Source organism: Elaeis guineensis, chromosome 13, assembly GCF_000442705.2.
Source record: "Elaeis guineensis isolate ETL-2024a chromosome 13, EG11, whole genome shotgun sequence".
NCBI lineage: Eukaryota > Viridiplantae > Streptophyta > Magnoliopsida > Arecales > Arecaceae > Elaeis > Elaeis guineensis.
The window spans coordinates 6263978-6334608 of record NC_026005.2 but is presented as its reverse complement, the minus strand read 5'-3'; the positions used below and the strand labels follow the sequence as shown (position 1 = coordinate 6334608).

General features: G+C 36.3%; 2 protein-coding genes across 2 annotated transcripts; both read left to right on the top strand.

Moving 5' to 3' along the window:
• The first annotated feature begins 12196 nt into the window (after nt 1-12196).
• Nucleotides 12197-34303, top strand: LOC105056855 (outer envelope protein 64, mitochondrial). The gene is made up of 13 exons (XM_010939188.4): nt 12197-12508; nt 12636-12788; nt 15604-15728; nt 17121-17246; nt 19629-19811; nt 20129-20273; nt 21946-22114; nt 24500-24634; nt 24776-24976; nt 26124-26251; nt 26345-26396; nt 30133-30202; nt 34082-34303. Exons 2-13 carry the CDS (start codon nt 12727-12729, stop codon nt 34162-34164), a joined length of 1479 nt encoding a protein of 492 aa, XP_010937490.2. The 5' UTR covers nt 12197-12508; nt 12636-12726; the 3' UTR covers nt 34165-34303.
• A 2229-nt stretch (nt 34304-36532) lies between these two features.
• Nucleotides 36533-41039, top strand: LOC105056814 (protein SENSITIVE TO PROTON RHIZOTOXICITY 1). The gene is made up of 2 exons (XM_010939137.4): nt 36533-37757; nt 40866-41039. The coding sequence occupies exons 1-2, from the start codon at nt 36661-36663 to the stop codon at nt 40921-40923; spliced, it is 1155 nt and encodes a 384-aa protein (XP_010937439.1). The 5' UTR covers nt 36533-36660; the 3' UTR covers nt 40924-41039.
• Nucleotides 41040-70631: the final 29592 nt, after the last annotated feature.

Genomic DNA, 70631 nt, shown 5'->3' with positions numbered 1-70631 from the left:
ACGTATGATCAAATCATATATCTGTTTCATAATTTTTTTTTTCAAATTTGGATCTAAAAAAAAAAAATTTTTCTAGCCACACAAGTATCCGACTTCTATGGGTATCCACTCGGACTCAGTCTAGAACAGTCCTCTTAAGATTGAATTTTCTTCTTCAAGAAAATTCAGCCTGCCGAATCCGAACGAAGCCTGGATCACGATTCACTCTTGATCTATTTTCTTGATCTTCTTCTTCTCTTTTTCTCTTATCTTTTCCTCCTTAAATTATGTTGCTACCAGTATTAGGAACCAGCACACAAGAGGAGATGCCAAGGCCCTTGTGGGCGTGAACGGATGGGATGCCCAAGATGGGGCGTGTGGGACACCCAACGGGGAAGAGAAGGGGAGGAGAAGAGAGGGCGTGGGGGGATTCTAGAGGCATGGGGCTGCTGGTTTGGGATGCCTAAGAACTTTAGGGGAGGTCCCTTTAAATAGACATAAGGATTGAATCCTATTTAATCTCATAATATAAGTCCTACTTGCATTAGGTTTTCTTATAACTTAAGTTATTTATTTTTTTTTAGGAATTCTTTTAGGTGCCAACTCTTGAAGCCCTTGCATCCATAAATTTACACCGTCTTTTGCACCCAAGGGATGCCCCAATATAGGATCCATAAGTCCTTTAATCATGAGACACGCCCAACTTGATCAAATCAAGATGGTGCCCTATCTTAGCTATCAAAAAAATTAATTAGGGACTTGCATCCTTAATTCATTTGATGTAAAATCTTAAACATCCAATAATTAGAGTCTAATGAATCTAATTCATTTAAATTATTAGCAGGTAATTAAGTTTAAATTATCTTATCAAATAAGAAATTCAAATGTAAAGAAGAAATTGGGTCCAACCATATGCTAGCAAGGTTACCTTGAACTCAATTGAATTTTTCTAAACCCAATTGATACTTCATAAGTTCAATTACTTATTCCAGATCTAATCTCTTTGTTGTGTGATCCAATAGTTTAATTCTATCTGATAGTGAGATATACAATGATCTCTATCAAAGTATTATTGAAATTTTTTTCAATGGATTTGAACAATTTCACTCTAACTCATCAAGAATTGTCGATCCAAAACAATCCTAGTGAGCTCTCACAATCTACCAGTGACATCTAGCAGTATATAGTAGCAACCCAGTAGAACCGAAATGAATCTCAAAGTATTGTTAACATATGATTCAGTTCCTCTATCGTGAGTCCCGACTAGATGACAGATCATGAATAAATCGTTAAATCTCAACATCAGTCATATGATAGATTCGATCAGCTCAAATTCAATTATGATTTCTATGAAAACTTCTTTCCATTAATCACACTATTGTGACCACAGATTCTCAGACTTAGCCTCTCAAATTTTATAGGACTACTTCTCTTTATCAAGATCGATAGATCCCATCTTAATGTGCGTCCTACTCCTATAATGGATCAATTATTGCCAACATCCACTACAAGAGCTTATTGAGACCCATATTTATGTGTCAATCAAACTTCAGCAACCTCACTGCGAGCAGTAGTACCATCTCAGATCAAAAGACTATTCACATAACTACAGCATCGAGATAATCATTAACGATCAAATAGAAATTTAAGTGATCTCTCATATGGTCACGCTCAGTACTAGTTATTCTCTAACAACTACCCACACTCATCATCTAATGTCTCTACATTGTAGACTAAAAACTCATCTATCCCAAAGAAAATGATCTGTGCATCGATCTATCCAGATCGATCACCATCTTCATGATGATTCTATGATCGAAAGTATTTAAAAATTAAATACGTCTCTAATTCTCAACACTTTGAGAATATGTATCGAAAATTAATTCCATGGATGATTTGAAGACACATCACACTTGAATAAAAAATAAACTTATCATTTTATTAATCAAATCAATATATAAAATATAAAATTATATCTTAGATTTATTATAATGTGTCAGCCATATTGACTTCTAGGACATACATCTAACAGAATAATCTTGATTATGCCGTAACTTTTTTCAAAATACATTATATCTTTTAGGAGCTAAGGACAGGGAGGAAACTTGGGACTGGGGTAATACCTAATAGGCTTTACTATTTGGAGGGAGGAGTGTCCGGAGGCTACTCAGAGACCAATTTGGCAGTATCATCATCACGAGAGGGAGACTTGTTACTCCAACACCGCAGGCTTGATCATCTTTTATTTGCTCTCTTAGCTCGTATGTTTCTAACTACATTTAAATCATATAATAAAGAGAAACTAGTCTGTGATGCCTGTGAATTAGCCAAACACACTAGAATTACTTATCCAGGCTCTGGCCTGCGTAGTAAAATAATATTTGAGGTAGTTCATTTTGATATGTGGGGACCTTGTGGGACCATCACTATTTTTGATCATCGGTGATTCATTACTTTTATTGATTGTTTCAGTCGTTGTACTTGAGTTTATCTATTAAAAAATAAGAATAAAGTATTTCAGTCATTTAAAGATTTTCATCAAATGATTGGTACTCAACATGGAGCAACTCTTGAGATTTTTCGCTCTGATAATGGGACAGAGTATCTTAATAAAGAGTTTGAAGAGTACACACATAATAATGGTATTATACATCAAATGATCTGTGTTGATACACTGGCTCAAAATAAAGTTGCTGAAAGAAAGAATAGGCATTTGCTTGAAGTGATAAGGTGTTTGATGTTTTCTATGAATGTTCCTAAGTTTTTATGGGGAGAAGCAGTGTTAACTGCAGTATATCTGATTAATCGAATGCCACTTTGAACTCTGGACTATAAGACACCACTTGAATGCCTGTAGGAAACTAATTCTTTCATAGTTTTTCTCAAGATATTTGGTTGTGTTTATTTTGTTCGGGTAAAGGTGACCTTCAATTGGCAAGCTTGATGCTCGTACCCTCAAGTGCATTTTTGTAGGCTATTCTTCCACTCAGAAGGGATACAAATGTTGGTGTCCAACTGAGCGAAAGTTGCTTATCAGCATGGATGTAACATTTTGAGAGTTTGAGCCATTCTAGATATCATGTGTCTTCTTCCTCTCCCGTCACCTCTGGTACTGGTCGAGAGAGAGAGAGTTCTCTACTGGAGGGGGTCCTATTATTGTGGATGTTGATAGTTTTACTACTACAGATAGTGGTTTTGACACTCAAGAGGAGTTTATTTTTATTAATGCTAGTTTTGATCCTCAAAGAGAAGCGTCTGAGTCTCTGTCATAGCCTATTGTTTTAGTTTCATCTTCCCTCTCAGAGCCTATTACGCATTCTCCAGTCTCCAAGTCTTTCTCTCCTGTCTTAATGGCTTCATCTTTTACATCTCCTTTCAGGATGAATGGTAATTTTCTTATGTCTTCCATTCATTTTACATTAAATAATGATGATCTGAATGTTCCTATTACTTTACGCAAGCCTACTCGTCATGTTGGTATTCCCGCTCGACTTAATGATGGAGTGGGATACAAATATGACATCACTAATTTTGTATCATATGAGTCTCTCTCCCTATCTTATCAGAGTTTTATGACTTCTCTGTCCTCCATCTCCATACCCAAGAACTGGAAGGTTGCTAAGGAAGACCCCAAGTGGAAAGCCGCCATGCTTGAGGAGATGAGAGTACTAGAAAAAAATAATACATGGGAACTTGTATCTTTGCCAGCTGGTAAACAAACCATGAAATGTAAATAGGTTTTCACAGTTAAGTAGACACCTGAGGGTACTATTGAATATTAGAAAATTTGTTTGGTAGCAAAAGGGTATACATAGACTTATGGCATCGACTATGATGAAACTTTTGCACCTGTTGCAAAAATGAATTCTGTAAGAACCCTTATATCATATGCTGCTAACTTCGGATGGGATCTGTTCCAGCTCGATGTAAAGAATATTTTTCTTCATAGAGAACTTCAGGAGGAGGTATATATGGATATTCCATCAAGATTTGCTACTGCTCAGATAGTGGGCAAACTATGTCGATTAGGACGATCTCTTTATGGTTTGAAACAGTCATCACGTGCTTAATTCGATCGTTTGCAGTGAGCAATCATTCAGAAGGGGTATAAACAGAGCAATACAGATCACACACTCTTCTTTCGACACAACAAGGGTAAGATTATTGTTTTGTTTGTCTATGTTGACGATATAGTGGTCATAGGAGATAATTCTGAGGAGATAGCTCATTTGAAGGCTCAGCTGGCACAGGTGTTTGAGGTGAAGGATCTTGGACATCTTTGATATTTTTTTGGGATAGAGGTTGCCCGTTCTTCAAAAAAAAATTTTCTCTCTTAAAGGAAATATATTTTGGATCTTCTTATAGAGATCGGTATATTGAGATGTCGACCTATTATCACTCCTATCAAGTAAAATCATCAACTAGTAGCTGATGTCGCTGTTTCTGTTGATCGAGAATGTTACAACGGTTGGTAAGGTGTTTGATTTATCTATCTCATACACGGTCTGATATTGCATTCGCCGTTAGTGTGGTAAGTCAATTTATGCATGACCCACGTTCAATTCATATGGATGCTGTGACGTGGATATTTTGATACCTCAAAGGCTGTCCTGGCCGTGGCTTGCTTTATTCTTGTCATGACAACCTATGGGTGGAGTGTTATATAGATACTGACTGGGCTGGATTACTTGATGACCGTCGCTCTACTTCAGGTTACTGTACTTTTATTGAAGGTAACCTAGTTACTTGACAGAGCAAGAAAGAGAATGTGGTTGCTCGATCTACTGTGGAGGCAGAGTATCGAGCTATGGCATATGGCGTGTATGAAATTCTATGGCTGTGGATCTTATTATTGGATCTAGATCTTTATCAGTCGTCGTCCCTTATGCTGTATTGTGACACCAATACAGCGATCAATATTGCTAATAATCCAGTTCAACATAATTAGACGAAACACATTGAGATCGATCGATATTTTATCAAGAAAAAGCTTGATGCCAGAATCATTTGTATGCCTTATATATGATCTGCTAGTCAGCCGGCAGACATTTTGACCGAAAGTTTTAGTTCGCACTCTTTTTTATTTATTTATGACAAGATGAGTCTTTATGATATCTATAACCCATCTTGAGGGGGAGTGTTGAAATGAGCTGTAGACCCCTCTAATTAAAAATGCCATCTTCCTAATTAGAGAGAAATATAGTTGTATAATTTCTAAATTAAAGCCTTGAAGATTAATAAAAGGACTCTGTAGGTCCTAGAGGGAATTAATTCTTTATTCCTCTGAAACCTCCATCTTCCTCTCTTTCTCTTCTACTATCTCTCTTTTTCCATCTCTGTTTGCCAACAGCTACTCTAGACCACCCATACTAACTATTTTAATAGCTTCAAACTATCATCCACTTTCAATAAGATGGCTTTTGAAACTAATGATTCCTTTAGGATGAGCCAGTTCATGGGAGCCATGTCTTTTGCATGGAGGATGGGGGTGGCAACGGTGGTTTGGGGGGGTGGGTGCAAGGGCAGCGACAATGGTGACGGCTAGGGAAATCGGGTGGGAAGGGTTGGAGGCTTTGAGGGAGGGGATGAGGTTAGGGTTATAATTTGGGGGTTGGATTTTATTAATGGGAATAAAAATAATGACAAAGCTATATTGCATAAAATTTTTATGCTAGTTGCAAGTAGACACTATTGTACATCTATGTTAGTTGGTGAGTAGGTGCTATTGGTGAGCTCTGACTTTAAGTGGAAGGAGGATAGGCTATATTATAATAATTTATAAAATATAAAATTAATATAACAATAATTAGATATGTAGAAAGGTATATGCAAATTCATACAAAATCAGTACAAATACATTAAAGAAGAGTACAATAGGTGACACATGTTGATTGAAGGTGTCATATTTATTTTCTCTCTACAGATTACCTTGTTCTTTTATCGTGGATGAGTAGGGTGCCAGATTGCACTGTACCATTCTTCTACTATAGATGAGGATCGTGTGATTCTTCCCTCGAGGCTTGATGTGATATGCTTTGAATTTGATGTGACATACCAATCTTAATTTAATCCTCTGGTTCAAGAAAAAAAATAGAGTTATAAGACATCTGTGGAACCAAAATGGAAGCAGAAAAAAAGGTTATCTTTCCTGCCACATGTGTTGCATCTGTGTCTAGTCGCCTACATCGGATGGTTGGATTGACTGATCTAGTTGAGATGGGCCCAGATATTGTGCGAGGGCAAAATTTGAAGATCATTGGCAGTAGATCATTTAGAGATCAGAGAAAGATCTATGTTGTCATCTCAGATAATTTGTAGCAAATCATTCATATACAGTGCGTGTGGCTCGCCTCTATTTCTCCTCATTTGTGGGGGGGAGGTGCAGCACATGCTCCTCGATCTTTTTTTTCTCGGGGTTGTTCTTTTTTTTCGATTGTTCCTAATAGAGCAGCATTCCTCTTCCCATGAAAAATTAGGATGAAAAAAATGGTAGGGAGTTTGCTATTTTAAATAGCCTAAAATAGCCTTTTGCTTCCCCATTTTGATGGCTATAAAATGGTAAAGATAGGTCGAAGAAATACAATTAGAAAAAAAATTAAGAAAAAAAGGATGCAATTTTTTTTCTTTTCCATTTTTTCTCTCGATATTAAGGGACATGTGGCGGATGTCATCTTTTTTTTGTAGGTGTTGATGAATATAAGAGAACTGGATCAAACTGGTAAACAGAGAAAGCTAGGACATGTGGAGATTGATATAGGCAATTTTTTTTTAAAAAAAAAGTTCAAATAAAGTTGGAAGATCAAAGAACGTGTGGTGCCCAGGTTGATTTTTTTAAAAAATATTTCATCATACTGCTTTAAGTTTTAATATTGGTTTTTCGATTAAAAAGAGAAATTAATGAAAGAGGAATGGATATAGAAGAAAAAAATTGAAAGCGATGCTACTAGGGGAGAGCAAGTTTTTTTTTCTTTGAAAAATGTTAAGAGGGTAGCAAAGATCGAAAAAAAAAACTATAATGGAAGGAGAAAAAAAAAAGAAATTTTTAAATTTTTTTTTCAAATGTTTTGGAGAGAAGCTTAGAGAACCCAAGATTTTTTCCTCATTTGGGGTTAGAGTTTGGAGAAATATTCGTAGAAAGGAAGAAGATTATGAGGTGAAGGTTGGAGAATAGGATGAGCGGGGATCTAAAAGAAGGGAGGGATGTGGATTTTTTTTTATTTTTTTGGAAGAATGGAGAAGAGTGGTATAGGATCGAGAAAAAAATAAATAAGAGGGATGAGGAAGGAAAAGAAAAAGAGTAAAGAGCTAGAGGTCAGGCCCTTTTACCTTGGAATAATATCGGAGGGGCTGGCATATTTTCTCAGCCCTTGAAGAGCTTTAAAGATTATGGTATAGTAAACTTCCAGTATAGTAATACCATCGAGAAGTAGACAGATGAGGTATAAGAGGGTGATTAGGTCGAAGAGGAGGGTGTGGGGTGAGAAAGAGGGTGGTGATGGCATGATTATTAGGAGGTAAGGTATAGGCGGATTGGGGGAGAGGGACAGCAAGGTGGCAAATGAGGATTTAGGATTAAGATTTTTTCTTTTTTTGTCAAGAGAGAGAGGGGTTTAAAAGGAAGGCTTGGGTCGTTGTTGCTCTCATCCATAGAGTACATAGCAATCAACTGACATCTCTTCTTTAAGAATAATTTTTGATTTTAAAAAATAATTTGGATAAAAATTAGCTCGTAAATCCTTTTCAAAAAAATATTTTTATAAGATATTATATGTATAAGATTTTTTAGAAAATAGATCAACCCATAAATCTTGAAGGGTGATATTAGATGTATAGGGCTTATATAAAATTAATTCATGATGCATTACCTTTTTGTTTATTGTTTTACTATTTACATATGGTTTGTTGGCATAATTATTTTTCTTTCGTAGGTGGCAATTGTGGAGAATTGTTTTATATCGATGACATTGTTTCTGAAGTAAAAGTATTTTCTTTTACATATATGTATATGATGAATATAGTCACATATTTTTTTATTCCTTCTATTATAATTTTATTTTATACTTTTTAGGTATTAATTTTTGAGATTTTCTATAATTATGCTTTAAAATTTATGAATACTTTGCTGATAAAAAAAATAGAGATATTCATAATTTATTTCTATTCTTTTTTATTCTTTGCACTACATTATTGGATGGTTTTCTTTTCGATGTTGTCATTCGGCTAATAGCTAATTTTATTTTCTAAAAAATATTCTATTGCTAATATTGAATGATCAATATTTAGTTGGATTATATTTATAATATATTATGTTATTTCTAATTATATTCATTTATTTTTATATTCAAAAATAATTTATAGGAATAAAAATATATTTGTCTATACATAGGTGGAAGCATATTTTTAACTATGAAAATAAGTAAATTTAGCTCACTCTAATAAAACTATTAACCACGTGACTTTTACTGTGCACAAATTTCTTCTATACATCCAAAAGATTAGTTAAAGGATAATCTGACAATAAAAGCTAATCCTTCCCATGGTCATTTATAGGCACTTACCATGCACAAATAAAAAAAAAAAAAGGCTAGCCAAGGAAATCGCATAAGGGATAGCATTTTGTAATTTGGAGGATTGAGATTTAGAAAGAGCATTAAAAAGAAACGTAAAGCCACTGATGCCAATAGAAAGTGAAGACCGTAAGTGCTATACAAAATTTATTATCTGATTTTTAAGTAAATAGTTATCTATTACAGAAAAAATAATAATTTTTTTTTTCAAATAAATCTTTGGAAGATTTGTTTAAACTTCAAAACATCTTTCTTCGAATTGATGCCTATCAATTAACTCATAAAGTATAAACTCAACTTTTAAGCTAAGTTATGATTTTTTTCAAAAATGTCTCCAAAGCATTCCACAGTTATAGAAGAACAAAATCAAATTAGGATCTCACTACATAGAGATATTTTATTAGGTATACATATACATAGAGAAATAATTCACTTCATTTGCATGACCCATACTCCTATCTTAAATGCTCTCATTACTAAAAAAAAAAAAAAACAACTCAACTATTTTCTATTTTCCTTTCTCGAGGGGGGGGTGACGATAATATATTTCATATTCATGTGATATCATAACAAATATTAATAATTTAGTAATAAATATTTTTAATAAAATTTAGGAGTATAAAGTAAATGGTTATAGAATTCCAACCTAATCTAATCCAATATTTTAAAAGTGATTGAATATGTAAGAAGTCATGATATTATATAATACCCAGGCAATATGTGGCTTAATGAGTAGGCACCCGAGCAAGTTGTATTTTTAAAAAAATATTTTGAAGTATTAGACTAGAAATTGTTTAAAAGAATTTTCAAAAAAAAAAGAAAACTATATAGAAGGCATTAGAGAAAAAGAGATCAAAGCACTATATATTTAAGGCATCTACAAATGTGGGTCATTTGGGCATCATCGTGCGGCCTATCTACATACAAGGACAACCTATACCCTATACGGGGCAGCTAGGTGATAATACGCATATATGGATGAATACATTGTTGCATGTATTGCCCTTCAAAATAGTATCCCTGCTCTCCTTTTTCTTTACCGTGCTAAGAATATTCATGCAAAAATCTTATTTCATTTTGTCAATTTGCACCTCTCGATCAAATCAGTATCAAACAAAATTGGTTTATAGAAGAAATTTAGAAATAGAAAATTTAAAGTTTGAAAAAATTATTTCATTACATATGTATTTTTGTGCAATATAATATAGTATGATGAGGTTCTTATGATTATTATTTTTTATTCGTAGTATAAAAAGAATTTCGATTATATTTTGGGACAAATTCATCAAAGAATCTAATGAAAATGCTATTTAGAAAAGAATGAAAGAAAGTAATTATTATTATTTTGGTTGGGATGATTATGAAGATATATAGAGGTAATTTATCTCTCTTTCTCTTCTATCAGAACTGATAGATCAATATATGTTTGTTTTGTAAAAAAAAATATGCTTATTATCATCCTCTACATGATCCACAAATATTGAAAATCATTGACTCTTGAAATAGATCACAAAATATAACTTTATGCTAATATTCTTTCTAAATATTAAATTTATATATAGTCATTTCAATGTAGTAAAAAAAATTATGTTTAGGCTTGAAACACCATTTGTTTCAATTACATTCATGGAACAAGAACATCAAATTATTATTGACCCTCAATAAGAAGTTAACATCAACAAAAAAGCAATTAAAGAATTGCTTGAATTAGAATCGAACCAATTTTGGATATAATTTAAATCTATTTATGCTCAAACTTATCTTCAAATATAAATTTTGAATTAATTAAATATCTTTTTAAGATATAAAATTTATATGTAAAGTAAACCTAAAATTTGTTGATACCTCCTATAACTGATGGTATAAAGTCTATTTTAATTGTAAGTCTATGGTGAAACATATGGTGATACTTTTTGGCATAATCAGTGTGGCTGGAATGATCAGCCTTTAATACCATGGAAGGCCATAACCTCTTTTTTTTTCGATAAAAAATTTTTATTTTCATCAAATAAAGCTTATAAAAATTTATCATGCTTTATCAGGTATAAATTAAATGCTACCGATGAAGATGACACTGGCATTACAACTTTCATTATATTAGAAAAATTGGCTCAATAATTAATTGATATTTTATGTATTAATCTTGTATTAGATTCAAAATCTGACGAGTTTGCTCTACCATGTATTGTCAAAAATGGTCACACTTATGTTTTCCAGATCATGTTCAGTTTATAAGGTTTTGGTAATAATTCCCCTTAATTTCAAAGTAACTAAAAATTTTTAAGAAGAAAAATTTGGGCCACTAAACTTTCATCAATATTCTAATGCTGGATCTTCATCAGTTCAGATCTTGGAAGAAGTTGTTATCTCAACTCTTGATAAAGAAGCTAAGATTAAACTTTTCAAAAAAGTCATACTATGAAAACATCATTGAATATAACTTGATAATATATTTAATTTTCATCTTCTTATTTTACTATTCCTTAAATAATAAAATTAATATAACCTTATGTGACCTATTCAGGGATCTATCATCAATGCCAGCAATCAAAAGATATCGTGCAAGGTAATTTAGTTTTGATTGTTATTTCTATATTTTAGTTTTTACAACAAATTTAGTTAAGCATTTTTTCTGATCTAATCTTTATTTTTTTTCTTTTCAGCTCCATAAAAAACATTCAACTTTCAAAGAATAAAATTGTTCTATATATATCTGTTGTAAATTTTATACCTTTTTCTAAATATCTATAAGTTTAGCATCTTCTCTATGCATTGTGATGAAAATTCCATCGTGAAGTAAAGGTCATTTATTGGCATAGAATATTATTATTTTAACTACTTGGATGTATAAAAGTCAGTGGGTAAAAGTGGAATAGATAATATCCATTTGGATTCATTTTCGAATTTGAATCAATTCAGATATGGATTGAAATTTGAGGATTCGATTAATATTTATATCTAAATCTGTAAAAAAAAATGGATATGGATATGAATATACAATTATTAGATCCATAATCAAATATCTACATCTATATATAACTTTATATAATTTTATATAGTATTTATTAATTTTTTAAAAAATATACAACTATATAAACATATTATTAACTTGATTTATCATCTATTTATTAATCTATAGTATCCATAATTATATCAATATTTTTAATATCCAAATTATATCTATATTTTTTAAAATAAATATGAATATAAATTTTTATATTTAAAAAATATTTATATTTATTATATTTGTTAAATAAAATAAATGTGGATACACATTGCAGCAGATTGAGTGACGATTTTTGTTGTTGAACACTCCGATGATTGATTATCTTTATTGAATACTTCGATGATTGATTGTTGAGACAGAATGATGACTACTGATTTTATAAAATTTTATGTATATTGATTTTTTGGATTGTTTTTACATTAGATGGGTGATACTATCTGTTAAAAAAAAAAAAAAAAAAAAAAACTGGCAACCAGCATCCAATCGGATTTAATGGAAGGCCGCATCATGCACCGGCTCGCTTTTGCTTGGGCATCATTGCGAGCGGGCGCATAATACTCACAGCATATACCCTGGCACACCGCGAACGAAAAAAATATTTCCTTTTTGTCTTCCCGTCTTTTTCTCGATTCCTCTAAACCCTCGTTAAACCCTACGCATCTCCCTCTCTCTCTCTCAAATCGATCAAGCTGGAGTTCTCGAAGAATCCGAAGCTGGGGAAGATCAATGTCTCCAGCACCAAGGTTTGGATCGTCCTTGGCATCAGCGTCGCCGGCGTCCTGATCCTCGCCGAGGCTACTCGCCGGAGGAGGAGGAGGGGATCGAGAGAAGGATCGCCTCCCATCGAATACTTCGGTGCCTTCGTCGAGCGATTCGAGCTCGCTCCCTCCCCTCAGCCGCCACCGCCAGCCGCCCGCCACCCCCTCGCCGGCCTCAACTTCGCCGTCAGCGACAAGTCCGTCTTTCTTCCCTTTTCTTCCTGGCTTCTTTCTAATTTTATTTGCAGTTTTTTTTTTTTTTCCTTTGATCGGGTTATTTTTTCGTTTTTGGTGTTCATTGGTGTTGGTGATGAAAATTTGCAGTTTTGAAATCAAGGGTTATGTTGCCGGGTTTGGGAATCCGGATTGGAAGAAGACACACGAGCCTGCGAATCGGACAGCTGTGGCGGTGTCAATGCTTCTGAAGAATGGGGCTTCGTGTGTCGGGAAGACGGTCATGGATGAATTGGCATATGGGTCAGTTTGTTGATCAAAATGATTATTGCTGTTGTCATTGTTGAGTATGCCTGGACTATTGTTAGCATTACTCACAGTTTGTTGGTGATTACATGTAGTTGCAAGACAGCATCAATTTGGTATTTAATCTATCGCACTACAGATAAATTGAATAAATCAATTGTTGGTGTTCATATTAAAGAGAAAGACACTGTTAAAAAAAAAAATGATGTTTGCAGTGGATTATTTGATTTCCATGGATCAACATTAATGAGGCCATTTCTATTCGTAGTCCAAGTAGTTCTTCCATTGTTTTGGTGTGCTTTAAAATCATGTCTTCCACTCATATCAGTTGAAGTTTAAATAGCAAACTTATTGTTGACAGCCGTGGTCACTTAGAATGCACTCTGTCTCATTTGGATCTAATATAGCCCTTGTATGCATGATGATACCAATGTTTGAAGAACCAACTATAGTGCAGTAGGGCTTCTCAAAGATCAAGCCATAATGAGGTGCGCACACTGTGCAATACCAAGGTGTACCAATGAACTGTAAGTCAGCATGAGGTATGCTTTATTACATGCTGTGCCAGTACATGACTGCTGTGCTTGTAAGTATAGAAACGTGATGGTACTTCAGCCCTCAATGTTACTTGTAAGTATAGAAACGTGATTTATGCTTAAGCATAGTTTATCATGAAGAAGATGGTATTCAGGGGGCTAAATCTTTAGGTTGGACTCACATATGTTTTTGGTTTCCGTTTTGGTTCATATTAGATTCTTGGAAGGCCCACCCTCTAATTCATCCACCAACACATATTTTTTATGCAATCCAGATTTGGCAGTGTTATCTAGAACGTACCTAATCTTTATCTTGATTTATAAGGTATTCAATAAGTGTGGTTGGAGATTCACTAGTATTTTGCTTTTGGAATTTAACAGTCAAGATATTTGAATTTCATTTTAAGAAAATTTAACAGTGAAAAATTTGAATTTGTTGTTTAATCAACAGCAAAATGTTTGCTTCCTTCAATTGAAAAGATTGGTCTTTGGAAAAGTCTTAGGTTAATGTCAGTTTTTAGATTCTTGGTTGAACATTTTTCTCAATCTAGATGCTTGCTTGTTAATTGGGTTTTAGTATGTGAAAATCTTTTGATGCTTTAAGGTTTTGAAAGTTAAAGGAACAAAATTGGAACTCAATGTAAATACTTATGACCAACTAGCTGGGTGAGAGGGAATCGTGCTTCTGTTGGTTGTTGGGGCAACCACCTTTGGTCTATATGGGACTGCTTTGTTTATTATTTTTTGATTGTCTAGAAGGAAGTTTTCCTCTTTTATTTAAGCTCATCAGGTTGGAATACAATCAATTGGTAAATGATTTTGAATAAACTTAGAGGCCATCAGACCATAAACATCTTCTAGATCTAAGGACTTTAAACTGTAAAATACGAGGCAGTGTAAAATGCGTAATGCTATTCCGTATCTTGTGGTAAGAAAAAGCTCCTTTTAAATGCTTATGAAACATCTTAATGATCTACTCATTATTCAAGGAATCGAGTGCAAGATCCTCCATGAATAAGGGTGAAAGAACACCTTTTTGAATTCCAAAACCACTTTTTGGTGAATTACTGTGCTCATTTAACTTTTTATACGTATGTGATAGTGATACATTAAGCATACCTCAATACCTCATTAATAAGTTTGAGAACATTGAAGATATGCAACCCTATATTTTGTTTCTTTTGAATTTCTAAAGTGTAAATTATTAAAAGCTACGGTTGGGAGTTAAATGGAGATAAGTTTCTATGTACTGGATAAACAACACATATTACATAATGTCTCACTGTAATAATAGAAGCGTGAATTGATGCTTGAATGTGTTACCATTGGGTTGTCTTATATTGGATAAGGAATGTTCCTTGCATGTTATGTTGAGCATGTGTGTAGTAATAGTGGAGAGAAAATTGTATGGTGATTGGGTTGGAGTGATCTCTAATCACAAATATATGGGATGTTGCTTCACTTAAATGGTGATTTCTTCTTTTGTAAAAATCTTGGATCGCAGGGCAGATGATTTTCTTATCCTTCCTACTTCTTTGGCTTTGGGTCATCAGCTGATTCAAAGAGTGTATATTTGCTCCCATGCATGAGATATCATGGGGTAGGGTAACTGGGCATCCAAATGCTTCTTAGTTTCTATTCTATCTCTAATAACTAGAATCATGTTTTATCACTGGTATTGGTTTGCTTATAATGGTCACATTTGGTTCTGTAGCCATCTATCTTATTCCAGGTTTTATTCACCTGCCCTGCCTCTTTGTATACTTTTTAGATTTGGAATCAATAGTTTTATGTTTTTCTTTTGCACTCCATTGTTTTGCATCTGTCTTCCATGTTTTAGCTTTCTAGTAAGCACATGAGGTTTATTGAATTTTGAAAGGAAGGATGCCCCTTAACCAACCACCAGACTTTGTGTCAAATGCGGTAGAGTTTTCTGCCTTGTTGAGGTGCAGGAATGTTTCATTATTCGGCACAATCTCTGGATTTGAAACATAGCTAGAAGAAAGTTTTCTGCCTTGTATCAATTGCATCTGGAAAAGGGGTTCTTTAGGCAGCTATTTTCTTTTGTTTCTGTGTCCTCATTATTCTTGAGTAATCAGACTTCATGGTATGTTACATTCATTAGACATCTTTGGCAGCTTGTTCTTCTCTTTCTATTGTTAGTTACGAACTTTATTATCATATTTGGCAGTAGGTAACTACCAGTTTGTTATGCATGTCTTAAGTGGTAACCACTGAAGCTTATCTGTTTAGTTCATTCATGATTTATATTGCAGTATCACAGGAGAGAACTTGCATTATGGGACCCCAGTCAACCCAGAATTGCCATCGCTGGTCCCTGGAGGATCATCTAGCGGCTCTGCTGTAGCTGTTGCTGCTGAACTAGTTGACTTTGCTCTTGGTATACTACTAATCCTAAATATGCTCCCATCATTGCGGGATTAAGAAATTCATTAATTAATTTATTTCTTATGGGCAGTGTACCTAAATATAATTGCCTCAATGGCAGCTAAATCCTCCCTTTTTTGTGATATTGCTTCATGCCTTGTTCTAAACATGCAAATTCTTTTTCTGATGCATGTTCTTCCAAGTTAAGCCGGGGATACTTGTTTGATAGCTTTTTATCTTAGCCATTGCTATACTCTGTAATCGTGGATTTTTTTAAAAATATTTTACCAGGTTCTTTCCTCTACAAAGTTACCGTGTTATTCCTGACTTCTCCTCTTGTAATTTATTGCTCAGAAATTCTGCTATAACTTCACATTTTTATGGTATCAAACATTTATTCTATGTATTCCTTGTCCGATAGTGGATCTTTTTCTATATTTAGCTCATTGCTGTGTGTAATAAGATTTCTAATCCCAACTGATTATTCATTCATGAGGCTTTGAATGGGTAGTCATGTCATTTCAGTGCCTTTTGTTTTTTCTGACTTAAGAAAAATGCAGTAATCAAACTCAGCATGTCCCAATTCACTTTTGCAACTTTATTAACATAAATTTTCCTTTTATTTCTTTTATTTGGTGAATGGTTACATGTTTCTCCAATTTCTTTGGCTTTTGCTTTAAGTTCATAATTCTTTATTTCCTTTTGCACCTTTTTTTTTCTCAGATAGGTTTGTAGGGTGAGAAGTTCGGTCGATTAACTTATATATTTTGGACTTAATATTGCCTGTTGAACATGGTCTTTAAATGTCATTTGTGCAGGAATTGAGTTTATAAACACTTAAGGGAAGAGCTAGAAGGAGAGAGACAACGATATAGATCACATTGCTGAATTAGCTTTCTAATAACCCCTAGAGTAATTTCTTTTTTTGCTCATTTCTCACTTAAAGCCACGCATCATCACAAACTGGTACATTATGTAGTAGCACAATGCCCTAGTGATTTTGCAAATTAGATGACCATGGCTTGGTGAGTAGGAAGCCTACTATGAAATCTCACAAAGCAATACTGTGGTTTATTTATGAATATTATGGCAGTTAGTAACAAACTAATCTAATTGTAACTGCTGTGCAAAAGAAATATTTTTGCTCAGTTATTATCCTAACATCAATTTATTTGAAAACTTGTGTTGTTGTTTCTTTGCTAGTTCTTTGTGACTTTGCAGGTTTGCTATGTCATGAGTCGCTCTATCTTCAACGAGTTTATATCTTTGATATGAAGTAGTTTCTATATCTTCTTTCTGCACTAGCAAGATTGTCTAGTTTACTTTTTCTGATTGGAGATGATGGAATAATACATATGTATAGTTTGTAATTTCGGATGAATTGATGGTACTTGTGTTTGCATAGGTACTGACACAATTGGAGGTGTAAGAATTCCAGCATCTTTTTGTGACGTTCTTGGATTTAGACCTTCCCATGGGATTATATCTTCTATTGGAGTATTGACAAACTCGCAATGTTTAGATACTATTGGTATGGCCTGCTATCTCACCAAGCAGCTTCTACTCCTTTTTGATAAGATGTATAGGTAGGCATGAGCATAGGTCCAAGAATAGCAATGCTCGTGTCTTCTTTGATCTTGTTTTATTGTTACCATTGTTGGGATTCATGTTTATTTTGTTGTATGCAATTTGGGTATGATGATTGCTAGTTTACTTTTTCCTTCATATTGAAGGACCAGTTGTCTGTTATGTGATTTATGGCAATAAGAATTATCTATCTGTTCCCCTGTTGGTGACCTAATTCTTCTTTTTTCTTTCCTTTCACAATTTGTTGCTCGCATTTGTGGATGCAAGAGGGGTCAGACCAAGATACTGGCCAGATCAATGCATGGGTGTGCTACTAGTTCAAATTGGAAAAGATGGAGAAGTGGCAGTTGATCATACTGCCTTGAACTTTCAAGGATTTTCACTATAGGATGCTGCCTGCTCAAAGGGCAGTAACTATGTAACTAAACAGAGAGAAAACAAAGGATAATATTAATTAAAAAGAACAGATACACAATATAAAAATGCGTTAATGATTTGGATAGGCATCGCTGCTTATAAGTGATACTTATAAGTGACTCTTATTAGCTACATGGATAGGCGTCACTACTTAGTTTGACACTTATTCTTGCTGATTTGAGTCATATGGGCCATTGTAGCTATGCATGGCAGTTTCCTTCCTTCTACTACTTCTATATTCTAGGTAGTGCAACTACTTCTACATTCTAGGTAGTGGTAAGATAGGTGTCACTACTTAGTTTGATATTTGTCTTTGCTGGTTTGCGCTACGTGGGCCATTATAGCCATGCATGGCGGTTAACCTTCCGTTACTATATTCTGGGTTGTGGTAATTACTGGCCAGTTACTCTTCCTACATTTTGGGTAGTGGCAACTGCTCGCGAGCTCCTCCTCATGGGTTCCACTCTATTAAGTGCCTCATCCTAGATTGATGGCTTCTCACCCCTACAGTTTGCACCCTTGGTATTCGGCCAGTATCTCTGGTACTCGCCAGTGTTGGCATTCTTTTAGTAGTTTTTGGTTTTTTATCCGGGTACAACTTTGGGCTAGTGGATGAGTACAACTTTGACCTGCTGGTCGAGTATCTTGGCCTGCTAGTCGAGTACTTCAGTCTGCTGGTCAGGTACAACTTCGACCTATTGGCCGAGTACTATGGCCTGCTAGTTGAGTACTTCAGTCTATCGAGCAAGTATAACTCTGACCTGCTGGCTGAGTATTTAGGCCTGCTAGGTACTTCAACTTGCTGGCCGAGTACAACTTTGGCTTGCCATGTGCTTTGGCCTGCTGGTCTTGTATTTTGGCCTGTTGATCGAGTTTTTAGTTTGTACATTGGTGCTTAATTAAAGGTTGACATCCTTCCAGAACTTCTTATTTGGCCTACAGAAGATGTTCCTTCCAAAGACCCACTAGTACTCGGTCTACGTTGGATGACCTTTAGAGGCTTGCTATTGATCAGTCTACAAACTATGGTCATTGGTCGGCATGTGGTGTAAACACAAACCTATTGCTAAGCTTTGTGTAACAACAACTTGCACTTTTATTGACCAAGTAATCCATCATTGGACATCATTTTGTCTCATTTTGATAATGTCTTCTTCTAATTGTTCACTTTGAAAACTATATAGGTATAGGACTTGTTTACTTGAGTGGCCTTAAAGTTTTAGGAAATTGTGCTGTCAATGTTTTGAACAAGGACTTGGGAATACTCACGATGTATTATACCTTCATGGCATTGAGAGCCATGACATGGTGTGCTGTAGTCAGAGATATAGAATGAAGTTGATCCATGTTCAGATGTCAGCTTAGAAGTATATGACAAGACTGTGAAGCACTAGATGTCCATCTAGCACTATGTAGCATATGTGATTTGTAGCCCTGACGGACGTAAATTCTTGCCTTAGGATCCAGGTTGTGTAGACTGGCAAGGCTTCCTTGTCAAACTCTGACACTTCTTTTAAGATTTTTACTCTCCAGTCATACAGAAGAAGAAACAATATTATCTTATTTCTATTTTCCATATGCACAGAAAAGTTTACTTTGTTATGGCTACTGCTTTTAGAATTTTATTTTGGTCCGTCTTCTTTCACCTTGGTGGAACATTGGCATGGAGATATATAACTTAGAACTCCTTTTTACAGAAATGGACCATTTTCAAATATTTGTGGTAGTTGAAATGCTATTCCCCTGTCTTTTTTCAGAAAAAAAAGATATTTTTGAGCATGGTTTACTTAAAATTCCTTCCAAGTCTGTGTAAACATCAGTGAAATTACTTTTCTGATATCTTTTTATTAAACATTCCCTGATTTTATTATCATTTGTCTCATGTTTGAAAATTTGGAAAGTATTTCAGGATGGCTTGCACGGGATCCATCTGTTTTACATCGTGTTGGGCATATATTATTACAAGCATCTCCGGTGGGGCTTAAAAGAATGAGGCGCTTTATATTTGCTGATGATTGTTTTCAGTTTCTAAAGGTTCCAAAGCACAAAACAATGCATGTTATAAGCAAAGCTACTGAAACATTGTCTGGGTGTAAGTGTACATGCTTATGTTGTTATTTTGCATTTTTGGGTTTAAGTGTACATGTCCATATTGTTATATCACATTCATTGGTTCAGACGGACAAAGCTCTAGGCTTGTAGTGTACTTTTTAATCTCATTCTGGGGAAAAAATGTATAAACAAAGTTATTGGAACAGTTTCTGGTTTTCATTGTACATGGCCATGTTGTTGGTTTAGGGAGCTCCGAGCTAATTTGTTAACCTTGTCTTGGTGAAAAAAAAATGTACGTTAAATATTTGGCAGAAGGAAATCATGGATTTATTATTTATGTTTACATTGATTATGCAGACCAGACTCCAAAGCATATGAACATTAGTCAGTACATTGCTTCAAATGTACCGAGTTTAAAGGAATTCCATGAACCATCTACAAAATTGCAACAGGGAATGACCACTCTAAAGGCTCTTTCTACTGTTATGATATTATTACAGAGGTATGTGATTGATAAAGTTATGTTTTGATTGAAAGGTTGTAAATAATGTCTTAATCTTTTGGAATTTGTCATCTTCTTATAGTACTCATGTATGCCTTGTGTCACATTGCTGCTCCAACATGTTGTTAAGGGTGTTAAGCTACAGAATAATTTGTGGTTGTCATGCATTTACAGAAAGGGTGACATTTAGAAAAGTTGAATGCTGTAGTGTACCAAATTATTTGACTTGTCCTTCATATTGAGGTCTGTTTTCAAGATATTCATGTGCTAATGTTTCAATTTATTGACTGTGTTAACATCACAAGTGGAACATATTAAGACATCATGTGTAACAAGATTGTGCAAAAGCCTTTTGCAAATTTAGATAGTTTGGTGTGTTTGCATAGGAACAGATTGTCGATGCCATTTTTGGAGTTGTGACGTTTAGTGGTTTGGCTCAAACAAATATACACTATGTATAATAGTGTACTCGTATGTATAAAACAGCTCACAACCTGGTTGTTGATCGTTAATAGAATTGAGGGATGCTAAAATCACTAAAATTGAAGCACTAATTTCCAGTAGCCCTATGTCTGCTACAAAATTGACCCTACTAAAACCAAAAGAACCAAAACGTGGGCATGTAGGTTGGTTTTCGCTTGCAAACCTAAACCCATTTTTCTAGCTGTGTCATGTAGGGGTCTGACAAATTAGAGTACACTCAACTAGATCTGAACTGACCTGGCCAGACTAGACTAGGTCAGGAAAAAGGAACTCCACATGCCAGGTGCGGCCAAACTCAGTACCCATCAGAATTTTATTTGAAATTGGGGCAGATCCTAACTGGATGAACATCCTCATGATGATGCTAACCATTTCTGAATTTTCATTTTCTTTTCTTTATCTACCTGAGTGTCATCCTTACGTAAAATGTCCATGAAGGAATGATAACAGATTAGCTGTAAGTTATCCAGCAAGAGTTATATTTTTTGACATTGGAAGCGTGTGAAAAGTCTCCTATTGGTGACATAAATGATGTAATAGAGGCCACCTGAACAACTGTTTGGAGTTCCATTAGTTGTTCTGGATTCCTCTATTAATCATGTAGATAATGTATTTAGAAAATGAAAGATGGACAAAGTCAACCAAAGTTCTAAGCTGGCACAAAGATACCTGAGCAGGCAGCATATACAATAGTCACTATTCTGTTATGAAACTTGGTTTTATGTCGAATTTCATTGCGAACCCTTAACTTTGTGCATCTTATCACGGCTGTGACTGGATGGATTGATTAGTCCTCTTAAGTTTAAATTAATACTTTGGTAAATGGAGAGAAAAAATAATGTACTTTTACATAAAGATTAAGGAGTGACAACTAGACTTTGCATCGAAGTTCAATAATGTATTTTCTTGTTCAATTTAATTGCTACAATTGGTTATTGTGGGTTTTGTGGACATGGGTTTGCTAGGGTGCTTATATATCTATATATATGTTCAGATATACATACATAGACAGAATACGTATGTGTGTCATGTCTTTATGTTTATGTTTGGTATCATCTAGATATATTTGTTCATTTGAGGGTTTGTTGCATTCATTGGATGTTAGTTTTCTTGGAGCCTTGATAACTTTGCAATTAAGCTTTGTTAGGAGAGTATCATTTCCAGTCTGACAAATGAATTGCCTTTCCAGATATGAATTCAAAACAAACCATGAGGAATGGATTAACACAGTGAAACCCAGGATAGGTCTTGATATCTCCACTCGAGTTCTTGCAGCTGTGGGTTCCACACATGAGAACGTCAAATCATTGTATAAATTTCGGATGGAACTACGAGCTGCACTTAATAGCCTTTTGAAGGTATTCTTTCATTTGTCATAGTATTTTGTAGTTTATAGGATAGATACCTATGACATGTCTTCCAATTTTAGCCACAATTTGTCATTACCCTTCTTAGTTCCTCCATACTTCTATGTAGTATTAATAATTAATTTGATAGATAAAAGGTGTTTTTTTAAAAATGATGAAAAATAACATAAGTGTACAGGAGTTGACATGATGTTATGGCATAAGGTTTTCAATTACAGAAGAACTGTTGTACATCCTTCTTTCGGTAGCTGATCTGGTTTCTCTCTGATGAACCTCTAAATTCTGAATAATGTAGAAACAATTTCTATCTAACCAATTTTCATTGAACTTGATCTTTAAGCCTCTTGGCAATTGCCAACTTTCATTGTATTTCATCTTTAAACTACTCAATCAATTTTTTAAATCAGATTTTTATAATCCACGCGTTAGTTTGCTCCTCACTTTGATATCCAGAGTTACTTGGACACCCCAAATCTTGAGCTAGGATGCTTGTGATGCTACGTGACACTGCTTAATGTTTCATACCATCATATAATGATGTCATCACGTTGCACGTCTAAGAAACAATTCATACTTGTATATGATATCTATCAAGTCTGACAAAACAATTACCAAGCATTTTATCAAATTAATGAACTCAAGGAGCATAGTTCTAGCTCATTATTCATTATTTGTCCAATTTTTAGTGGATTTTTCCAGACACTTGGACACGTGTGCACATGCATGAATAAAAAAGAAAAAGAAATTGCACCATCTTTATGATGCTACCAAGCTGCTTCTCAATCAAGCATACATTTTGTACTTGTTGTCATTTTTATCATCTTCTGAGGTCAAATATCTTCATAGTCCTCCCAAATTAAGCTGACATTAGTTATTTTTCCTCGATTGATTTCAAGGTTTCAGGTTCCAATCTATACTGGCCAGTACAGGGCTCAGCATACTTTGTACTGGAACATGGTATGGTGGTGTCTTGACTCCAATAGCACACCATGTGTTGGTAGGGGGTGCAATGTACCCATGCTAGTATGGTACAACTATGGGATCTGGTACCAAGACTTACAATATTTATTCAATTAATGGTAACTTTAAAAAGGAATTTTCCTGGTCATTTAATTCCTTTTTGTGTTGTGCTTACACTAGGATTGAGAAATAACAAACAGCACCATGAAACATCCTGGCGCAAATATGAACATGTACAAACTACACATTTACGAACTTCTAGAAGACCAACTAGGTTTTGGTTTGTTCCCAAGTTCATTCTCCTTTCAATAGGATATCCCAGATTAACTTATAGTGTCTAAAAAAATCAGTATTAGTACTATATTTGTCAAAGTGGTTTTCTTTTCTAACTTAGATGATGTCTCTAGGTGATGCAAGTCTACTGTGAATCCAGAACTTCTGGTGGCCAATTTTGTCTAGTTTTCTTGCTTTCCAACCATGTTATTAGTTATGATACCTTCATGGCATTATAACAGCAATGATTTATGGCCAGTGTTTTGCTTCATCTATAGTACCTTCCCTTGCCATGCATAACACATTCTGATCTTGGGTCCCAATTCAATAATGTTTTATTTATCATCATAAAATGATACAGATCTTTCATGTATTGTAATTTGTTTGAACTTTATTTATCTTAACACCATTGAGGGAGGGATTTTGAGGACAACTTCTCAGTATCATCTTTATAAGTTTGCGATGGTCAGGTAATCTTTTTGATGGGCATGTTGGCAGTTATGCTGTTTTGTTTTTGTTATAGTATTTAACTCATTACGAAGGCAAGAAGCTTTGGCATGTTGTGGATGCTGTTTTGGTTTTCATACAGTGCTGTGCTGGGGCAGCTTGCTTTTTCTCCCTTGATTCTCATACTTTGAGAATTAGATGGTATATATATACTTTGAGAATTAGATGGCGTATATATATGTATTTGTATATGTGTACACACACACACACACACACACACACGCACTCTGAGAATTCTCATACAGTGCAGTTGCATGTTTCTGTCTCCCTTGATTTGTACTTGTTGCTGCTGTTATGGAAAACCATGTGGAGGGTGCTTTCTTTTGATCCAGTCAATCAACATTGATTTTCCAATGTCTAAGGTCTTATTCGTCATTTTCTGTCTCATGCTGCATGCTGCTTTACTGTCTTCCATGTATGTTGCATGGTTGCTTTGCTGTCTTCCATGTATGTTGCATGGTTTGCTTAGTATGTAATGAATAATGGATACTATAATGCTTAGCTATCCATGCATATGCAGCCTGCCTGTTATTATCTATTGAAGTTTTAAGTATATCGATCTCTTTCATTTTTTTAAATTCAATCTTTTTTTTTTTTTTGGTTTTTGTTATCATTGTTTGCTACATTCTTCTTCAGGATGATGGAATTCTAGTAATTCCCACAACAACAGATTTTCCATTCAATCGCAATTCTAAGAAAAAAATGCCTCTGGAGCTAGAAGATCGACTGTATGCATTGTTGAGCATTGCTGGAATGTCTGGCTGTTGTCAGGTATTTGGTTGTATTGAACATAATCAATTGCTAACTGAATTATCATTCTGAATAATTCCGAAAATGCTAATTCTTTCATTACTTAGTAACCAGTTCTACTATGATATGCTGCTTATATATTTTGCTAGTTTGGATTTGCAGGTTACTGTTCCATTAGGGAAGCATGATGGCCTTCCAATTTCTGTTTCATTTATATCATCTCATGGAGCGGATAAATTTCTTCTTGATACTGTGTTGGATATATATTCATCTCTCCAAGAACAAATTAGCATTGCTTCCAACTCAGTTCCAACACCAGATACCAATGGGGACATGGAATTATCAGAATTACTAAAAGAAAAGGTTCGCTTCTCATTTCTTTTACCATGTGTAATGTATATAGTGCAACATGATGCTAGTTTCTTTTCATCTTTCCAATAATTTCAGCATGATTAGACCATTTGCTTGCATGCTATTTTGTATTCTTGGTCTTTGGAGTGCATGATAATCTCGCAGCTGTGTATTCATTTACTTCTGTAAGAGAGTGGCCATGCATTTCAGTTTTTAAGATTTCTGGTCTGGGCTAATATGTGATAATTAAGGGCCTGTTTGACATTGCTTTTTTTTCTTGTTTTATATTTTTAAGAATAAAATTATAGAAACTGAGACAAAAAACTTTTGGTGCTATTGTTACCATTTTCTATTTTTGAAAAGTTATTTTCATTATTTCTTGAAAAAATGAAAGTAAGAAATTCTTACTTTCGATGGTTCCAAAAACAACAAACTCATGTTTTTTTACCACCACTACCAACATCGCTTGCACTATTACCAGGTCTGCCACCATTCCCATATGTGTTTTTTTAAAAAAAATCGACTATACAAAGCATGTTTATATTTTTAAAAATTAGAAGAAAAGCAAAAAACAGAATTTCCATTTTTCTATCTTTGAAATAGAAAAAATGAAAGTGATGCCAAAACGGCACCTAAGATATACACTCTAAGGCTTTTGCTTACTTTTTCTTCACCTAGACTCCTTCAATCCTTATAGTTATGGCATATAAACTTGTCAGTTCTTAGACAAGGGCCTTCCTCTAGTCTATGACATTTATTTGGCAAACCAAGGAAGAGGAATCAGGAAACTGATTAATGCAATTTCTTTCTTATGTGTCACTTAACCTACTTCATTATGATTGGATGCATAATTTCTCAAAAGAAATTGTGATGACATGCATTGAGCTACCTGGTGAAGGAGGCAAGAATGAAATCCTGTCAACTTGTACATCTGAACTTTATCTTTAAGAATAAAGCTTGATGGTCAATGTTAGAAGACTGAGTATTATATTGACCAATATAAGGGCACAAATGTGTAGTCTCTTCTTCAATATGCAAGAGATGAATTAGTACCTAAGTTTTTGTTTACTTTGTGTAGCACATTTTTGCATTTTGAAACTGCTTTCTGATTGGTCTTGATATTCATAAGTAGTCCATTGTTCTCAAATTTATTGAACAGGGAAACGCTGCATTCAAGGGAAGGCAATGGAACAAGGCCGTTAACTTCTATTCTGAAGCTATCAAAATAAATGGTACAAATGCAACATATTACTGCAATAGAGCAGCTGCTTATCTAGAACTGGGCTGGTAGGTACATGCTGTTTATTATAAATTCATGATTGTCAATAAATTTCTCATTACCGGGGATTTGTTTGAACAACTGTTATCGATCCTGTGCAGCTTCCAGCAGGCTGAAGCAGATTGCAGTCAAGCAATTTTATTGGATAAAAAGGTGATAATAAGTTTGTAAAAAAAAAAAAAAAATCCTTTGAGCCTATGCATCTGTGAGTTTGGATACACTGTCTTTTTACTCTTTATTTTTCGGAATAGTAGTATTTTCACTAGAAAAGTCAGGGAAATTAATTGACCAACCCTTGGTTTGACAATGAAGGCCTGCCTGTGTTTCATTTAGTCTCTGGGGTGTATTCTATATGCATCTGCGCATTATCTATGCATGGTTACTCCTTTTTATGCATACTTACACATAATTATACATACTTATGCCTTAATACTGAAGCCAGGGTCTCAAGTTAAATAGTTATCAAACAAGGGACTGGGAGTAAAGTTTTGGTCATCAGGCCCTGATTGTTAAATGACATTTGGGGGCCTGGAGTTAAGTTCTGCAGAAGTAAATTATGGGATCAAATTTTCCCCCCTAAATGTTATCACTATTTTTAGTCTCTAATTGGATTTCTGGGAAGTATTTGGACCACTGCTTCTGGCTGACTCCAACTATATTGGGATTAAGGTTGTAGTTGAGTGGAGTTTATTTGGAACACTGCTACCATTCATTGCTCAATATTTCTGTGAAAGGTGATGTTAGTTTCAATCCATGCATTCCAAAGTTTGATGATATGAAGATGCCTAATAAAGAAAAATACAAGAGAAAAAAAATTGGAATGTGAACAATGGGATGCTGGTCTATACTCAGACTTCCCCCCTATAGAGGATACATTTGTCACATTCATATATTACAAGAGGGCTGCAAGAATGTTATTACAAGAGGGCTGCAAGAATGTGTTATTTCAGTTTCATAAATTGCTGCCATCTTTTTCTTCTTCTTTTTTTAGGATATAAATTGAGACATTCTAACTTAAATTAGGCACAGTCATTATCCTTTGTTTTCTGCACATTCTCCATAGTCATGGCATGGAGGTTGGCTCATCTATATTTTGTGTCCATTGTTGGATGTGATTCTGGCAGAAAATGCTTTCACTGTGGTACTCTTGCCGACCATCTCTACTTGGACTATTGTCAAGAGTCTTGTGATATGGTCTCTGGTGATTGGTATTTGGTGACATAATTTGAGAAAAAACATTAGAGTGTTCAGGTTGTTAATCCTATTCTTTTATGTATCATTAGAACCTAGATATCAAGTTTGAGGTCATCTAATGTAGGACTAGAATTAAAGATTGCATAAGATTAAGTATGGTGGCATTGGTATCAGGAATATTGTGTTAAGAAGCGAGGCAAGATGAAATGAAGTGGCAGCAGTGTTAGAAATGTTGTGCTGAACTCAATCATATGATCAAGAAATGAACAATGCTTTTGTTGTAATTGGGTAAACTGGCTCTTATGATATCAGCTGCTTTCATGTCCCATTGTCAGAATATTAAGAATATTAGTGGTGAAATTGAGCCATGTCCGAGGATAAGTTGAAGAAAAACAGGTTCTGGCTGTGCAAAAGAGGAGCAAATTTGACCTCACGAAATGAGGGTTCCATATTTGGCTTAAGGATTGTGAGAAGAAGGTTAATTAGTTAATCTTTAGAATGTTTGAATAGAAATTTAGAAGATTGGTATGAGAAGCTATATCCGAAAGAGGTTATGCTTTTGATAGAAAGTGGACACATTTACCTTTTATTTGGTACGAAGGATGGATGAGGAAAAAGATGGATGGATTTTTCATCTATTCTTTCATATGTTTGGTGAAATATTCAAGGATGGATGGAAATGATTCCCTCTGTTTGGTATAGGAAAAACGAAAAGAATGATAGATAGTATTTGTATAACATTTTTACTAGACTATCCTTTGATTAAAATATTACTATCATCAATTTATAATACTTATTTATATACTAAATAAGTAAACAATGATAAACTTATAATCTTTATAATTTATATTATATAAAAAAATATAAGTATTTAATTTAATTTTAATTTAACTTAATATGTAATTTTATAAGTTAATTATTAATAAATTAATTATATAAATAACTAATTAGTTTATAATTTAATTTAAATAGTTAATTAATATTATATAAATATTTAATTAAAAAATAGTAAAAAAATAGAGAAATGGAATATAATTCTAATTATTTAATTATCATTATTGAAATTATGTACTAAAATTAAAATAATTAATAATAAAATTTAATAGTATATGATTAATAGTACATATAAAAATATATAAATAATATGAATGAAAAAGTGAAGAAATATTATCGTTTTGTCTAAAAAAATTAATGAGAGATATTTTAATGCAAAAATTCACCCATCGATACTCCATCCATCGTTCCTTGCATCCTCCCAATTTAGGTGGATGCAAATGGGTGGGCCAGAGTGGATGGATAACTCCTTTTTGGTTCATTCTCTTTGCAATTTGCAATTTGTTGAACCAAACGGTGGAGGCCGTCCATCTTTCCAACTTCATTCATCCATCCTCTTATGACCCAACCAAACACAAGATTAGACTATGACTTCAAAACATGGTATTCCTATCATAGACCATTGAAGAGGTGTATCATTTCTTTAGGCATTGTAACATGCCTTTGTCAATTGTAAGCCCCCATCCCCCTTACCCTGCCGTGCCCATCCCCCTACCCTACTACAGTTTGCTTTTGACACTATTGTTTAAGCATTTGATAAATATTTCATATATGCACTTGTGCCTCCACTTTGGTATGTGTAACCATTAAGTTTTATAGTTAATAACTAGGTGGTATGGAGAACAATATGCCTTGGATTTGGAACTGCTTTATTTTAAAAACTAAACTATTGTGGTGTTTGATATTTGATCATACAAATATTTGCACTAAGCTAACTTCATTGTATAACTCAAGTGTGCTTGTCAAACAAGCTAAAATCGTTGTCAAAGCAATGCATTAGTTTCTATTCTGAAGAGTTAGAACTGTTCATGTGCCAGGTGGGGCCTAGCTCGGATTGAGACTTGTCCAAAGGTCAATGCAATTTTCTTAGACCCGATTTTGGCAGCCTAGTTCTTACTCGAGCTTCGAGCTTTGGACTTGTTGTCAGGCTTCATGATCATTTTTAAATTTTTCCTCAAAATATTGAAAAATATTCAAAAATATTTTAGAAAATGGCTAAATATTAATGGTTAAATATTGTCAACAACCTGCAACATGTTTATTGTCCCACTAAATTCACATATCAACAATAATTGTCAATTAAATATACAAACGCATTAGACATAGATAAATAACACAAGCAAAATGAAAAAGATATGGTCGGGCCGGGCTCTAATTCCCAAGCACAAGCCCAGCCCAATTTATTAAATAGGCATATTTTCCAGGCATGGCTTGGCCTGTCGGGCCTAAAACTTTGGCTCAAGCCTGTCCAAAGGTCTCCGGGCTCGACAGGGCTGTGTGGGTCATTTGGTCCAGAAGGGGTCTATTAAGAGTTCCATTATTAAAATCAAAGTTGAATGTTAACTTCAAAAGGCAATTTTTGATAATTGTGCTTATCATTTAGTTCTAAACTGTTTTCTTTTCAAGAAGTCACGAGATAATGCAATCATGTTACCTACGAGCTAGGTGGCTACTTGTTACATTTTGAACTTTGAGGTTAATGGCCTTTTCTATTACTCATTATGCTTTGGGAGATCTATTGCTGCAGGAGGCTAATTTCTCTCTCTCTCTCTCTCTCTCTCTCTCTCTCTCTCTCTCTCTCTCTCTCTCTCTCTTCTGTTACTATTTCTTTAATTGGTTACGTGCCAATTTTTGTTATCAGAACGTCAAAGCATATCTGAGGCGAGGAACGGCTAGGGAAATGCTTTTATGTTATAAAGAAGCTGCCCAAGGTTAGCAGTCTAGCATCGGCTTTTCTGTTATTGGAAAATAACATTCTTTTCCATCAATATCAAGCTAGTTACATTGGTATGATGGTTGGTTCTAATTTTGTATGCATGATGTTTGTGCCTATCTCCAATTGAGAATCTGAGGAATATTTATATTATTAGATGCAGTCATGTGTACATGCATATTAACAGCCATAAAACACCATCATTGCCATGCATGCATACCTTGTAGAAGTGCAATACAGCAGTAAGGAATGCAGTGAGTTATGTTATTGGCCTGTCAATCATGCCAACTTGAATTATACTGTCAGGTAAATGAATATTTTTAATATCAGAATTTTGATTTTTGTGATAGTAGAATAATCCAAGTGTCATTGCACTTAGATGCCTGTATGACATTTTGAGAAGATTTTTTTCTTAACATAGACTAGAATTAGTGGCAATTCATGATAAAAGCCAAAATGAATTTGTATATACATATTAGTAGCATGAATGGATACATTTAATCATATCCAGACCCTTTTTTCTTTTTTTCCAAATTTTAAACTGGTGACGTTTTATATAGTTGAAAAATTCTCCTCCCAAGGTATCATGCCCAGTACTTAAAAAATGAAAATTCTGTTTAAATGTTCTCATTGCCTATTATTTGATGCATAATAGCTGACTTGTTTCTGAACTTAATGCACATCGTATGTTGGGATTCCTTTGTCTTAGTATGGATTGCATATTCTTCAAACATATTTAGATAAAGGTTGGTCTTATGTATTATTAAAAACACCATTGAGGAAGTGCAGTTAGCAACATTTACATGTGGAATGGAAGTGCGTGGCATCACTGAAGATTGTACTAATGAATCAAAACAACAACTTTTATATTGAATAGTTTTTCTAACTTCTGTTTCCTTTAAGCCCTTTTCTTTACCAACAAATAGCTGACAAATACCAATCACTTCTTTTAAAAATTGAAAAAGGTAGCAGACTAGCCCAGGAGGGCCTAGGAAGGCTTGCATGTGCCAGGTAAATGTATGTAGATGCACTGTGCATTACGTCTTGGATTCTACTTTTCTGTTTTCTAGGAAATAGATTTCTAAGCGTGAAACATACATTTTGGTCATGTTTTGAACACATTCTTTGTCAAATAGTCATAACCCATATCCATTTGGATGGTTGCTGCAATTTGATGGTGCACCTCCATTCAGGATATGGAAAAAATAGGGTGTCCCAGTGCATGGGGCTCCTGCCACTACAGGGTTTGGAGAGGGTTAGATGTATGCATTCTTATCCCCTCATGTGGAGAAGCTGTTTGTGTGTTTTGAATCCATGACACCCAGATCACAATATAGCAATGTTGCTGTTGTGCCAAGGCCCATCCTCCTATTTAAGATAATGAGTTCTTTTAAGTCGACTGATCTATGGATTAATTTCTATGCATGACAAAATTTAAATGAAATTCTACTAATGTAACTTTGCAATCAGGGATCAGCATACCAACCAAGTTTTTGGGTTATGTGATCTGCAGTCATTTCTACTCTGTTGGTGCACATGACACGTGCGGAGTGTTAAACTTATATTTGCACCTTGAAGTTGATGAGATTGTGAGTCACTTGGTCGATAAGTTTAGTTTGAAAAGCATAAAATTTTTCGGATGAGAACATGTAATTAACATGGCCTGATCTGGTTTAGCAAGTGTCATTAGTTTTCTACTTTTATGACCATTCAACCTATGGCCCTTTTCATAATAGATCAAACATAGACTCATCACTATCTCTTGTTTGACATGGACTTGACTACTAAGGGTCGTTCTTTTGTGGGTAAATATCATGAAAAAGTTGGTCAATTTTGCCATTGATCAACTTACCCATGTTTTCACACTTTTGAAGATGGATAAGTTACTTTACCATGGACAATATTTACCCATAAAATGGGAGAAAGTTTTATCCATCCAGAGGGTGGCTAAATCATTTTCCATCAACCAGTAAAGTAGGCATTTAATGCTGTACCTAAAATGCCCATCCTCATTTTCAATGTCTCCATCATTCAATGCTTAATAACTTAGTCAAATCTAAAAAGCATAAGGGATATCATGGGAAGTATGGATAAATTTTACCAACTTATCCAGGAAAGTAGTAATGTAAAAGAACATGGGTAACAAATTCCGAAGCCACTTTCCTATGTGTAAAAGAACATAGGTAAATTATTTTTCTATCTAAATATTGTCTAGGAAATATTTACCCAGGAAAGTATGGATTCTCACGCAAATTTTTTATCCGCAAAAGAACGGGCCCTGAAGGTAAACTTGTATTCAATGTGGTCTAAAGTAACTTTAGTCAGTCGGGCTGACATATTGGGGCATTATGTCAGCATCATTAACACTCATTAACCTTCCAAAATTATGAGTTCTGGATTTATTTTGAGTAATCAACACTACAATCAGAGCTTAGCCATACCTGGTAAATGCGAATTTATAATGCTGGAAGCTTAACAGAAACTTTGAATCAAGACATACATGAATTTTATGAATTAACAAGTATTATCATGTGGGCATGAAATACAAATGGAATTGACATATTTAATGGAATGGTTGACTTGGTATATCAGAAATTGTAAACTAGATTTATTTTGTGGTCTAGATAAGGGGATAACTCTAATCTGCGTTATTAAAGAATTTTACAGTGCATGGATTTGAAGGAAGGTGTCAGACAATTAGCTTGCATGTAGGGGTGTAAATGAGTTGAACACGAGCCAAGTTGGGCCTAGCTCTAGCTTGGCTCGTTTCATATTTGAGCTTGAGCTGTTCATGAATAGCCTGTTTAGGAGAGCTAGTGGGAGTCATTTGAGATTTTTATTCATATAGTTTGAAGTAATCCTAGTTGTATTTTAATCCTATAGTTTAATACATTCTATTCTACATAATCTGTATTATTCATAATAAATAATTAAAAGAGAATTATATTACCTACTATTTATATAGATAATCATGATTAAAATAATATATAAAAATTATTTATATATTAATATTTTTGACTTAATTTGAGCCTAGCTCGAGTTAGTTGAGACTAGCTTGGCTTGCTTGTTCCGCATAATGATCGAGTGAGTTGTACCTGAGCGAAATTTTAAACAGCTTGCTTGTTTGCCAGCCCTACTTGGATGGATGCAAAATCTTCTCCCAATGAATATGCACATGAAATGCCTCAGGTAGTGGAAGACTTGCTTGCTTTTCCGGTTGTTCTTTTTTATACCAGTAGGGAGCATGAAATCCATAGATCACTGTCTGCAGCTAGTTTCAAGTGTATTTTAGAATATTTTATCAATTACTATTTAGTAAAGTTGAGGATAGCATGCAAAAAGAACCAGTGGAAGAAAGAAACATACGTGTGCTTCCCCATTGCCCCCCTTGCAATTACATGCTACTTTATGGGGTTTGGTTGTTCCTTAAGTACGCTAATGTGGATGTTCTTTGCAGTTGGACCACCATCTATCTTACTAACTAGTCTAAAGCTTCCAATGGATAGGGCAGCCTTGTGGTCCAAGTAGTTGTGCATCCATCTCCGCACAGAAGCAATGTGGACTTTCTTTCTCTAGTGCTAGATTTGATTTCCTATTATAATTAGCCTGAGCATGAATTATATTTGAATATCTGTTTTACCTATAGCCTGTAAGAGTTTCCTTTCATTATTGGGTAAGTCAGGGTATTAGTTGTGCATGCAATAAGTCAAACATCAGTAATACCATCAATCTTATGCACATTCACACACTGGCGAGTTTTAGCTCTTTGCTGGAGGTTGTACTTCTAAAAAGTAAATGACAGCCGTTGCTTCACAAAAGTTTGTTATTACATGAGCAAAGAACCTGATTAGTTAATTAATTTATTTTTTCCTTCCAGATTTTAAGCATGCTCTAGTTCTCGAACCACAAAACAAGGCTGCACTTGCAGCAGAGAAACGATTAAGGAAATTGACGGGCTGATATCATGACCAACGGCCAGCTACATCTTTACAAATCAGAGGAAAATTTTTTCAGAAGCTGAACAGCAATTCATACGTTGAATATTTAATTATGCCTGTCCGTTGAGGATGAAAATTTTGAATTTTTCGATTTTGATCGAAGTATATTTGTTTGTATTATTGCAGCTACAAATTTTCTTGATTACTACTACATGTAATATAGACTTGTTTGAGAATCATACAAATGAAGGAAATCATATGTGCTGAAAAAATTTTGCACTGAATTGATTGAAAGGTTCTTGGGAATTCTGAAATTTGAATAAATTTTTAAGATCCTTTTGGTTGCTTCGCCCGTATCGTTTTCCAAATTTGATATTGGATGCTGATGATGCTGCTAGCAACCAAATCGATTGATTTCGCCAGCAGCTTCTTGCTGTGATTGGTTACAATTATTAAATCCCCAGGTGGCAGGATTTGCAATTTATGTGAACGGACGATGTATGATTGTCTAAGTATTTTGTTTTCAATAGCGGAAGACCATCATCTGTTTTTGGTCTAGACTGAATTGGAGCGTGATATCATTCTCACAAGGAGTCCTTGGTTAATCACCAGCTATGTTGTTGAGCCATGGGCCTATCGGTCGCTTCCTAACCAACGCCTATGGATGAGTTCACCAATCATCCGTGTTAAGGTTGGCTATGCCCATGTGTGCTTGCAAGTGGATATTACCTCATCTCTTAAACGATGCCGTCCTATGAGGGGAAGAGGATTGTTCTCTGGCAATAGTTTATATCTGAGAATGTTCGAGTGGTGTGCTTCCTTTGTGGTCGAATAGGTTGCTGTGTTGAAGATTATTTTTATTCAGCACTGGATATTCTGGGCTAATGATGATCAACTGCCATCCTTTGTTCTTCGCCAATGGCTATAGATACTGGACAATCAAAATAGAGATAATGTTATGAATTCTTATGTTAATGGCGGTGGCTTGGTGCAGCAGCAAACTTCCCCTCGATCTTTGCATGGTCCATCTCCTATGATATTTTATAGTGCCCGTCCCATATGATTCTTGTTCTTGGTATGTAGTCCTTATGTCTTCTATTGGGATTCCTGCAGTTAATGTAGCTGAGGTCCATCATTCTCTCGATTTTGAACTTTTAGCGGAAGTTGCGTATTGATACCTCTTGGAGGTACATTGAGTCAGACAAACCAGATGGAATTGAAAGTTGATTAAATGGGATTGAGAAATGGAAGAGGAAACGTGGACTGGCTTTTTTTTTTTTTTTTAGTCTACCTTTTTCCTCACTTGAGAGCCTCCATCCCGTGGTTTTGTCAGGATTAACTTTGATAACAGTATGGTTGATCATAGAATTAATGATGGAACAGATTTTTAATCCAAAATTCCAGTCCTTTTTTTTTTTTTTTTTTGTGGCTGCAAATGAAACATATATATATGGTATTAAAGTTCCTTTAATCAAGCTGGGAGGGGCTTGGAAGCTCTCATCTATGCCCCTACTATTCTTTGGGCATCTCATTTTGTTTTGGAAGGTGACTCAAAAATTATGATTAACTAGATAAGCAAATGAAGAGTTCATGCTGTTAGTGTTAATTGTCTACTTTCTGATATTTGAAGGTTTACATCCAATCTATCTTCTTTTGAAACTGCACATATTTGCAAGCGAATAATACAATAGATTATACAGGAACTCATGCTGTAAATCATCCTCTTTAGCTTCGAGGTCTTCTATTTTTCAATTTTCAACGAATATATTTAGCTTAAACAAAAAATGATAATTTGATTTTGACCATACGAAAAATTTATCCAAGTCCAACATTCCTCAGATTTCATTAATCATAAGGAATGTTAATGCATATTCTTTTTTTTCTAAATAAATTATAAGTTCCATCATTTTTTTTCTAAGAAGAAAGGTAGCGGATCCACCCCTGTTATAATTAGAGATGTTGACATACATAGAGTATACAATTCAAATAGAGGGAATAGCTTATTGAGGTAAGGATTTGTGATCAACATTATAAATTTTTCTATTTATATTCATAAAGTTGTAAGCTTAATTATTTTTAATATTTATTGATTTTATTATATATGTGCTGCTGCAAATCAATAGATTGATGACATGTTCCAGGGCTGAGCAGCTACTCCATGAACCAGATCATTGGATAAAATTTCATGAGCTTGCCCTAATACCAGGAAACCAGAATAAAAAACCGGACATTTTTTTGAATAGGAGGCTAAAGCGGCAGCCACCTGACTCTATTAAGGAAGTAATAGATTTACGGTAGGTTAAAAAATGGGACACTGACGAAATGAGTGGGGAAATTTTGCACCATTTTATTAAAAAATTTAAGAGAGAGACAACGCTGTCTGCTGTCTCAATCAGGACTGGGAATCCTTGGTCCTAACCCACTGTACCGGCGCTGCAGCCTCCCTTCTACAGAACTCGTATCTACGAAAATTGCCGCTTTTTTCTACCTTTCGGACTTCCCAGATCCGTCGGTACCGATGATCGGCTCCGGCAGCCGGAATCCCGGCCATCCCTCCGCCGGAATCGACCCCTCGTCCATCCCCATCTCCGCCGCGCGCGGCGGTGACGACTCCCGGTCAGACCCCATGGCGAGCGCCGACCCCGGCCTCCCCCTCCTCAACCTCTCCGTCCTCGGCCAGAGGATGGACTTCCTCCGCCGCTTCCTCTCCGACTCCGTCGATCGCCGCGCTTCCCTCGCCGGCGATCAGCTCCAGCTCGTCTCCGCCGAGATCGCCTCCGCCGTTCACCAGACGATCCTAAACGGTGCCGCCCTCCTTGCCTCCTCCCAGCGCTCCGGTCCCATCCCCATGGCCGCAGTCGATCCAGCCGTCGGAAGAGCAGCGGATCAGATCGTTTCCGGCCCGGATCCGGCGAGCTCAGCGGTGGCGGAGGAGGACGGCGACGCGGTGGAGGAGGGCGACATCGTGGAGATCGACGCGGCGGAGCTGCTGGCGGAGCAGGTCCACTTCTGCGAGATCTGTGGCAAGGGTTTTAAGCGCGACGCCAACCTCCGGATGCACATGCGGGCCCACGGCAACCAGTTCAAGACCCTGGAGGCCTTCTCCAAGCCGCCGGAGCAGGACGGCCGCAGGCCGGACGGCGGCGACGGGAGGAAGGTGAGGTTCTCGTGCCCCTTCGCCGGTTGCAACCGGAACCGTTGCCACGGGCGCTTCCGGCCGCTGAAATCGGTTGTGTGCGTCAAGAACCACTTCAAGAGGAGCCACTGCCCAAAAATGTTTTCTTGCCACCGGTGCAGCAAGAAGAGCTTCTCGGTGATGGCCGACCTCAGGAGCCACATCAAGCACTGCGGCGAGACCCGGTGGCGGTGCTCGTGCGGGACGAGCTTCTCGAGGAAAGACAAGCTTTTCGGGCACGTTGCTCTCTTCAAGGGGCACCTGCCGGCGGTCGGGGTGGGGGAGGAGGAATTGGTGGTGGGAGGCGGAGAGGATATTGGAAGGGGAGGAGGTGAGCCAGTTGGTGGAGATAGTTTTGATCTCGAGTTCTTCGAGAGGTTAATGAAGGAATTGGAAGGGATTGAAGGTGGTAATTGGTCGGCACGCCAAGCATCTAACAGGTGAGTGTTATGAGCTTTTGTGCTTGATTAGGAAATTATCATCGTTGTAATAAGAACTTCTTTGTGTACTTCCTGCATGCTTCTGGACATGTATAGTTTTCTTCTATTAAATGTGAGAAGGATGGATAAAATGATCTGCTCTTCTTGTCAAAGAAACTTAATTTGAGCTTTGATGAGCTAAAAACCTGATATGCGCATAGTGTTCGGGGTTGATACGTTATAATTCATTGAATATTTTCGTCTGTTTATGATTGTTTCACAGTCAGGGTATGTAAACCTGATATGTGTTGGGGTACGTAACTGAGTTAAACCATTGAAGTCCAAATTATCATGCAAGCTAACAAGACGATTCACTGGTTGGTTGCCCTCTCTTAGCATATGGGAAATGAAAAATGAATTCAACGTAGCAGCGCAATGTAAAATATCAGAGTAGATGATGAAGTGAAAAAGATGGACTGAAGGGCATGTCCAAATGTTTTTTAATCCATTCTACCACTATGAGTGAATTACCTTCAAGACCTCTTCTTGGTACAGGCCTCTCTATCAAGTTTTTAAATCTCATGAGATGGGACTGTCTTGATTTTCCCATGGAATGGGATGCACATGCATCTCCATCCCGTCCATCCAAATACTTGGCATAGAGGATATTGATGCTGGGATAAATGGTGGGACGATGGTATCCTGTTCCGGTGTTTTGTGGGATTTCCCATGGGGACTTGAATAGTAGTCTTTCTAGATTAGAGTTAAGATTGGAAATTTGGGAGAATGAAGGATTTTCATAGAATAATCTTCGTGAGGAACTATTTATATTAATATATCCCAAAAAAAAAAATCTTAATGTGTCTATCTTATTCATCATTGCCGAGTTAGCTGAACCACTTTCAAAAGTGATTTGTGTGACCTTGAACCATTTAGTGACAGCTTCATGTAAGTTTTTCAGCCCATCGTGATGCTTATTGTCCGATGCAACCCATGCAACAAATATAGGCTGCAATGAGTTTATCTTGCTCTAATCAGCTAAAATCTTGGTGATTTTATATCTCCTGCAGGTTTTTTCTTCTGTTTGTGTTGGCTAAAATCCAGTATCTTCTGCAGCATTTGGGTGGATGGGTGTCTGTGGGGTGGGTATGTTCATGCATGCATCTGTGTGGGTGTGTGTCTCAGATCTTGTATACTTGGGAGCTCTTCTGTATATCAACAATCTTTAGAACCAAAATAACAGCCAAAGAAACTAGAAAGGTGCAAAAGATGTTTACAAAGCGATGAAGTTAAAAAAAAAAGAGACAATTTACCCTATAATTGGCCTCCGTATTGATGCACCAGGTGCAATTGGTCCGCATCAAATCCCATGGTGGATAACATGCCACGCCACCCCTTGTGTTTCACCAATTCTTGATTGCTCGCTCTCCACTGTGCATATGCTCCGGGATTTGCCTTGGTTCACTTGCACTTGGCATGCAATAATTTCTTCTGTAATTGCCTAATTTTAGTTTAGGAAAAAAAAAGACACAATTTCCCACTATTATTAATAGGTCTCATAGAAAAGGAAATAAGGACAGTCACAACTACAACTGCAAATCTCCCTGATTCCCTTAAAAGATAAAGATAAGAAAATAAAAGAGAAGCTACCAATGACTAATCTATGAGACCTAGCCTAATCTCTCTCTCGAACTTAATTCCAGACTTACTTAAAAAAGAGTATCTTATTTACTGATTATTGATATTTGCAAACTGCAGCCTGAATTTTCATAAAGTCCTGCTCATTTTGGGTGACTGACCATGTGGGGTTTTATTAGCCTAACTGCTATCTGCTCCATATACATACAACTTTAATATTAGCAATATATGAACTTGTTGTCACTGTTAAGATGGATCTATACACCATTAATCTTCTTTTCTCTCACTTGTTCAGTCCTCAGTCAAATCAGTTGTTGTTAAGCTATTGATCATGTAGCCCTTAGTTTAATGAACCATTCATCTTACTTGGAAAGTGCTTGATATAAACAAAAGGTGGGAGGAAAGGATTTATGAAAGGAAGTCTGCTTTCATTTCTTTTTTGGAGAGGAACTGCTGTCAAAATTTGAACCAGCTGTTAGTTTTGTTAATTGTGTTGGAATGCAATTGGTAAGATATTAGATGCAGACTGAGAGTGGAGGATTGGATAAATGGACCGAGAGGAAGTAGTGGTTCAGCTCTGGAAAGCCAAATTTCGACTCTTCTTTTAATGCAATGTTACCTGTACACATGGCACAAGTTCTTGTAAACTGGTTGTGGAGGGTTAGTTGGCTTTGGTTGTTTAGATATCTATTATTTCAAGTGTAATATCTTTTGGCAGTCTCATTTAATGCTTTTTATGTATTTATTTTGAGATTTAATTCAAAAGTATTTTCAAATATTATAATCTTAATAATTCAGGGCATAGCTTGAGATTTGGAATTCTGTTTAGGCAAGTGTCACATGGGAAGTGCTGTGACTAATTACATGCATCTTTTGGGTTGACCGTTTTAAACAAACTATTTAGGCATGCATTCTTTAAGATGGCTTATTTACACAAACTTATCTAAAGTTTCCTTTGCGTTAGTCTTGTAGGGAAGTCATGATTAGTTCAGTTAAATCGATGGTCAAGACAAGGAATGGATATCTTTGTGTAATAAGATAGAGAAGGAGCAAATGCAAAGTTTATGCAGAAAAATGAATAAAAGATTTAATTTCTTCATCCCTTATCTTCATCCTCTATCTTCTTCAATTTTGGATGATCTTCCTTGATCGAGGGTTTAAACAATCACATAATTAAGATTGCAATTGTTACCATGGGGTACTGAAAATTAACCAGCATAAATAATTTTTGGATATGATATAAAATTTCAGGTCTAGACCACAGGAACTGAGATTTTCATTGCATACCGTGAGATGGATTTTGTCTATTCAGGAGAACTTCTAGCTAACTAATTCTCAAATTAAGTATCACCAGAGCTACTTATTCTATTTGAAGTCATACAATCATATTTGAGTATTGAGGATGATATTGTTGTACGAGCCTGAACTAAATGCTGCCAAGTTGCTATTTTTCATCAACTGATATCTTATTTCTATCTATCTTTTACTCAGCATGGTGCCATCTTATTATCATCAGCAACTACTCCACTCATTTTGCTGTCTCTTCTAAGTATGGATATTACTACTACGGATGGGACACAGGATGTTCATATTCAAACTGCATGGCTTCCATTTTTGGCTGCTACTGGGATTATCACAATAAAGTCATTTGTTCTTTGGCATTAATATTTTTTCCTTCTGAGATTTTGAAACACTATTACTGTTCTCAGAGCTGCTGTTTTGGTTTTCTCAGCACATGCTCTGCTATTTCTTATTTCTGCATCTTTCTTTTGTTATTTATGCATAGAGTCACTTATGCTATTTTGTTTCTTTGTCCTTTCTTTCAGATGCTCTTAAACCAAAAAAAAGAAAAAAAAAAAAACCAAACCACTATATGCTTATGGGAAGGGTAATCCTTCTGAGAATTAAATTTTAACCACCAGAACCATGTGAGAGATAAAATGAGGTAAAAGATACCTTAAGATCCAGTAACAAAGGATTTACTCTTTTAAAATTATCATTTGACAGTTTTAATTGTGTCATAGTGAGTGATACTTCTTTTTATTTTTTTTTGAGGTGTGATGATACATTTGCTGTTGTTTTCCTTTTTTGGCATAAGCTAGTAAATGGCGATACAAAAAAGCCCCAACAAGTGTGCTCTTTTTCGGAAGCCAAGTTCAGTTGTTAAAGTCAATTAATAACTCAGGCTTCGTTCGTATATTTAAATTTAGATGGGAACTGGTAACTTGGACTATGTTTCACTAATTGACATTGTTTAAATTATCCTACTCAGGACATAATGTTTTACTGATAAGTTTTAGAAGTTTTTTAGTGGCCTTGGTAGATGCCACATGAAACGGCAAGTTAAGAAAAGCTTATTGCAATTGCACAAAGGGAAGAATCAAAGTTCTCACATGAAACCAAGGTTTAAGAAGAAAAAGATATTGATGAACTGAGCACGCACGTGCTCATCATGTAAAGAGGATATTTAGAAAAGTAGAAAAGGTCAAGCAGGATGGAGAGTGAAAATCCCCTCTCAGTCCTCTGCACACAGTTGTCCTCTCGCCTCCGCACCTTCATCCGCTTTCCATCCTCACCAAACTTTTACCGCACCTCGGTGTCATCCGCTCTGCATCACCACCAGGGCCAACGCCATGCCTCTCGGTATGCATCATGGATGCGGATTATAAAACAATTCTCTTTTCTCTATAGTTCGCAACACCTTTGAAGATCTCCTAGGCTTACCTCCTTTCCGCACAAGCACATGGCATCAACAATCTTGAATATGGGTTTTTGTTTCGACATCTGATTTGACGGTGAACCTGGGGAGACAACTGAACATGTGTATCATTTTTCCGCTCCCTCGAACTTCCCACCATCATTAAAAAAAGTCTCTTGTTAGTGGGGTGAATTTGAATGGAAGCTCGTCAGAGACTCGAGCATCCAAATCTTACCCTTCTTCGTAAGAGATTCAAACACTATGCATCCAGAATGATAGTTGAAAATCGGCAACAAGATGGCAAGTAGCAATAGTGCCGAACTGGATATAAAAATATCTATAGCTCTATGCCCACTTTCTGTCGTTGAGAATAGCAGCGAGAAAATATGCCACTTATGTCAATGCCCTCAGGATTGGCTGACCTCTGCAAGCCCTAAGTACATTCCATTTTTTGCGGAGTGCCAAATACCAACTTAAGCCCTTCGATAGAAGATCATGTTTTTGATGCTAGGATAAAGATCACTCTTGAAGCTCTTGTTGTAACCCTATAAAATATTTTCGCTATAAGATATTTGGACACTCATCTAAATTTTACCAGCGCCCTACGCTCAGCTCCTTTTCTTCAAGGGAAGAAGCTTTCACACCTACCATGTATAAACCATCTCAAAATCCTCCAAGAAGATGAAAGCCTTTTCAGACTGTCTTTGCCTTAGCATTATACTATCTAATGCTTATGAGCTCCCCATTATCCACGGCCTTTAGTTCTAGAGTGGACAAAGTCTTCATTCTAGTCATATTTGAGATGGAAGAGATCTCCTATTATCTGGATCAAGCAGCATATGTCAAGGTGTTTGGATGTTCGATCAAAGAAGACGATGTCCAAAACACTCTTATCCGAAAAACTAGAGTATCAAGACCTGGGACCACAAGAAAGCTATCAAAGCCCAACTCTTTCTTTGTTTCCTGCCTTTTTAGAGAGATTATACGCCAGCTGATGATTGAAGGCTACCTCAAAGGTGATGAATTAAAACTACAGATAAGTCACTGGGATCAATATAAAAGAGGCATATCTTACAAGCTCAAACTCAAGGTAAGTGCAAGCCTCCTAAACCTTCCTCTGGTCTGTTGGAATACTATTTTAATGGCAACAATCATTTCGACATTTAGAGTTTCACATTAAGCTAGTACAAATTGCTTATGATGGTACGATCTTACAAGTTTTGACTTTGACTTCTTCTGTGAAAACATTGATGATGTTTCGGATTCAATTGACGTTATCATTGGTCCTTTTTCTTACAATGTTAAAATTCAATTTAACTTTATTCAGAAGCAGAGTTCTCTCAGGAACTCTCCCAATAATGAAGAATGTGACTATGATAGCGATGACTAGGATTACTAGTTTGGGCATGACATCAAGCAAGAAGGCCATCTAGTTCTTCATTAGAGCGACAAGCTCCTCATACCCGAACATCTAATGGTCATGGTTACTCTAGGCTACACCATCCCAATTTGAGCTTGAACACAAGTCAGCTCAATCTAGACCACAACTTGCTGATTATCATTCAAACTGTCTTTCAAATGCCTATCATCTTAATGACTCCACCTATCCTGATCCCATCCCTCATCTTGTTAGTTCTTATTTCATATTCAAATTCAAACTTAGGGCTTATAAACCTTCCACCCATATACCCTATTGGAGAGGCTATGGTAGTGTCTAGCTATTGTCCCATTCTTGCTTCAAACATTCTCCTACCCATAAAAGACTATGAACTTACACCCATGCTTACCTTACGAGTAGTTCCTATTAAAAGGATCTTTTCTAGGATTCTTTTGGACTACAGTAAAAAATCTTCTAGGCTCTCTCAATCATTCTAGATTCATCGCCCATCCCTATTGCCTAGCAATTCGAGTCTATTAGTCTTCCAATTGTCGACTCACTACCCTTATGCCTCCATGTCTGGGTGTACACCTAAAAGGTCTAACCCTTCCTCTATTGCTAGCAAGAAGAGAAGCACCTGCTTCAGATATAAAAATCTCAAAATCCTTGGCCTTTCTGAAGCTGAGATTACCTTTGATGACATTCTCTATGCTTCCCTCACCATTGGTGCTATGAAAGCATTAGGTCATAAGTGTGCTTAATTTGCTTCTTGATGGGAATGGTGTCAATATCCTGAACACCTTGAAATCTTTGGAGTTGGCAAGATGTGGCCATCTTGCAGTATGCAATGGAAAATAGCTCTCTTCATAGACAACTCGACTACAAGATCTTTTGTCTTCAAAGAATCTGATGCAGCAACATGTACCTTTATCTTGCAGTGCTTTTCTTTTGTAGCTTGTTGGCATCTTGTTTTAATGAAGAATCCTTCCTCTGTTGTCGCTCTTTTGTCTTCGTACAATGAAGCTCTAGAATTTTGAGGTGAGCAATCAAATAGGTTTATAAATTTTTTATGTGAATGGCCACTCTTTTCTGGAATATTCATGGATTGAGAAGACCTCATATGTTTCATTTTGTGTTTCATAGCTATTTGAATTTCTCATCGTTCTTTTTCAAATTTATTTATTTATTTTTGGTTGTGTTGGCTTGGATCCTTAGCTTATCGCTTGCATGTATATTAATATTTAGTGGATAAGAGAATGAGTTTGAATTTGTTGGGTGGATGTCTGGCCAGGACACCACCTCCCAAGATCTTTTCAGTACCACGCGATGCAGCAGGAAGAAAGAAGAAACAAAACAAAAAAGGAAACAATCAAAATATGTGGATCAGCCACAAAAGGGCTCGCCTCCATGGGGCATGCAAACTTCACTATGAAAAAAAAATTTTACAAGAGGAGACCTCACCCTCAACCCTTGTACACCTAATTCTCTCTCACCTGAAGTTCCCCTCACAAAAGCTCTCTCTCTCTTGAAGACCCCCTGAACCCTGAAGAGCCTGGCGACCGCTGTCCAGGAGCCTCCTGCTCCTTCTCTCACAACAGCCTCACGCCCTCTCTCTCCTCTAGCCGTACGACGGCGAGAAAACCAACCACCTTTCTCTCTGTTTCACGCACAGAGCTTTTATAGACCTTAATCACGACTTAGATCATGATTAGGACTCCTTAATCAACCCAAATCACGTCCCAGATCGTCGGATCAAGACCGGAAATCATCTGGGCCCTCCGACCGCAATCGGTCCATGGAATAGTGCCGTGGACCACGAGAAACGCGTGGGAAACGTCCACGCGGTCCACAGGCCCCGCCGTGGACCGCCCGGTCCACGGTGGACCGGGGCAAAGAGGCCAGCAGGCCGCTGGGCCTGGGCCGGCCCACACGCGCGGGCTTGGGCCGCGCGCCCGGCTGGGCAGCGCGCCCGCCTGGGCCGCGGGCCTGGGTCGCGCATCCCACGCGGGCCTGGGTTGCGCGTCCCGCGTGCCGCCGCCTGCGGCCGTGCCGCTGCCGCCCGCCACTGGTCGCCGGCGGTCCTCCGCCGCCTCGATTCTCGTGCTGACTTCAAAAGCTTGTATCTCCTCCATCCGAGCTCCGTTTCAGGTGATCTTGGTCTTGTTGGACTCCATTTTTCACCGCGAACCTCGCTGTGGGCTCAATATGGGCTGAATCTCAAGGCGTCAAATCCTAACAATCTTCACCTCGACTCGATATTCGGCCTCCTTCAAACTTCGAGAGCTTCTGGATCTCCTCGCCCCCATGCCCTGGGGCAATCGCCTGCTGATCATGGATGGGCAAACATGGAAGTCGAGCCAGGCTGCTCGATCCCATCTCCGTCGTATGTTGTGCTCCTCCTGACCTGAGACCTGCTCGGGGCATCGTCCTGCGGCAATAGGAATCTCACATTGCGCGTCGCCTCTCGTCCTCCCGAGTCTTCTGTCTCGTACCCGATCCACCTCCTGGAGCTCCACCTCGCTCTGGGCTCCACCTGACTCCCAAAGCTCCACCTCGCATTGGGCTCCCTGCCAGGTAATAATATCCTCTGCTCCCCTTCTTCCCCTCCAGCACAATCCTATCGCCGCGTAGCACTCTCAGGATTCCTCCACCAGCTACCGTCCTGTAGCCTCTCGAATCCAGTCTGCTAAGTGAGATAAGATTTCGCCTGAAATCGGGTATGTATCGGACCTCCCCCAATCTCCTCACTGCACCGTCATGTGTCCTCCAGCTGACCGTCCCAATGCCTCTGATCGCACAGCTCGATCCATCCGGCAGATATACAGTGCCCTCACTGTTCTCCAGAGAGTCAAGCTGCTCTTCTCTGCAACATACATGATAGGGGCATGCAGAATCTAATATCCACTGCTGGGAAGAAGTAGATACCTCGTCAGATATCTCCAGGATATCTCCATCTGAATCGCTGCCAGCCGTTGCTACAGCAGCCACTGTCCGATTTTTATGTTGAGAGCAATCTCTGGCTAGATGCCCCAACTCCTCGCATCGGTAACACCTGGTTTTGCTCAAGTCCCTCCTGGACTTAGACCGCCCTCGTTGCGATCTCCTGTCGCTCCGTCTACCGCCTCCTGCACCTCCAGAAGCCACCAAAGCTGAGCTACCGCCACCTGAGCTCGAAGCTGGGTTTTCCCTCCTGAGAACCTCATTCTGGAGTATCGCCGCGATGACCTCGTCCATCTTGATGGTGCTCTTCCCCACTAGAAGTGCAGTCACCAAGGACTCGTACGAAGGGGGAAGCGACGCCAGCAAAACCAGCGCCCTGGTCTTCTCCTCAACGTTCTCGCCAACGCTGAGAAGGTCGGTGAGGATCTTCTGGAAGTAGCTCAAATGCTCCTGCATGCTCTGTCCCTCAGTCATCCGCAGTTGGTAAAACTGCCTCCAGAGGAAAAGAGTATTGGTGAGAGACTTCTCCATATACAACTCCTCGAGCTTCGACCACAGCATCGTCGGAGAAGTCTCGCTCAGCACATGGATCACCACCTCATCCGCCAGATACATGCGGATGGTACTCACCGCCTGCATCTATAGCCGTTTTCAATCCCGCACCTCCATGATGGTCGGCTTCTCATCGCACAAGAGAGCATCGATCAACCCCTGTTGGATGAGCACATCCTTCACCCTTGCCTGCCACAAGGAGAAATTGCTCTTACCATCGAACTTGTTGATCTCCATCTTGATTGTTCCTGTCTTCTTCATCTTCAATCTTGCTCACCACCACTGCAATCTGCGTTCTTGTACCGCTTTGCTCTGATACCACTTGTTGGGTGGATGTCTGGCCAGGACACCACCTCCCAAGATCTTTCCAGTACCACGCGATGCAGCAGGAAGAAAGAAGAAACAAAACAAAAAAGGAAACAATCAAAATACGTGGATCAGCCACAAAAGGGCTTGCCTCCACGGGGCATGCAAACTTCACTATGAAAAAGAAATTTTACAAGAGGAGACCTCACCCTCAACCCTTGTACACCCAATTCTCTCTCACCTGAAGTTTCCCTCACAAAAGCTCTCTCTCTCTTGAAGACCCCCTAAACCCTTGAAGAGTCTGGCGACCGCTGTCCAGGAGCCTCCTGCTCCTTCTCTCATAGCAGCCTCACGCCTCTCTCTCTCTCCTCTGGTTCGTACGGCGGCGAGAAAACCAACCACCTTTCTCTCTGTTTCACGCACAGGGTTTTTATAGACCTTAATCACGATTTAGATCATGATTAGGACTCCTTAATCAACCCAAATCACGTCCCAGACCGTCGGATCAAGATCGAGAATCACCTGGGCCCTCCGATCGCGATCGGTCCACGAAATAGTACCGTGGACCGTGAGAAACGCGTGAGAAATGCCCACGCGGTCCACAGGCCCCGTCGTGGACCGCCCTGTCCACGGTGGATCGGGGCAAAGAGGCCAGGCCGCTGGGCCTGGGCCGGCCCGCGCCTGCGCACGGGCTTGCGCGCGCCTGGGTCGCATGCCCGGCTGGGCCGCGGGCCTGGGTCGCGTGCCGCCCGCCGCCGGTCGCCGGCGGTCCTCCGCCGCTTCGATTCTCGTGCCGACTTCAAAAGCTCGTATCTCCTCCATCCGAGCTCCGTTTCAGGTGATCTTGGTCTCGTTGGACTCCGTTTTTCGCTGCGAACCTCGCTGTGGGCTCAATGTGGACTGAATCTCGAGGCGTCAAATCCTAACAGGATTGTTGATTGATAGAGGTTATTTTCAGAATTTAACAAGTAACCGGTCGCAACCAGTTATTTTTATTTTACTTCCTCCACTATTCTGTGATCTTGTTCCTTACTAATGACTAGAACTATGATCTTGCTCTATGATACCCTCGCACCCAAGTTGGTTTCGATCATGGGTAATGATTCGAGTATATCAGCGGAACTCCGATGGAGGAGCTTCCGGACCACCCGAAGATAGCCCTTGCAGAAGAGGGCGACAGTGCTGGTGAGACATTTTGTTCACTGGAGGGAGGAGTAGGTCACGGAGCTACATCCCATGAAGCTCGACCTAGACCTCGGCTTCACTGGTCTGAGAGAGACTGGCTTGGGATGGAGGACTGGGAAGCGGTCTTGGAGCCCGCTACATCCCCATGAGGACCAGATATTTCTCTGATGGATCATGGGCGACGTTGATGACCTTGCCACATCTTCTACTCTCTTTTAATACAGCAACATGATTAATTGCTTGGAAAGTTGTAGTCACTGGACTTGGATGGGAATGCCTTACCCTCGGTGGCTTTAACTATTATCCTCTGTCATCCTTCACTTCATCTTTTTTCCTCATCTGCCGGCACCCTTCGACCTCGGCCCTCTCCACTGCCGTCCTCCCTTGTCTTCCACAGGCCCTTTCAGCTTCACCGACATCCCCCACCTGGCCCTCCATATATTTTCTTGCCAGATTATTTTAGGTTGATCATTGGTGACTGGTCCCTATCCTCTAGCATTACGAGAGGTAGGAAGAGGAGACGGGGTTATGGACGTGGATGCTTTAATTCGTACATTCTTTTCTGTGGACAAAATTGGATAAGAAGATCTATATGTTGGATCATGTTGGATTGAGATTGGTGAGGGAAGGGATTTAAGGAACAATGGAGTTGAGATAAAGAAGGCTCACCATTAGAGCTTAGCTTTGCTTGTTGACATTGCCTGCAATTGTAATAACTTGTGCTTATAGAATTGCTTTTTTACTATGGTCATTTGTTAGCATCTTAGAATAATGGCTTCGAGTGTTTTTTTTTTTTAATGTTGTTAATAGCACGAGATTGGTGTTCCTAGGTGTGCCATTGGCATCTATCGGAAAGATGATAATGGAGATTGAAAAGAGGATAGAGAGTAATGTGAGTTTAAGATGTCTTGATCTTCGAATATTTTCATTATTGTTACATTGTCATTCCAGGGTGGATAAGGAATGTAATGGTGGGCTACAGTAGAATGATGTTGTCATACTCCAAATCCGGGATATAACACGGCCATACTACCGAGGAATGGAGCCCACGATAACACGAAGCCAATCCATCATAATCATCTAAAATCCATCAAATAAAAAGATTCAATTCCATTATTCATCAAATAATCGAACCAATATTGGTTCAGAGCATCTAAATCCAAAAGCAAGTACCAACCCAAATCTCAACATTCATAAATAATTATAAATTCATAATTATAAAATAAACTAAACTTCTGCTACCAAATTTTCAAGCTTGCTATGCAGATCTTCGAGCCTGGATTCCTTTTGCCGATCATAACCTTATTTCTCTGTTCAAATAAAAAGAAAATAAAAAGAATATGAGCTACACTAGCCCAGTAAGTAGAACTTGCGCTTCTTTATCGGATCAAGCATAAATTTTTTATGATTATGCAATATTTAGAAAATAACAAGTAATACAAAATAAAGCATTTCATAGAGCATATAACAAAACAAGTTATAAATTCATCATGCATGCATAAATCATGTATATTTCACAATCATGAATCGTAAATCATTTTCATCATGCATTCATGTCATGTTTCAAAATATTGCTCACAGATATTCGTGCTAAGATCACTATTATACCCATGACAGGGCCATGTTTCTTAATCAATAGAGTTCTTAATTCATGTGCCAATTTTATATCCGCTTGCAGGGCCATGTTTTGTGTGGATGCCAGCTCCGGATGTCGACTTTTTCGAAGAAATTCATTCATAGCCATCTGAGAGTCTTTTTGAAATCATTATATCTTTTTCTTAAAACATACATATACATAGATGGAAAATAATAAAATTTCATGCTTCATAATCATGCAACTTTTTATAAAATACATTCATGCAATCAATGCTCATAATAAAACATGCTTTTTCATATCACATATGCTGATCCCTATTTTATGAAAAAAATATGACTTCATCAATAAGAGATCATATGCATAAAAATTATGAAGATTTAAAAATAAATAAGGAGCGTAAGATCCACTTACATCATTCATTTTAGATCTTCAGACTTCATTAGAAGAATCAGCTAATCCTATTTAAAATATCAAATCATCATCAATTTTTATTCCATGAATATGATAAGATTAAATCATAAGGAAAGAGGACTGTTGATCGGATGTGTCGGACCATCCAGATACTAGGACAATTCAGGATCTCTGATCTGAGGGTCAGATTCAAGTGACTTGATCAAGAAATTATGAAGCACAGATTAGATCAAGATCAATCAATAGAGTTCATTAATAATGAATTTGAAAGATACTTGATATGATCAAATGAGGTTGACATACAGCACGGATATCAAAGCAACTTTGGATCATCTTGTTAGAGTCAACATGAGCCCCTAAAAGATGAAGGCATGATTTGGTACAGGATTCATAGACCTTCTTAGAGAGAGAAAGTCAATCATGAGAGAGAAAGTAGAGAGAGAAAGTGGAGAGAAAATCTTCGTATCTTTCAAAAGTGGCAATTATGATTGAGATCATCAGAGGTTATATCAGGGTGACTTAATATGGATTAACCATGATCGATGTTATCAATTTTGAATAAAGATCGGATCATGATTCGATCTACTGCACGAATTTTGGAGCAATCTCAGATTATTATATTTTCATCTCAAGTTTATCCTAGGATCTGTGGTACAATCAGAGAGAGAGAATGACCCTAGAGAGACAATCCATAAAAAGAGATAAAAGATCTAGAGAGAGAAAATAAAAAAAAATCTAGAGAGAGAAAATAGAGAGAGAAGGTAGAGAGAGGAGAGAGGAAAGAGAGAAAAAAATTTCTCTCTCTTTTTTTTTCTTTTCTTCTTTTTCTTTTCTTTTCTTTCTTCCTTCTTCTTCTTTTTCCGTTTTCTTCTTTCTTTCTTTTCCTTGGTCGAACAGGGGGAGGACCAGAGGGTGGCTCGGCTCCAATGAAGGCGGCAGTACGGCCGGAGATCCGACAGCGACAGTCGACAACAGAGAGCAAGGAATCGTCGGCAGCAAGGCTCGACCGACGGGAGAAAAGTTTTCGAAAAAATAGGGGATCCGTCCCTTTTCTTTTTATTTTCCTATCATTAGCCGGTCACCGACGGCCAAGACCTCCATGAAAAGAGAGGTAGAGGTGAGGGTCCCATCCTAAGGATGAGACGCTGCAAACGACGGCGTCGGTGGTCGAAAAAAAGGAGAAAAGACTCGTCCGAACAGAGCAGAACAGGATCTCATTTTTTCATGGATTTTTTGACGATCCCGATGGCCGACGAGGGTGCATGAAGCTTCGAGAAGGAGGGGAAGGAAGAGAAGAAAGACGGTCGGAGCTTACCTTCGACTCCGATGAGATCTCCGACGAGAAATTGAGGCGAACACAAGAACAGGGTCGGCAGCTTCAATGAGAAATTTCGAGAGAAAGAAGAGGAAGATCTCACGACTGGTCGTGGCTGGCTTTTGAGAGGGAGAAGGGGGATTTATAGGGTTCTTCCCGAGGGTTTTCGATGGCCCTGGGAGTTCTCCTGGTCGGACACAGGGAGGAAGAAGACTCCCGTTGGGAGTCTTCGTCCTCTGTTTCCTCTTTTTTTTTTTTGTGTTTGGGCTTTGTGGGCTGGTTTTGGGCCCAATTAGGCCGGGTTATCACAGATGTGATGATAGACTATAATAGAGGTATAATGTTGGACTTCTAAAGGTGCTACTACAATCATTTTTGGAGTATTCTTAGATATCGATACATTCATCCTCTATTGTAGTCGATCATGGTCGCTTTAGTCCTTCAATTAACACAATATATAACTATGTTTTCCTCCTTCACTTTGTACCTTCATATTTGATGGAATTTATTATAGCTGCACTTTATTAAGTCTGCTGAAAGTTATGTCACTTCATTTATTTTGATTTTATCCAAAACGATCTACATAGTGTTTGCTTGTCACTGTTTTTTGGATTGTTGAGATGTGGTATAAACTGCAATAAACATAAATATATCTTTGCTTTGCTCTAGCATGTGGCTAAGCTGCTCATGGGCACACTTATAACTCAATGATAAAGCTCTTGACTTATAAATTTAACATTTATATTTTGATCTTACATGAATCAAAAATTAATTTTTATTTATGTAAATTATTATTTTTAATTAAAAGCTAAAGCTAAATCCTGCTTTTGCTCTAAAAAATCTTACAGAGTGGATAAGTTTTCTATGTTGTTTTTTATAATTAAAATTTTAAATTGTATTTGATTGATGTTTTCTTTGCTAAAAATAGATAAAAATTGATTTATGTAGAAATTATTTTATCTATAAAGCTTATGTAGTAAATTATTTTCTTTATTAAAAAATTTAAACTACATATTTTGTTTAAAAATTATAAAGTAGGTTATAATTTTTCAAAAGATCCTACTACTATAAATAAAGTAATATGAACAACCAACATAGAGAAAAGTATGTTTTGTAAAAATGATACTTGAAATGAAATGACTTTGGTGTTATAAAAAATAAATAACATAAAATCAAATCAAATCATACAACAAACAAGTATTTGGAGTGACACCTTTGCTCTAGTATCTCACTTGAGAAAAATGAGAAAATAAAAAATGTCTAGAGGCAATTGGTGACAGAAATTCAATCTAAAATAACTTAAGTATCAGCAATTAGCATTCCATATAAATTTTTTCTTTAAACTATTAGTAATAGAAAGATCACAGATATCAACAATTAGAATAAAATATCCTAAAGTCTTACTTTAATACTTTTTGAAGAAAAAGCTGCCATACGTGCAATATAGTCAAAAAATATCTTGAGGATGAGGGATAGATTTTATTTAATATAGAGTTAAAATACTTCAACTAAACATCTCTGATATAAGTGGATAAAGTTATATTAATTCACATAAGATACAGACTCAATAATAACTACAAAAGTATAATTGCATAGTTTTAATTTGAATTTTTAACTTGTGTTTGTTAATTTCTAACATTGGGTATCTAGTTATGAATCCTATTAACCAACCAAAGTCTTAAGAGGAACCAATAAGTAAGCAACATCCTCAAGATCCTTGTTAAATCATGCTCTTTTTGAATTAATTACCATAGTTTCTAACAACAAAAATAAAAAAAAAATTTAAAAAATATCGGACAATATATAGAGCAAGAAATGTAGATGCCCACTTAAGATGCAAGACAATGTTCTATGCAAAGAATTGTTAATAGAAAGATATTAAGCTATTTGAAACAAAAGAATTTATAAAAATGTTGCTTAAAAAAGTTATTTTCATTGCTTTATGAATTAAGTTTTTGCTTTTGAGATATCTAATCAAGAAAAAGCTTGATAATAATCACTTGCTACCATGCCTTTTGTCAATTAAAATTCCATGCCTAAATCTTTGATAAATATGAGTAGTAAGAAAATTCTTAAAAATAAGTGATCATCCTTAGGATGCCACCTGAAAAATATGCTCCTCTAGATGATCTTATGGAACATTAATTTGTAGGAGTTAACAAGTGCATGCAAGAGTGTTAGAAAAAAGGGTGCATTAGCCTTTTGCAAGATTAGAATCACTTAGGGTTATTTATTATGATGTTGTTAATGATATGATATAGGCTATTTGTGCAATAATATGGATATAGTTATCATGTCCAAAAAATATATATTAAAAAATAATATTTATGTCTATCACGACATATATCTATGTTGCCCTCCATATAATATAATTAGAATCCTAGATCTCGTTATCTTAGTTCGTACAAACTTGAGATATTAACTAATTTATTGCTATTATCTTATGTTTAAATTAATTACTAAATTACTATTAAAATCAATAATAACTCACTTTTACTAATATTGGCTAATAATTGATTTAAAATTGCTTAGCTTTCTATATAATTGTTTATATTTAATATAAGATCAAATTAGAAAAAGCATAGTACATGTACATATATAAACTAGTTAAACTGCATATGGTTATGCATGTGTATTAAATAGAAAATATATATGTACTAAATTGTAATATAAATATATAATTACCTCTCACGTGACATAGTTGTTGATGTTTAGATTGAAAATTCTCCAAGCAAAATTTCTTCCTCTAATTACATCTTTTCTTATTTCAAGGCATAATCTTCATTTGCCTCCAACAACTTAAAAAGCTCTTATATTAATGTTAAATACTTTTGTATCATAGTTATCAAGTTATATTAATCATCATTTAACATTGTGGAAAACTGAACTATATATAGAGCAAATAAGTAATTTCAGTCTAATAAGAGTTCTTTTCAACTCAGCAAGAGAGATGTATTTGAAAGATGTTTTATTGAGAAAGAGGATATGAAATGGCATACTCTAAGCATGACCCCTCATGCACAACTTATGTTGCCTTGTTCAAAAAAGAGAGGATGAAATTATAGTATGTAAAGAGGATGTGGCTCATTTTAGATACACACATATTTGTTTACAAAAGTATTATCGTATTTTGTCTCCCCAAAATGGGACTAAAAGAATTATGATATGAATGAGTAATATTAAAATTAAATTAGTGATATCAAGACACCAACCTATTTAAAACATAAGATTTCTTAATTCAATGGTAAATCTCCATCAAAAGCAAACGACTCCATGCTTAATAGAACATTATCATTTACATAAAAATGTTTGTAGAGGAAATGTGTCCTTCGTACACAAGGATCTCTTTGAAGCTATCTACTATCATGTGATTATTTGACATGGCAATAAGTTCTTGACAATAGAGGTGACGACTTTAGCCTAGGCAATCAATTATTCCTCCATCCTCCTCTTGTCACTCTAAATTAGTAGGTCAATAGGATGATATTTGTGAGCCCTAGGGATGAGAATAGGTCCACCTCTTTCACTGGAGAATCACTAGCACTTGGTTCAATTTTTTTGGCTACTTTCTATTCACTATAGAAAAATAAACCAATCCGAAGCCAATGCAAATACTTATAATTGTCAAAAAGCCAATGTATTTAAAAGAGTTGAAAAAACTCAGCTATACAAATGCAAAAAATAAAATTTTTGATACTTGCCAGTTATGTCGCAATTTTAACATGCAATGATTTAAAGTATCATAACTTTAAAAATTAATAATGAGTATAAGCATTGGGAAAACTGTGAAGACTTCGCAACACTTTTAAAAAGCTTTGTTAAGTTAAAACAAATTTTTGATGCTTTAAAGCATCTCTATTTGATGATATTTTTAGAAGCATAACGGAGTCTACTAGAGCTTCTCGATGCTATAAAGTGCTCTTAAGTTAGAGGTATTTTTTGAAAAAAATTACAACAAAAGTTGAATACACCTAGATACATATCATAACCTTAAACTTATATAACAAATATAAAACCCAAACATATAAAACATAACAACCTGTAAAACAAACATAATGAACCCATACAACAAATGTGGTATCATGTATAAAAATGGCTAATACATACATAATGTGAAACATAATTAAATATCCATTGCAACTCCAAAAATATAAATATATACATCATATTTAAGACTCCAAAAAAAAAGAAAAAAAAGGACAAGATGAGGGCTATCAATGGTCGATGACATTGTCATCATCATGTTTATAATTGCCGGAAGTATCAAAAATATATAATGAAAAATATACATAATAAATAGAGAACATTTAAGCTCTTCTTAGTTTACTTCTATTGATGCCTACTGAGAAAGGGGATATCGTATCTATGTTACTCTTTTGGCCTCAGTGAAAGAGCATGAGGGAAACACATTGGCATACATTTAGGGCATATTTGGTTGGGAGAGCCCATTCTTGTCATTTGGTTGGGGCAGAGTCCCATTCCCATTCGAATATTGGAGGGAAGATTGTGAATGTGTCGATCCCCAAAATCTAATCCCTACTCTTTCTTAATATTTAAATTTTATTTTAATTTTGATTACGAACCAAACAAATTGGGGGATTATATGGTCATTCCAATTTCTATTTCAATCTATTTAGATTTTGATTCCGATCACAAACGAAACATGCCCTTATTGTTTTCTTTATCAAAAAAACCAACCTACAAACATACAACTGTGTGGGCATAATTAGGAGTGGATATAGAATTCTTGTCACCCACCACTATTATAAGCAAACTCTGAACTTTATATTCATCTTCAATTATTGTTTGATAGAAAAGCACAAGTTATAAGGCATCCTATAGGTCCATAATTTAATATGGTGAAATCATAATCCATCTCCAATAATGATATGGTCACTTCCTTCCCATGATACAATCATTATTATAATCGATAAAATATCATATTTTATAATCATTACCAACTTTAATCTGTTGATTAACCCGTGATTGGAACTAGCTTTAGGATATTGATTGACCCTTATTTCTTAGTGCTATCATAGCTATCTAAGAGTCCTTACAATATTTATATATTTTTAAAATATACATGTATAAGTAGGTTGAAAGGTACTAAATGGCACGATAAGGATCACAATTCATAAACAAGCTGTTTTCATTAAATGTTCATGGAACCATTCTTTTCATAATAAAGCAAACTATTTGTAATAGCTTATGCTCAATCCTTTATTTAGAAAAAGCATGAAATCATCAATGTTGAATATAATTTTCATATTTTCACTAATCATAACTATTGACAATAAATGGTAATTCAAAAAAGAATAAAAACTGTAAGGATTGTTTACCTGTATTGCCTTGAACCTTCAAAATTCAATTACATGAATCAACAAAACCTATTCAAAGACATTCAAAGTCTAATTAATTCATGTTTAACAATTTTAGTGATATTAAAATTTTAAGAAAGAGAAAAAGGGCATGGTCGGTTAGGTGGCGGAGTCTGATAGTCCCGAGTAGGCTAGATCTATGCAACTCAATTGGTGGATCACAAAGCAAGGAGTTAATCAGGGCAAAGATTGTATGATAGAGATTATCAGTAGTAGGTTTCAGATATGTTCAAGCAAAATTAGGATAGAGATCAAGACATGGGCCGTCACAAAGATTTTGGTTTAGGACCCTCTAAGAAGGTCCACCTGGGGTACATAGAGAAGAGTACGAGATCCTCAACTCTGAATCATAGATCAAATCGAGAGAGAAGGATTTAAATGGGAGATTGGATCCTTTTTGTTTTTTTTGCTTTCTTCTTCTTCTTCTTTTTGTAAAATAGATGAGGAGGAAGGGCTCTTCATGCCATCTCTAAAGGAAGAGGAACAAAAAGGAAGGGGTGGTGGTCTAGTGAGGAATGGTGGCACAACCAATAGCCTGACATCAGGCAATAGGGAGCGACTAGTGTTGGTGATCGAGACAGAGAATCATGTGATCGATTTGAAAACATAGCCGAAAAGGAGATCTCTTAGCTTGATCAATTTTGGGTTCCAGCTCGCTTATTAGAGGCTATGGCTCTAGCATTTAGTCATGGCGTAGTGGTTGAGAGTCTTAGCGACTAGCACTAGCAATGGTGATAGCCGGATAAATAGAAAAACAAACGGATGTAATAGAGAAAGCAAATAGGAGGTTTTTCTTGATCAATTTCTAGTAGATTTTTAGGCTAATGATGAGTTTTAACATAGGAGAAGGGAGATTGGGGTTATTACCTTGGCTTCACAAGTGTTGTGATTGCAATTCTGGTGGTCATGGTAATAAGGTTTGGAGAATTCAAGTAGAAGAAGAAAAAAAAAAAAAGGAGGCAGTGGTGATCGATTTTGGGTGGTCTTAATTATAGGGTTAAAGGACTCTTAAATAGATAAGCTCTAGAGTTCCGTTTGACTTCGGTGACCTTAGGATTCCAATTCCTATCTGAAGTTGTTGGAGAAGAAAAGAAATGAAGACTTTCATTAAGAGTTTTGCTACCAACTTAGTCATGCATGGAGTGTGCACCTGGCTGCAGTGGACTGGGTGGAAGGTGGGTTAGGCTGGTTAAATGGATCAGGCCATGATCAAGCCATCACATTCTCTCTTTTTAAAATAATTTCATCCTTCAAACTTAGCATACCTATTACTAATATGTCACCTGCATGGACATCCTGCTAAAGGAAAATACTCGTGCCTTCTCTTTCTATCTCTGGTCAACTAGTTTGGTTGATTTGTGATTATTTAGGATAATGTCACGTCATATGTTCTACTTGGTCGCACTCAAAGCATACTCTTAGCTTTTTAAGATGATGCCCAACATGATACTTGCCACAATAGAAACAACTCTCTTTTCCTTTCTTCTTGTTGTAATGCCATCTAATGCTTTTCAATACACACACACACACACACATATATATACATACACACATATATATATACACATATATATACATATACACATATATATACATATATATACACATATATATACATATACACATATATATACATATATATACACATATACATACATACATACATACATACATACATACATACATATATATATCTTTTAAGAAAATATGATTTAAAAAAAATTATTTTAAGAAATATGACTACAAGTTCTCAAATTATGTGAGGACCTATGGGGCATATATTTAGTCCCGCATTAGATAGGGACTAAGTAGATTTTATGTATTTATTTAGGATCAATAAATTCAAATAATATCTTTCTGCTAATCTTTTTAAATAAGCTCATGGATTGTAACAAATAGTATTAGAGTTGATCCGGTCCATGGCCTATATAGACTAGGAGATACTAGAGCATTAGCCTATTTGGGTTGACTATAGTTGTTTATAGTATTTCGATTAGATTTGACTAAATTTGGATCCTTAATCTAGTGCTAGGATTTAAATAAAAATATATGACGATCTATGCGGGTATGTTTTTAGTTTAACATCGAGTATCCACTAGATAGAATTTGGATTCTTATATAAAACCAAGGAATCCTATGAGAAATTCTTTATCTACTGGTCTTAGTAGAAAAAAAGCGCACCACTTTACTTGATTAGAGCATATAGCATAATTAATAACGAGATGGATATTTAATGTAGTTCAACCTTTTGTCTCAAATTTTTTCTGACCAAAATATCCTTGCTCTCATTTTATTTTATTTTACTCGTGCTGGACCAGAATGTCATAGATAATAATAGAACATCATAACAATCAACAAAATGTCATAGAAAATAACAGGATGTCATAATAATGGTATGACATCTTTTTGCATCATTTGAATAATATCGAAAAGTAATATTACTGACATGGGATATCACACCAAGCACATGATGTCATAACATTATCCAGAATATTATAAGATTCATAGAAAGTTATATAAGACATCAAGAAGTAATAATAGTCTTCTTTCTTTATTTTATAATATTATGAATAATATATATAATTTTTGTATCTTTATATGATATCCTGTTGGTTATTATCACTTTCTTTGTCTTGAAGAAAAAAATATTTTTGTTAGAAAAAAATTGAAAAAAAAGCTGAGTTGCATTAAATGCTTACTCTATTATTAATTATGCTAGGTTGTCCAATCGGATAAAGCGGTGCACTTTTACTCCATCGAAGGCGGTGGACAAAGAATTTCTCGAATCCTATAGAATTTTAGGCCAAAATAACCAAACAGCCCCTAAGTTATATTTCAGAAACTCATGAAATAAATTGTAAATCATGCCTGGTCAAAATACAGATTAAGATGAAGAAATTGGGGCTGAAATCGGATCAGATACGGAATGGATACCACCACATCCATATTCATATTTATTTTATCTAACGAATACAAATATAGATATGGATATTATTTGGATGTAAAAATTTATATCCATATTTATTTTAAGCAGATATAGATACAATTTGGATACTGAAAGTATGGATATAATTATAAATATGATTTAGATAATTAGACTTTATGACTACAGAATTAAAGATATTACTAAAGAGATGATAAATTAAGTTAATAGTATGTTTATATAGTTATATATTTTTTTAAAAATTAATAAGTACTATATAAAATTATATAGGACCACATATAGATTTGATATTTGGATACGAATCAGATCGTTATTTGTCCATATCCATATTTATTTTTTTTTGACAGATATGAATATGGATATTAGTCAGATTTTTAAATTTCTATCAATATCTAAATTGATTCAAATACGAAAATAGATACAAATAATATCCATACCATTTTCATCCCCAGAAAAAATGAGTTAGATCGTAACTGTGAACTATCAATAGTTCAAATTTTATAAATTTCACAAATAACTTAATTTTATAATGAAATCAAAGTGATCATTTTTTTTTTTGAAAAAAGAAGTATTTGATCCCATAAAATTATTTTACAAGAGTCTGCAAAATATCAAAATATTGGCGGTGATCAGGTAAACAAGTAAAGGTGAGATAAGGAACCAACTCAGACCTTTATCTAATTTTTAGACTTTATAAAAATGGTTTACATTTTTTAATCTTTAATTCCAAGAATAATCCAAGTCAAATCTCTCTCTTAAAAAGCTTAAATAGTGCTAGACTTTTGTTGAAGGATTTCTAATTCTGTTGAACTGCAAGAGATAGAAATGGATAGAAACCGTCTTCAGAATAGTGAGAAAATCCGATTTAGCAAAAAAAAAAAAATTCTAATATATAAAAGTGGTTCTATTCTAAAAGTAATTCTAACCTAAACAAAGGGCTAGAAAGAAGTGGGGAGCTATCCTATAACACTATAAAGCGGGGACAGAGAAGGATAACCTCTTTGAAAAGGACAGAGCCGCTTGGCCGCTACTTACACATCTGGAGTTCCGGATTGAACTACGGAACGGAATTCAAGGGCTGGGCTTAGAAAGCCCCTTAGATAGCACTTCCTCTATTCATAGAAGAGATTTTTTTCTAGTAGAGCTCATCACGACCATCATAACCTAACTCCAGGACTGCTACGGGCACTAATCCTTCTATTCAAAATTTCGTTTCTCCTGTTGAATGTAGTTTCTCTGGAAGCTCGCTAAAGTGAAGGTTATTCCCTTAAAAACTTTACAAATGCTATACTTCAAAAGATACTTTGTTTGTTGGTCCTCGAGGAGAAAAAGAGGAATAGAGAGGACCTATTGGGAAAGCCAACAAATCCCATTCAGAAAAAAAAAGAAAAGAAAGAAAGAATAATAACTAGCGATAATAAAGGATAGTTGCTTATGATTTATTGATTAAAACGTGAGAAAGTTCCAGAAGCAAACGTGGCATAGTTTCAGCCACTGAAAAGATCTGAAAGCGTTAAATAAGGTAGGGAAGGGTTGCATCACGGCTCATGTTACGTGTCTGTACGATGCTCTGGACGTATCACCCTCCAGGGGTTATCATAAAATATAACTTAATGAGGGAAGGAATGTGATGAGTGATTCTAGCTGTCAGAACGGTGGATTTCTTTGTACTATAGTGTTTGGTGGCTTCTTGAGACCCTGGAACCCTGCACACCTTGTTTGTCTGTTCCTTCATTGATGCCGTTCCATCCATCACTAAACAAATTTCAAATTTAACGCATGTTTCAGATGCCTGGTGTTATTTTTTTAGGAATAGTTATGAAAATTTGTCAGAGCTGGATTAACAATCCACTTGAAACTTTGTTGAATATGCTTTAGTTGGATCACCGAGTTTCTAAATGGAAGCAATTGACTCAAAAAGTTAGCAATCTAGTATGCATGAATTAAGTGGCCTTTAACTGGCACCATGGAGTTCCGCAAAAACACTAAAAAATTATTTTATTATTTTATGTTAAAAATATATTTGGTTGATAAGAATTGGATACTGAAATGAAAATAAAAATAAAAATGAATAACTCTTATTTTAACCGTCTAATTGGAGAAAGTCACGTTCCTATTCAATTTTAATGAACAATGAGAATGTCTCAATCTCCTCAAAACTTAATCTCTTTTCTTTCTAAGTATTTTAATCTTATTTTAATTCTAATTCTAATAATAAATCAAACATGTCAGAGGATATAGATCTTTCGATTCTCATTCTAACATTTTTGGTTCTGATTTCAATCACGAATCAAACGTGCCCTAAAATTTAAAATACCTTGTATTGTTATAAAATCATCAAATCAATTCTTTTAGTCGATCATATCAAGGGAGAAGTGACATTATTAAAGTAAATAACAAATCATGCCTCGTCCTTTTCATTTTTTTTCTTCCCCCCGATATGTTGCCGCTTTGGCCGGTCATGTACACTTGCAAAGTCAATTCACTCTCCCTTCCCCGGCCGTAATTGGATATTGTTGAATCCTTTTATTTTTCTTGGTCAGTGTTGGCATAAGATTTACCGGACAGGTGTGGGGTGGCCAATTTTGGATGGATATCACTGATAAGAAATGAGCAGAGAACACGAAGGTAAGGATGTTGACAAGGATGAATTATAAACCTAAGGGCTAATATGCATGTTTTCAATGAAAAGGATATGAAAATAGTTTTGTTTGAAATTAAGAGAATAGTTTGTATTTGAGTCCAAATACCCTGATCAAACCATCAAGACTCTTATTAATTTTTTTTTGGTGAGAAAACTCTTATTAATTTTGGGTAGTTGCTGATGTACTTCATTTCCGCACTCATATTACAATTTTGTAAAATATCAAAGTGTAAAATCATAGGTTTGCTGAAAACAGCACTAGAGTAATGGTTGCAACTAATATTTTTTCGTTTGCGAGGAGATTGTATGGTAAATCCTTGGAGGTGTTTGACAATGATTAACTCTAGTCGAGAGTAAATGGAATCTTTTTTCTATCACATCGAAAAGAGATTACCCATTTCGGTTCATCACAGGAAAATGGATTTTCTTGAATCTAGCCTCATGACACGGAACCCTAAAACGGCTGAAAAATATGCAAGGATTAACGTTTGACTGCTCCATTTGCGGGTTCAAACTTGTTCCACACACACACAAAAAAAAAAAAAAAAAAAGAAAAAAGAAAAAAGAGAAAAAGAAAGAAAAAAAAAAAAGAAAGAAAAAAAAGAAAGAACGGTGAACATTTTTCCAAGGGGAAAACAGCAAACTTTTAACCCACAAGTTAAAATAACGGAGCATAATTCGGTGAAAACATTACAATGTTAACATGCATTATCCCTAGAAAATCTCTGAGGATTGAAAGAACTTAAATGTCAAAAGTATTTGTACTCGTGAAAGGCTCGGTTTTGTTTCATCAATCAACTGGAAAGTACAAATATTCTGCTGATCAGATTGCTCTCTTTTAAAATAACTTAGGTTTCCAAGGATGAGAAAGTCCCACCTTGTTTTAGTAATTAAGATCTCTCTGCATCAAAATTTCCATAAACTTTAATTGATTCAACTGTCCAGTCCCAGACAACACAATACTCGCAGATCGAAAGATGCAGATCGGCAGCAGTAGCACAGAGAAGGCAAAGGTTATTCAAGCATGAGAAGAAGCAAATCAAGTACAGGACTGTCTAATGTAGAAGGAAAAGAAACTTCAAATTCAAAACAAGATGAGATTTTATATAACTATAACTTGCTTTTCCAAAAATTTTACAATAACATGGTTTATAGCCTTGCCAGTTAGAGAAACAACAGTATTTGTTAATACTTAACAAGAAGTAGAGAGAGAGACAAAAAAAAAAAAAAAAGAAGGAAACGTTACTCCTCAAAATTACAAAACTAATGATAATTAACAGCCATGCCTTCTTTAAGAAACACTATTACACCCCAGAAATCCTAATACCAGGAGTTTGAGATGGCATACAAGGGGGAAAAGGGAGAGCTATTACAAGGGAAGGTACATGTTATTAATTCTCAACAACCATGCTGCTGAAATTGTGGCGACGTATGGAGCACCATGGAAGCAACAGCCTTAGCCCAAGCCACCAACTCTTTCTTCATCCTCTGCTCATCCCTCCAAAGCGAAGGGTCGATCGGCTGATCTTTGTTCTCACCAGGAACTAAAAGCATGGGCGGAGTTCTTGAGTACATCTCAGAGTGGTTGTTTGTAGAGCTGGGCATCGCTTGCGCTCCTAAAACCATGGCTTCTCCTTTTAATCTTCATTAGCTTAGATTTCTTGCTTGTTTTATATAGGTGGAAGGAGAGGTAGAGGTTGGAGGCTGAGAGGATGAGACTGAGACAAGCACAAGAAACATGTGCTGTTTTGGGATGGGATACGCGCTCAAAACAACCGCGTTGACGATGTACCACTCTTTCACCGGGATAACTCGATAGGCGTGACTGATGTGATATCCTAACTAGCCCTACGATAATCCAATTATGGGTGGTTATTTTTCTTTCTCTTTAGAAATAGCACGCCCGGGTCCCGATGAATAGTGATTGAACAAGAAAATATGCAAAAAAAAAAAAAGAAAAAAGAAAAAAGAATGCAACTGGAGATAGGTCACTATCTTGTCCAATCATCCACGAGTTAAGTATTTAGGAGATAAATGCTCGATAGATGATTTAGTTGGATGTTCCACTAGTTGAAGAATTAGCTAGAGTAGAGTTTTTCTTTTTCTTGTTTTATAAATTCTGAACAAGATAAAGGAGGTGCAACACCAAAAGGACTTTCCAAGCAGTCATCCAATTCCAATCCTAGTGCCACTCCTGCCGAAGCGAATGGGATGTGGCGCCATTAGTTGAAGAATTGGACGAGTTTTTATCATTATGTAAAAGAGGTGTAACATGAGAACTGCCAAAACGCATTGGATGTGTCATTAGTTGAAGTAGGCCCCGTTTGGTAAAATAGCTTGGGGCGGAGAAAACAAAGACCCCTCGGTGGGGTCGGAGTGGTTGCCTGGCCCACTATTATACGATTTTCTAAGCCACACAAGTTATTTTTCTTTTTTATTTTTAATTCCACGCAGAGAACCGATGTTTTATAAGGGAGGAAGAGCCCAAAGCGTACGTAAGAGCTAAAAGGCTTCAAAAAGGATGATGCCGAGCTCTTTCTCATAATCCTTTTCTGCTCACCACCTCTTTTCATGTGTTAAACAAGTTTATAAATAAAATAACCTCCTACAGCATGGAAGGTCTGAACTATATTCGTAAGACCTTCGTCATCTGAAACCATGGAAAATAGAGCTCCATTGGTTAAAGGTGCGCTAACCAAAGAAACTACTGCCTAACAAAAGTAATACCAGCTGCTTCTGCCATTTCTAAAGGTCTCATATGCCGTGGAAGAAGGGATAAAGACTCATCATCAGTATTAAACCCAAGTCCGGCTAGACTGTCTGCTGGTTGCTTTCCTTCCCTTAGAAAACGAGTAATTTTTAAGAAGTCCAAATAAGCGGCGCATTGGAGAATATTAGATTGCAGGGTATGAATTAAAGCTTTAGCAGTAGGATTTGTGTGCTGCTAACAACTTATGTAGGTGCCCTTCTTCTACAAATATTTGTACATCTAATGCCATTCGGAGAATATGCAAGGTTAAATTGCTTATGGACTCTTGCTGCTCTCTTTCTCCATTGAGCAAATTTATAATAACTGGATATGTACAGAACCAATAGACAGGCAGCAATGAAATTGGAACATGGATGGAAGTTTAGGAAAAAATTTATCGACAAGGGATAATTTGCATAACGATTCATTATATACGTTGCACGTTTGTTATGATCCTAGTTATCAAGGACTCACATATGGACCATATAAACTGAGGGAAATGCTAGCTAGTCCAACCAACCTTGAGCACCATCTGTAGGGAAGCTATTCATTCGACTTCCTCGAGTAGGTTGCAGCCTTAAAGTTGATATGACAAATGTCCATGATCATAATTAATTTGAACTAGTTAAAAAGAGTCCATAAATCCATAAATGTTGAAAGTAGGGCTACAAATGGCTTGGGTCAACCCATGATTCAATTCAATCTGATCCGATTAGATTTGGACAAATTTATTTGCCAAATGAATCCCAATTAGCTAGGCTAAACCCACTTACAGCTTCGGCTCCTCTCAACCATCACTTGATAGTGTTTTAAGAATTCAATTTTTATTCAGATGAATTATTATTTACAATATTCTCATATATCAACTATTTATGTTTAAAATCATAGTTTATAAGCTTGTTATGTAAAAATATTTATTTTTTTACATAAGTTCTATTTGAAGGAAAATTCATATTTTAAGTCATCATCCCTTTAGTTGTATTTGAAAATTTTAATATTTCTATATTTTATATCTACTATTATATTTTTAAATTAAAAAATCATTATTCAAATATGTTTCTAACCATCCAAGTGGCTATCTCAACACTCGAACCCATGCTCTTATACTTCTTTTCTTCAAACTTTTATCGTTACACTGAGCTAATAGGCCAAATTATAGATCTAATCTGATGAGGTTCAGGCTTGAATCTAATCATTTTGAGGTAGGCTATAGTCATGCTTGATCCTATCCCGACCTTAATGCTATTTATATTGTATCTAAGATGTAATTCATGCATGTGACTTGACCAAAATCTCCAAATAGTGAGGTCTAGGTCCACATTTTTTGTTTTTTTTTTTTGTTTTTGGATAAAACTGAGCATTTATACAAGTTTTGTATAAAGACATATAGAAAAATCAGAAAATAAAATAACCCTAAGTGACTCTGGAGCTATATTCACATCCATTTAGAGAGGGTTCCCACAGAGTGTTATGTAATAAAGATGGCTATCTAGTCAACTACAGTGTTCGCCTCCCGAGAGACATACCTGACAACTGGGTCTATTATACAAATTCAAGACCCAAACCATTACATGAGATGGGATCGTTTATGCTTTCTTTTCCCTGCCGCATGCTGTTCACATGCTTTTGTATGAAATTCTAACTCAAACAAAAATCCTGTATTCTTTGATAATTCCTCCTGAAAGAGTACATAAGATGGTTTTTTGGTTTGTGTGGGAGGATTAGGTTGGGGAAATGGGGGCTGTGGAGGTTTCAAAAACTACTTGTTACATATATCCTATCTTAGATCTTTCACTTGAAAGATGGAAGCCAATCAACCGAGCTATTAGCAGTCTGCTATAATTGGATTTATATTCTGCGGACAGTCAATTACCAATTTGTATATATGCATCATGTGTGCATGCGTACGTTAGGGCCAAAACGATCTGGTAAGGTTCTTAGGGAACCATTTCTCAGAAAAAAGAAACATCAACCCTTTTCTACTAATATGAACTTTTTCAAAAAAACTACAAGAGTAGTGATATATAACCTTCCTCCAAAAGAGTTGGGGGAAGGGAAAAAAAAAATTAAGAAAAAGAAAAAAACAGTATGCCCCAGCAAACTCACACTAGTAGGAGCGTCAATAGGCATACAATTATACACCGAAAAAAAAAAAAAAAAAAAGACTTGGGATATTACAAATGAAGGAAGGTGCATCTCCTCCAGGTCGACATATCAAATTTTTTCAGAACTTTCTCTACTCATACTGTTTGGTGTTGCTGCATTGAGTTCCGGACGATGGAGGCCACGGCTTTAGCCCAAGCCACCAACTCTTGCTTCATCCTCTTCTCATCCCTCCAAACCAATGGGTCGATCGGCTGATCTTTTTCCTCACCGGGAACTATAAGCACTGCTGGACTTCCAAAGAGCACCTCGGTCTCGTTGCTGGGAGTGTTGGCAATTGCTTGAGCTCCCAAAGCCATTTTTCAAGAGCCTTGAATTGGCTTGGGTATCAATTAGCTTCTTGCTTTTTGGTACCCAGTGAATTGGAACTTGCATGGTTTTTAATACAGGAGGAAGGAAGTAAGGCTTGAGGTTGACACATGAGAATGAGAGGAAGCACGAGAAACGCGTATGGTGTGAAAATAAGACACGCATTATATGGAAAGAGGCGCTTTCAAAGTTTCAACAATGATGTCATGGTGCTTGCATGGGAATGAAAGTTATGGCTACTCTCTATTGACCAAGGAACTTTCACCGTATTATATAAATATGGAGGATTGACAAGGTTGATTAGCGGCCGGACTATTATTGCAGGGATATGCCGTTCATGGATGGGAGATACATATATATAATTTGAAGACTTTATTCGGCAAATAGAAAAGAAAATGCAAGAAAAAGCAAGAAACTTATAAATTAATGTTCACATGTATGCCAGCTCCTAGATAGACAAACCGTACAAATTAATTCATGTAAACCTTGAAATTATATATGGTGTAACCCTTCAATATAGACAGCGTTCCAAACAATTCTATCATGTATAAAACCGAATAATGATTATGGTTATGTTATGGCATAATACTTTTCTTTGGTACTCTTAAAGCAAGTCATTCAAATACTAAGGATAAATATTTAATTATTTATTATTATTTTTGAAGAGAGGAGATCCACTACACCGAGACCCAAAATATTTAGAGGTGTACCATCAAAGACTCGAAGAGGTATGATCATCAAAGACTCGAAGAGGTATGATCTTAGAGATAAACCTCAATGCACTTCGTCTGTAATTATTTTATCACGAAATTCATATATTCTGGGGTGCAACCTCGTCTTTTCTGAAAAAAGAAAAAGATCTGCAATTAATAAGAGAACCCAAATGATAATTCACACAAAGATTCCTCAAAGATCATGCCAAACCTCTTTTAACTACTGGGTATTTGTTGGGAACATGTTTAACCAAGACCTGGTATACTAGCATCAGACATTGGATCCGATTAAAATTCCATACCCAGTTTGAATGAGTGTGATATTATATCAACAGGAGTGCCAAATGCCATATAAGGAACCACATATTTTGTCCTCAGCAGGGAAGAGGTCATCAATAGTAGGGTGTGGGTGTGGATGTTGATTCGATTTTAATGTTATAATAGCAGGGTTGCATATCATGTGCAAGATTTATATTATTTAATGGGTGCAAGTATGAAAAGGCACTATCTTAGGCCATTAGGTAATGCTTGAGCTTTGAAAAGTCTACAGATATGGAACATCATAGATTTATTAGATGTGATGTCTATCTGTAAGATCACCGGAACTTTTACCTTCATATTGTCTAGATGAACAGCACCAATCAAAAGCCTGACTTGTGGTGCAACTAAAGACATGCAGCTAATCATAGGTGGTCCTTCCCCTTAAAAAAAAGAGAAAAAAAAGAAAAAAATCCACCTGTCAATTTAATTAGGTGGGGCCAACTCTAAAGGCAGCGTTAATGCTGGAAGCGTTGGTCCAAACAAACGCGTAAGAAGCAAGCTTTACATCATACCCAGTGATGTCCCTCCCTCTTCTTCTTGGTCGAGTATTCTATGATTTAGATGAAGCGTTCCTCCAAGTCTTACTTTAATGCTTAAATTTTTATTACTGTTTTATAGTTTAATAAAGGAATAAATTTCATCCTTGCAAATGTATTTTGCTATTTAATTTTGAGGATGCCAAGCAATTGGTCTGGTGAAATCACTAGGTGTTGGGTATAAATGTTTGATGGGTCATCCTACTAACCCTTGGGACGAAAAATGATTCTAATTCTCATCAGCATGACCTTGGATCTATGCCATGCATATAAATATATGAAGAGCCAATCCTATATGTAGACTACCCATTCATTGGGCATCCCCACCATCTTGATAAGAGTCACGTGCATCATCCCTGCCAAATAATTAACATTCACAATTTTTAGGGAACTTGAAGCAACCTAGAGGGGTCTGGTTGAGGTTTCATTCCCGCGTCATGGGCATGAAAATTTTGTAGCTGAATTTAATCTATTGAATGGCCATGAATTTATAGTTATTTATGTATGAATTGCAAGACATGAGTTTGATATTTGGTTTTGGATGCTCTGAATCAATATTAGTTTAATTATTTGATGCATGATAGAATTAAATCTCTTAATATATTTTATTTGTGATGGATGTTTAGTTGATCATGATTAATTGACTTTATATTATTAAGGACAGCATCCCTAGGTAGCATAGCCGTTATATCCTTGTTGCGGCCAATCTCCTGTCGCCTGTCGTCGGTGAAGAGCACCTGCAAAATAAAATCCTTACAGACCGAAATTGTGTCCAGCAGAGACCCTCCGATGTTTAAGTCAGCGACGAGTTGATGAACAGCAGATAATGAGTAATCGAAATGGCAGGGTGTTAGCACAGAACTGTTTTACCCATGCTATTCATTTACCTCCCTTTTATAGATGATTCTGATGTAACCGTCGAGCACGTGATCCCGCTTTTTACGACATTAAACTATCGGTCCATAATCATGGAGTTAATGGGTCATTTATGTCTAGTAATGACCGTGACACGTAGTCGATAACTATTTATAATGGTTAAATGTGTTGAGAGGATAAGCCGACTATATGTCGGTAATAATAATAAGTCAGTAGTCCTGGAGATTCGAATGAGTATCGAT

Coding starts and splice junctions, on each gene's coding strand:
- LOC105056855 (XM_010939188.4), top strand. CDS start 12,727: ATGCTTCTGAAGAATGGGGCTTCGTGTGTCGGGAAGACGGTCATGGAT. Junction 17,247..19,628: donor GCAATGTTTAGATACTATTG/GTATGGCCTGCT, acceptor AAAGTATTTCAG/GATGGCTTGCACGGGATCCA. Junction 30,203..34,081: donor TTATAAAGAAGCTGCCCAAG/GTTAGCAGTCTA, acceptor TTTTCCTTCCAG/ATTTTAAGCATGCTCTAGTT.
- LOC105056814 (XM_010939137.4), top strand. CDS start 36,661: ATGATCGGCTCCGGCAGCCGGAATCCCGGCCATCCCTCCGCCGGAATC. Junction 37,758..40,865: donor GCACGCCAAGCATCTAACAG/GTGAGTGTTATG, acceptor TCTTTTACTCAG/CATGGTGCCATCTTATTATC.